The sequence below is a fragment of the Ranitomeya variabilis genome, chromosome 5 (assembly GCF_051348905.1).
Source record: "Ranitomeya variabilis isolate aRanVar5 chromosome 5, aRanVar5.hap1, whole genome shotgun sequence".
Lineage (NCBI taxonomy): Eukaryota > Metazoa > Chordata > Amphibia > Anura > Dendrobatidae > Ranitomeya > Ranitomeya variabilis.
This window is the reverse complement of record NC_135236.1, coordinates 516,401,708-516,473,796: the sequence shown is the minus strand read 5'-3', so window position 1 is coordinate 516,473,796 and position 72,089 is coordinate 516,401,708. Positions and strand designations below refer to the sequence as shown.

At 45.0% G+C, this 72,089-nt stretch overlaps 1 pseudogene; it reads left to right on the top strand.

The window, feature by feature from the left end:
• Positions 1 to 31,405: 31,405 nt before the first annotated feature.
• Positions 31,406 to 38,166, top strand: LOC143775076 (trans-acting T-cell-specific transcription factor GATA-3-like; annotated as a pseudogene).
• Positions 38,167 to 72,089: the final 33,923 nt, after the last annotated feature.

Genomic DNA, 72,089 nt, shown 5'->3' with positions numbered 1-72,089 from the left:
CATGGACGAACCATGTGTTATTGCCAACAATTGGAGTGCGGTATCGTGGGTGATAAGAGGTCCCAAAAAGACCTGTTTCAGAGCATCCAGGAAGAGAGGAGCACTCTGCACCACATGATCATTACGCTCCCATAGTGGCGTTGCCCACTCCAACGCCCTGCCCAACAAAAGGGATAAAATAAATCCCACTTTTGCCCATTCCGTAGGAAAACGTGCAGCCAGGAGCTCTAGATGTATGGAGCACTGACTCACGAATCCCTGACATAGCTTACTGTCACCAGCAAACTTGTCTGAAAGCGGGAGATGGGATAAAGTTGGAGCAGGGGTGGCCGAGGACAAACTGGCTGCAGCTACACTTGCAGCCTGAACAGCGACTGCGGTAACATCCACAGCTGAGGTTATGCGCTCAAGAGCTGCCAACCTACCCTCCGGCTGCTGGATGTACCGCTGTAAACACTGATCGTCCGCCATTTACTAGCCAGACCCTGGCGCTAGTATTCTGTTACGGCTAGCGGAACGCACCGAGTAAATATAGATGTTTATTATAAATGGTGCGTTCGCAGCCCGGGGTCCACTGTGCAGGAGAAACCTGCAGCTAGTGAATGGTGGCACTGTTTGGCGGTATAGACTAGCTCTGTTACATCACAGAGTAGCTGTGAGAGGTAAACACTGCGCCTTGTTAGCCTCACAGGAGAACAAGCTTGCTGCCAAACTGATAGCAGTCACTGGTTATGCACACACGCAATCTCCTCACCGGAGGTGCCGGTATTCTAGGGGCTTATTTCAACCGGGTCCCTGAATACATTCATACATAACCACACTGGCGCAAAGCACATATTTGGATTGATACTAGCGCATGGCCGTGCGGCCATGCGAGCTTCTTATAGCTGCAGCAAGTACAAGACCTTCCTAGAAGGACCAATGAGAGGCTGCCACAGAGCCTGAGCACCTTCAGGGCCTTCCTGGAGAACCATTGGGCTTTGCTGCAGTATCCAAGCATGTGACCCTCAATCTCCAATGAGAGATCTTACTCTGGGCATGCTCAGAAGGAGAAAAGCAGGACGTAGTCCCAAAAGCATCTGCTCGCCACTGCCCAGCACTGGCTTCAATGGCAGTAGCTGGAAAAGCAGCAGTAACTCTTTGCACAGAGTCAGGCTGGAGTCACACATGGCGTAAGACAATACGCCACGTATTATACGTCCGTACTACGGCCGTAATACGGAGAAATGTTCCCAAAATAGTGATCCGTAGTCAGGGTGTGTCAGCGTATTTTGCGCATGGCATCCTCCGTATGTAATCCGTATGGCATCCGTACTGCGAGATTTTCGCGCAGGCTTGCAAAACCGACATCTAATGGATTTATGTGCTCAAATGTTAGGGAAAACATATATACAGTATATATATATATATGTCATTGAGACACATATATATATGTTCTGTATTTAGATTTCATTCAGCGCGATATCTGTGAACAGCCGGTAATTCAATTGCCGGCTTTTCATTTCTCCTGCACAAACCCGACAGGATATGAGACATGATTACATACAGTAAACCATGTCATATCCCCCTTTTTTTTGCATATTCCACACTACTAATGTTAGTAGTGTGTATGTGCAAAATTTCAGCGCTGTAGCTGCTGAAATAAAGGGTTAAATGGCGGAAAAAATTGGCGTGGGCTCCCGCGCAATTTTCTCCGCCAGAATGGTAAAGCCAGTGACTGAGGGCAGATATCAATAGCCAGGAGAGGGTCCATGGTTATTGGCCCCCCCGTGGCTAAAAACATCTGCCCCCAGCCACCCCAGAAAAGGCACATCTGGAAGATGCTCCTATTCTGGCACTTGGCCACTCTCTTCCCACTCCCTGTAGCGGTGGGATATGGGGTAATGAAGGGTTAATGCCACCTTGCTATTGTAAGGTGACATTAAGCCAGATTAATAATGGAGAGGCGTCAATTATGACACCTATCCATTATTAATCCAATTGTAGGAAAGGGTTAAAAAACACACACACACATGATTTAAAAGTAGTTTAATGAAATAAACACAGCGGTTGTTGTAATAATTTATTGTTCTCTCAATCCATCAGGAACACCCTCGCTTGGAAAAATAATAAACGCACAAGATACATACCCTCTGGTGAACCATCTCGTCCCACGAAGTAATCCATCTGAAGGGGTTAACTAATATTACAGGCACGAGCTGCGATAAACCATTCGCTCGTGCCTGTAATCCCCGGGTGCTGAAAGGAAAGCTGGATCTGTACTTACATTGAGTCGCGGTGAGGCGCCCTCTGGTGGATGTTCTCATGAACTGCAGCCTGGGAACTTTTTCCCACGCTCCAGGTCATATGAGGACATCCACCAGGGGGCGCATCACCGCGACTGAAGGAAATGTAGGTCAATGACCTACATTTCATTCATTCGCCGGGGGATTACAGACACGAGCACACAGCTGCATTAGCAGGGCTCCTGCCTGTAATATTAGTTAACCCCTTCAGATGGATTACATCGTGGGACGTGATCTGACATCAGAAGGTATGTATCTTGTGCGTTTATTATTTTGCCAAGCGAGGGTTTGCAAATGGATTGCGAGAACAATTAATTATTACAACAACCGCTGTGTTTATTTCATTAAAATCCTTTTAAATCATGTGTGTGTGTGTTTTTTAACCCTTTCCTACAATTGGATTAATAATGGATAGGTGTCATAATTGATGCCTCTCCATTATTAATCTGGCTTAATGTCACCTTCCAATAGCAAGGTGGCATTAACCCTTCATTACCCCATATCCCACCGCTACAGGGAGTGGGAAGAGAGTGGCCAAGTGCCAGAATAGGCGCATCTTCCAGATGTGCCTTTTCTGGGGTGGCTGGGGGCAGATGTTTTTAGCCACGAGGGGGCCAATAACCATGGACCCTCTCCTGGCTATTAATATCTGCCCTCAGTCACTGGCTTTACCACTCTGGCGGAGAAAATTGCGCGGGAGCCCACGCCAATTTTTTCCGCCATTTAACCCTTTATTTTAGCAGCTACAGTGCACAAATTTTGCACATACACACTACTAACATTAGTAGTGTGGAATATGCAAAAAAAATGGGGATATGAGATGGTTTACTGTATGTAAACCATGTCTCATATCCTGTCGGGTTTGTGCAGGAGAAGGAAAAAGCCGGCAATTGAATTACCGACTTTTCACTAACACCGCTGCGTATGTCTCGCAAGTCACACTGCAGGTCCGTGTGGAATCCGTATTTTTCTTGCCCCCATAGACTTTCATTGGCGTATTATTTGCGCAATACGCTGACAAATGCAGCATGCTGCGATTTTGTACGGCCGTAGAAAGCCGTATAATACTGAACCGTAATATATGGCTAATAGGAGCAGCCCCATTGAGAAGCATTGTGCCGTATGTAATGCGAGTTTTACGTACGTAGTTTTTGCGCTCTTACGTATGTAAAACACGCATGTGTGACCCCGGCCTCAGACTGAGCGAGACGCTGGGACTGACATCTCCGCTGAGCAGACTCCACTGCGGCAGGAGAAGAATGGGAGACAGCAGCGGAGATGGCCCGAGATTCCCCCTGTGCAGAGGTGGGAACTCGACCCCTAACACACTATACTGCAGTTTTATGATGGGAAGAATAAAAAAATATGATTTCATAAGAAGACGCGGTGTGGAGATACTTTTTGTTTTTGATAGCACGACATCAGATACCTACACCAATTACAGATTAACTTATTTGTGTACTTTTAAAATTCATATTAAAGGGGTTGTCCAAGTTTGATAGCCTAGTCTGCAGTCACTCTATGTGATTGCACACTTCTGTATCCTGACAGTGTACAGTGTTAATGTATTTTGCATTCTTCTGGACACATTTTTCGATTAGATGTTCCAGGCTTCTCTCAATGAGAAAAGCCGAGCATGTCTACTCGGCATGTGACTGCATGTACTGTATGCCAAATGCATTCATGCAGTCATGTGACCGCCTGCTCTCACCAGTAATATTGCTAAATCCTGACAGCATGCACATTGCCTGTATAAAAGCAGAATATAGTGACTCTGGATAGTAGGACATCATAGCTCACTGTTTAACCTTAGTTTTAGTGAAAGAAAGCCAAAAACACTGAAAAAATGGTCATAGGGTGTGTATTGCGCATATTTCATTCCTGCTGCTCTCAACTGAGCCACACCTTATAACACAAAATAAACAGAACGATCTTGATAGAGATTTGTATCTGCCCAAGAGTAAAGGTACCTTCACACTAAACGATATCGCTAGCGATCCGTGACGTTGCAGCGTCCTGGATAGCGATATCGTTGAGTTTGACAGGCAGCAGCGATCAGGATCCTGCTGTGATATCGCTGGTCGTTGGTTAAAGTTCAGAACTTTATTTGGTCGTCAGATCGCCGTGTATCGTTGTGTTTAACAGCAAAAGCAACGATGCCAGCGATGTTTTACAATGGTAACCAGGGTAAATATCGGGTTACTAAGCGCAGGGCCACGCTTAGTAACCCGATGTTTACCCTGGTTACCATTGTAAAAGTAAAAAAAAAAAAAACAGTACATACTCACCTTCTGATGTCTGTCACACGTCCCTCGCCGTCCGCTTCCTGCACTGACTGAGTGCCGGCCGTAAAGTAAAAGTACAGCACAGCGGTGACGTCACCGCTCTGCTGTTAGGGCCGGCGCTCAGTCAGTGCAGGGAAGCGGACGCCGGGGGACGCGAAGGTGAGTATGTACTGTTTGTTTTTTTACATTTTACACTGGTAACCAGGGTAAACATTGGGTTACTAAGCGCGGCCCTGCGCTTAGCAACCCAATGTTTACCCTGGTTACCCGGGGATCTCGGCATCGTTGGTCGCTGGAGAGCGGTCTGTGTGACAGCTCTCCAGCGACCAAACAGCGACTCTGCAGCGATCGGCATCGTTGTCTGTATCGCTGCAGCGTCGCTTAGTGTGAAGCTACCTTAAGACTGATCTTTTAGGTTCCATGAAACAGCAGTGGAATCCCCTAGCAGACGATGTTCGGATTTCTTTGTTTCGCGACCGTGATAAAGATCTTGTCCAATACTTCTTCTTCGTGGAGGGCGATCTTGTGGCATGCAACAACAAGAATAGTTTAATGGAAGCTCTGAAGATAAGTCACAACCCAGAGGAATGCAGGCTTTTTATTGATTCACCATCTTGGTGCACCTACCTTGCGCTACCTGCAAGTTGGTTATGCAGTCCACATGAAAGAAACCTATGGCAAGAGCTGTTGAGGTGCCTGAGCTATGACCATCATTTGTGGCCCCTCTGTGGTGACTTATAGGTGGTTGCCCTCTTACTTGGTCTCCAGGGTAGATACACAAAGTACTGCTACTTTCTTTGTGAGTGAAATAGTCATGCAAGCAGGGCCGGATTTAAGAGGTGGGTGGCCCGGGCCCCATTTTGGAGGGAGGCCCATTTTTCAAGGTGTTGCAATATGTAATGCAAAAACACAAAATGAAACTAACACAAGTTTATTTACAGAAATCATTTACATAGAGTAATTCAGGTAAAATCATTCATTTTTTACAATCCAGGAACTTTCCTTAATTTTCGTGCTGCAAAATCACTAATGATGTCACTAAAGTCCAATTCAGGCAGTATATCTGACTCGATGCTCATCATAGCCAAATTTACAAGTCGTTCCTGCTTCATGGATGTCCTTTATCGGTTTTCAACTAATTTGAGTTTTGAGAAGGAATTCTCACCACTTCAGTTTGTTACCATCAAAATTAGATATATCCTTAGAGCTATCTCAATATTTGGGAAAGTGTCCTGCACACCCTTTTCCATGATAAGCTTGTACATGAAAAGTTCAGTGCTGATATGTTTTGGCTCCTTGTCTGTGAATAAATTGGCAAATGTTACAAACGGACACAGTTTTTCGATAAATGTAATGTTCAAGTCATCTGAATAAGACCTGATGAGTTGCTCTGCTGTGGCCTTAAGCTCATCTGAAGACAGTTCTTTCAGATGGCTAAAAAAGCTAAATTTGCTTGATATATCTTTATGTGCTTGAAGATGGTGGTCAAGAGAAGCAATAAACTGATCAATGATAGGCAGGAAAGTTTCTGTTCTGTATTTTTCAGACGGGCTGAGTTGTACTTCTTCCGCATGGCCATAATCCAATGGATTGAGACACGTTTCGGCGCCTGTGTCGAGTTATCGTCTGAACATACTCAGATGAACCAGACAGCTCTTCGCCTTGCTTCCCATAAATTTTGAAGGCGTCACACTTTGATGCAACTTAGTTTTTTAAGCTGGTCAGTGACGCCATAGCAGTGTTTAGATCAAGTTTTGTGTGTTGTAGATTTTTACTAGTAGCATCTGTTCTTTGCAGGATATCACTCCTGAAGGTGGTGTTAATACCAATTTCAAGCTGATTCATTTGTCTTAACAGTCCTTCTGCTTCACACCGTACCAGCTTTTTTCTTCAAATTCATCAACAATCTGTTTAAGTACATCTTTAATCTGCTGATAGTCATGCTTAAGGGCCTTAGTAGCGTCAGCTCTGCAGGACCAACGCATTGTTCTGACACGTTTGAGAGTCAATGCTGTTGCTGAGTGAATTGAATGAGGACCACATTTCGTAGTGCAATTTCTGTAATTGTTTAACATTCGCAAAAGTGTTTAGATATGTTTTAATTATTTGAATTGTTGGATTGTTACTAAGTTTCTTCTAAATAAATATCAGAAAATTGTCATCATAAAATATTCTGCATCTTTATATTTGCAAAAATAATAATCTTTATTATATGTCGCAGTAAAAGGAAAACTCTTTGATATCATAGAGACAAGATCCAAATAAAAAATTAATTGTCAGATTTGAATTCAGGAGGTAAAAGTCGTTAACAAACGGCTCACTTCATAACTGAACCTGAAAAATTTTGAAAATATGTAGAACAATTCGGATGAAGAGACCATATTGGTAATTGAGGGCTGCTGCTCTTTCAAAGTTGTTCCATGCTAGCCATGCTAACTGCCATTGATTTTGTTAGGAACTTCAGGGGTCTGACCTGGGTAATCATAATTGTATGGCATATTCTCAAACACTGTCTATATTTGAAAAATTTTGGCCAAGTCTGAAGTCAATAGTGGTATCAGGGACCCCGTGACCGACCTGTCCAGGTCCTGTACAGCAGAACAGGGACAGGTAGACAGCACCCGCAGACACAGAATGGCATGGTCGTGCAGGACCTGCGGCAAGTGATCGCAGGAGGAGGGGCTGGGGTGGGGCCAGCCGCCGGAGCTTCTGGAGCGATCAGCAGAGCTACAAGGGTACAATCGGGAGGTGACTGGCTGGGGAGCCGACAAGCGAATAGTGACCGGGTACAAACAGGTGTCAGGAAACTGAGTGGGTAATACAAGAGCCGAGGGATAACTGACAGGGAAGTCAGAAACCAAGCCGGGTCAGAGAACCAGATAATCCATAGACAGAACCTAATAGACAGGCAAGTGCAACGTGGGGGACAGGCCGGGACAAAACGGGAAGAAGAATCACAAGGCAGGCACTAGGCACAAACACACAAACCTACAGGGGTCACTTAACTCAGCAGAGGGAAGAAGTATCACTGTCAAGGAAGCAAGCCTTCCAAGGCTATAAAAAGCCCTCTCCAATCCAAAGGGAGGCCAGCAGCATTAACCCCCGAGGCACCTGCTCAAATCCTACCATAGGATCATGACAAGTGGCTTGCCATCATAATGTTGGCAAATCTCATTTCACAAATTTAAAAAACTGTCCAAGGTTATGCATCTTAAAATATTAAAGATGTGTTACTATTTGAGTCCATCAACATGTATAGGTTCTTTTTTCTTTAAGTGGTGAAAAAAATCTAAGGTTTGTAAGAAAAAAATATGGCGCCGTACTCCGAAACCTGTGGCATCTCCATTTTTCAGGATCTGAGGTTTGGGTGAGGGCAAATTTTTTGAGCGCTGAGCTGATGTTTTTATTGACACAATTTTGGGGTAGGTATGATGTTTTGATCGCCTGTAATTGCATTTTATTGCAATGTTGCAGTGACCCCCCCAAAAAATTCAGGCATTTCAATTTTTTCTTGTTACATCATTTACCTATCAGATTAATTTACCTTATATTTTTATAGATTCTGAATGCAGCGATACCAAATATGTGTATTTTTTATTGTTTTATTTTGAATGGTGCAAAAGGGGATGATTTGAACTTTTATATTTTTTTTAAGGGCTGGCTTTCATAGATCTGCAATGACAAGCACGGGAGTCTTCTGCAGGTCTGACAGGTATTTCCTCTGACCTAACTATACAGTCTAACTATACCAACTTAAAGGGAACCTATCACCAGGCTTGGCCGATACGAGAGTCAGCCACTGCCTTTCAGGGCTTATCTACAGCATTCTATAATGCTGTAGATAAGATCCCCGATTCAACCTGCAAGAGAAGAAAAATAACTTTTATTATACTCACCTGGGGGCGGTCCGGTCCAATGGGTGTTGCAGCATCCACACGGCTCCCCAACATCGCGCTCCTGAGCAGCAGTATTTATCTGCCCTGTTGAGGGCACAGCAAAAGTACTGCAGTGTGCAGGCCCCGGGAGAGGTCATAAAGGCCCAGCGCCTGTGCACTACAGAAATTTGCTCTTCCCTCAACAAGGCAGAGAAGTACGCCTGCACAGGAGCGCCAATGCCGGGGAGCCTGTGAAGTAAGCAGAAGGGCGGCATCGTAAGAATATGGAAGGTGCCAGACCAGGACCTGCAACACCCATTAAATCAGACCGCTGCAGGAGAGTATAATAAAAGTTATTTTTCTTCTCTTGCAGGTTGTAACGGGGGCTTATCTACAGCATTATAGAATGCTGTAAATAAGCCCTGAAAGGTGATGGCCGGAGCTTGTATCCGCCAAACCTGGTGACAGGTTCCCTTTAAACTGCCATTGAAGTATGTGTTTACTTCTAGATATGTAATGAAACTAATTTTTGGTGTGAGTAAATTCACCTTCTAATATATCATGTGGACTCAGAGTCAATCGCTTTGATAGCTTAGTCTCCATTTACCAAGCTATTTTCAATGATACTGTAAATGAAACATTCCTAGCACTGTGGCTTCACCTTCATACTTTACTCTCTGGTTTGGCTTACGCACTTATATCTCATATTGTAAATACAATTCATGTCCTCACAGACTAGTGACAATCAATCATACGTATGTACTACCAGCTTTTCCCTGAAAATTGGTGAAATGTTTTCATGTTCTGTAGTAATACCTCATTTAATTTACTAGGTGCAGTACATCTTACCTAAACAGGGAACATTTTTGTGATGTGAAGGATTTGATCTATCCTGTACTGAAGTATTGGGAAGGTTCCTCTAATCATTTCATGCTAATAGAAATGTTGAAGCTACTTTTACTTTAGGGCTGTAGGACGACATGCTGTGCGACACTGAAATCGCTGTTATCCATTGCAACATTGATGGCAATTATTTTCTAAGGTGCCGATGTTTCTAAATATCTTAGATTTCTTGTCACTGATCGCCAGTCACAATGCAAGTCGAAAGTGAACATTGATCTGTGTGCAACTCATCTGCTACTTGGCTTTTAATTACAGCAAAATCACAGCTCTAAAATAGTTGTGGAGCGGCCCCCAGACGCAGGACGGCGGGGTACTCGGTACCGGGTCTATCGGTTCTGAGGATGTCACGGTGGCCTGACCTGGTCCGTGGTCCTGCTAAGGGGCGCCCAATAAAAGGTGAAGGTGGTGGTGTAGGTCGCAGTAAATAACGAGGACACAGGGTTGCAGTCTCTTTACCTCTTTACTGAAGGCTTCAGCATCTGCAATCCGGAGCACTGTTAACTGGGCTGTCTGAGACTGGCCAGTCCGAAGGCACATCCAGAGTTCCCTTTGTAGGTGGAAATCAGTGCCTACCTACTAGCACCTGGGTGTTGTAGTACTTCCCTGCTGAGCACCACGGGATAGTCCTCACAACTGTCATGTATGTTTCTGTTCTTTCTGTCCGTCCCCCAGATGATATGGATAGGACGCACCCGTATGACGGGGTAGGCCTGGAGTTATTTTATAGGGACCCTAGAGACGCCCCTCTCCCACAATTGCCTTCGTTGTCTTCATTAGGTGATTTAGGTGAGCCAACCTATAATTAACTGCCCTGCCGTTGGTTTGAAGTAATGCGTGTAGCCCAATACTTCCTCGGCGTTCCGGCCACCGGCTACGCGCCTCAGTAGAATGTTGCCGATCTCGGGGCATGACTCCTACTGGTTCTATCGCCTTTGTGCTGTGATCTTGTTTCTCACTTCTCCACAATAAACCTCGCTTCTTATCCTTTCTTAAGATGCCGCCGCAATGAAGTGCAGGCGCGGCTCCATAACGATCTGTCCTTTTCGCTAGGCCTCTGTCAGGATCGCACCCCTGACAGGGACCCCCCTGAATCTTCCCAAGCAACCTCTTCTCTCACTAGGTGTTGCCTGGGCAAAACCCAGTCAGCTTCTCTCTAACTTCCTATCCAGCCCCCAGTTTTACCAGATTGTGAGGAGTGGCCTAACACATAGAACCCTTTGCTCCCCCTGGTGGCCAGAGTGTGAAGTGTAATGTGTGACTGTGATACCTGGTCAGGTGAACTCCTTAAGTGCCATCAGATGTACCATCACTCCCCTTAGTGGCGGAGCGTCAGTACTGCAACGACCAGGACTCTGGTGCGCTGCACTCCCCCCCCGGTTAAATCCAGTACTCCCGGACTGGGAAAGAAGAACAACAATACATGTTAGCAAAAGACATACAAAATTTTTGGAATGCTGTAAACAAGTAAATTTAACAGAGCTTCCCTTTATGGGAGGTGAGGACGCTTGAACGTTAGAAACAAAAACATATTTACATAGTGCTTAGGATTTTAAATAACACTTATTAAATTACTGACTATAAATAACTGTTATTACCCAGCCGGGCATTCTATCTACTAAGTGCAAATTCTGAACAATAATTTAACTTCTCCTTTAAGGGCGTAAGGCAGGAACCCACTAAAGGCATACTACAAAACTACAAGTGCAAATCAACATTTTCCTAAGCTCTCTTTCTCCTATGCAGGACTCTCTCATCTACCCCCACGGGTTTACTGCATCTTTTTTTTGGCTCTCTATCATTAGTAGTGTTGAGCATTCCGATACCGCAAGTATCGGGTATCGGCCGATATTTGCTGTATCGGAATTCCGATACCGAGATCCGATACTTTTGTGGTATCGGGTATCGGTATCGAAACAACATTAATGTGTAAAAGAAAGAATTAAAATAAAAAATATTGCTATACTCACCTCTCCGACGCAGCCTGGACCTCACCGAGGGAACCGGCAGCGTTCTTTGCTTAAAATGCGCGCGTTTCCTTCCTTCCGTGACGTCACGGCTTGTGATTGGTCGCGTGCCGCCCATGTGGCCGCAACGCGACCAATCACAGCAAGCCGTGACGTAATTTTCAGGTCCTTCTAGGCATTCAGTATTTTAAAATTACGTTCCGGCTTTGTGATTGGTCGCGTCGCGGTCACATGGGCGACGCGACCAATCACAAGCCGTGACGTCACAGGAGGCAGGAAATGCGCGCGTGTCCAGCCTCCCGTGACGTCACGGCTTGTGATTGGTCGCGTCGCCCATGTGACCGCGACGCGATCAATCACAAGCCAGAACGTAATTTTAAAATCCTGAAGGACCTGAAATTACGTCACGGCTTGCTGTGATTGGTTGCGTCGCGGCCACATGGGCGGCACGCGACCAATCACAAGCCGGGACTTCACGTAAGGAAGTAAACGCGCGAATTTTAAGCAAAGAACGCTGCCGGTTCCCTCGGTGAGGTGAGTATAGCAATATTTTTTATTTTAATTCTTTCTTTTACACATTAATATGGATCCCAGGGCCTGAAGGAGAGTTTCCTCTCCTTCAGACCCTGGGAACCATCAGGGATACCGTCCGATACTTGAGTCCCATTGACTTGTATTGGTATCGGGTATCGGTATCGGATTGGATCCGATACTTTGCCGGTATCGGCCGATACTTTCCGATACCGATACTTTCAAGTATCGGACGGTATCGCTCAACACTAATCATTAGTTACGATAATCACTTTAACTTCAATTTTTATTCACATGTCATTATCAACATTTCAATTCTTTATCACTATCTCTCTATCTACATACTACTTCTATGTAAAACATTATTACTGTTTAACCAACTACATATTATTCCTATGTAACGTTATATCTTGGCTAAGTGCAACAGTAAACATCCCCTTTAAGAGGGACATTTCAAGTCTCTTTGAGGTAGTGCAACTCTTAAGTTGCAAGTCTGCAATAAACACGAGCTTCTGCGCTGTATCCAGGAACAGTCTCTTCAAAAAGCTCTTTTCCTTTGTAAAACCAGTAGGGGGCACCTTTAAGAAGGTGCAACTATTTACAGCAACAGTTTCTGAATCATTCACCGTCCATGATTCGGCAGTCTTTTAAAACAGTGATGAACTCGGTGAAAAACATAAAGCAATAGGGATCCCGGGTAAACAAAGGGATCCCTTTAAGGACTAACCCTGGTCGGGTTTTAGCAGCAACAACAGCAGGAAACAAACGGTTAACTATTTACAGTGTCATGGCTCAGAGGTTTACCCTCACAGTAGGTTGCAAGACACCAGCCGGTAGCGAACACTTCCTGACCGGGGAAGCTCCGGTTCCCTGTTCTCGGCTGATGCAGTATCAGTATCAGTGGTTCGTCTCTCAGGTGCGGCCTGGTCACCCGTTGTCTGGATTAGAATGTCGGCTTTGGTTGCAAGCTCAGTAGCAGCAACAATGCACACCGTGGTGATGGTAGCAGAATTTGTCAGGTCCGAGTTAGTCGTAGTCAGGACAGCAGGTGGCGCCACTGCAGGCTCGCATCATTGGACATTCCGAGCGCACCATCCCTGCGCACTCCGATGGCGAGTGTAGGTCACCTGGTCCCCTTTACATAGTAGTGGATCGTCACATCTGTTGTGGAACGGGGTTTTCACATTGTAGCTGGTAAAGAAGATTTCAGTCGGCAGTCCCGGTTCTTGTATAGAGCCCCAACCCCTTTTCGGGTGAAAGGCTAGTACAGTCCCCCATTTTACCAAGTCCTTCTTACCGCGTACAGTCTTTGGGTTTTGTACTTTCGGTGGGTCACTTTGTTCTGTCGCTTTTCGGTTTTTCCAGTGTCATATTGTTCCCAGGTGAACACAGCAATGCTGAGGCCCTCCTGCCTGGCCCCGTCTGGCCCAATCCTCGGGGTATCCCATTGGAAGATCACCCCCTCTGAGCTCACATCTAGTGGTTCTCCCATAGTTGTTGGTAACGGAGGCACCAGCTTCTCCATAGTATCGGGTGTTACCACTACCAGCTCGGCGGAGAGGAATCGGTCACTGTCGGGACGGGGAGCGGTCACGGAAGCAGGATCGGTCGGGAGAGCAGGGGAGCTTTCCATACCTGCGTCTGATGGGGTTCCATCGATGCCGATCTGTCCCACTGATGAGGACACTGGAGTCGGCAGCGGCTCGGACCGTGGTTCCTCCAAGGCGTCTCTCCGGCACGGCTCCGACTTCAATTGCTTCACATCTACTGGCTCCGTGTTCGGGATAAGTTGACTCAGCTCCCCCGCCTGCGGCTCCAAGAGGTCCGGATCCTCCAGTTGCGGTGGGTTCGGATCCGCCTCTGGTCGGTGGGGATAGTCCGGGATCACTTTGTCGTCGTTCCGGTACTCGCTGGTCACCCTTGCTGTTTCGCAGTCGGCAGCTGCACGTGCATGAGGCTCCGCCATTTTCCCAGGGTGGTGCTCCTTCTTGTCTTGGTTCCCGCCGTTGCAAATCAGGGGGCGGTTCTCCTCTGCTTCGGGGCAGGTCATCATCTTGCAGCAATAATCGGAGGGGGAGGTCGCCACTTTTGGCGCCGCTTTGATAGTCTCCTCCCATGGCACGCCCTTCTTCTTCTTCTGCGCTCCTCGTGGCGCTGCAATGGTGGTGGTTTTGGCGGGAACTTTTGGCGGCAAATAGCAATACACGGTCTTTGCAATAAATCACGGTTCAAGCACAATTCAATCACAGTTCCAAGGCACACATGACCCGATTCTTCAGGCTTAAGTAGATCCTGTTCATGACGCCAAGTTGGAGCGGCCCCCAGACGCAGGACGGCGGGGTACTCGGTACCGGGTCTATCGGTTCTGAGGATGTCACGGTGGCCTGACCCGGTCCGTGGTCCTGCTAAGGGGCGCCCAATAAAAGGTGAAGGTGGTGGTGTAGGTCGCAGTAAATAACGAGGACACAGGGTTGCAGTCTCTTTACCTCTTTACTGAAGGCTTCAGCATCCGCAATCCGGAGCACTGTTAACTGGGCTGTCTGAGACCGGTCGGTCCGAAGGCACATCCAGAGTTCCCTTTGCAGGTGGAAATCAGTGCCTACCTACTAGCACCTGGGTGTTGTAGTACTTCCCTGCTGAGCACCACGGGATAGTCCTCACAACTATCGTGTATGTTTCTGTTCTTTCTCTCCGTCCCCCAGATGATATGGATAGGATGCACCCGTATGACGGGGTAGGCCTGGAGTTATTTTATAGGGACCCTAGAGACGCCCCTCTTCCACAATTGCCTCCGTTGTCTTCATTAGGTGATTTAGGTGAGGCAGCCAACCTATAATTAACTGCCCTGCCGTTGGTTTGAAGTAATGCGTGTAGCCCAATACTTCCTCGGCGTTCCGGCCACCGGCTACGCGCCTCAGTAGAATGTTGCCGATCTCGGGGGACGACTCCTACTGGTTCTATCGCTTTTGTGCTGTGATCTCGTTTCTCACTTATCCACAATAAACCTCGCTTCTTATCCTTTCTTAAGGTGCCGCCGCAATGAAGTGCAGGCGCGGCTCCATAATGATCTGTCCTTTTCGCTAGGCCTCTGTCAGGATCCCACCCCTGACAGGGACCCCCCTGAATCTTCCCAAGCAGCCTCTTCTCTCACTAGGTGTTGCCTGGGCAAAACCCAGTCAGCTTCTCTCTAACTTCCTATCCAGCCCCCAGTTTTACCAGATTGTGAGGAGTGGCCTAATACATAGAACCCTTTGCTCCCCCTGGTGGCCAGAGTGTGAAGTGTAATGTGTGACTGTGATACCTGGTCAGGTGAACTCCTTAAGTGCCATCAGACGTACCATCACTCCCCTTAGTGGCGGAGCGTGAGTACTGCAACGACCAGGACTCTGGGGCGCTGCAGTTGCGCAACAGCAGTAGCAAAGAAGTTGAACACATTTTTTTTTGTCGCTCCGCTCTACATTTTGGTGAATTAATGTGGCACAAAATATGTCACAATATAGCCACAGCAACAAAGACACAAATAAAAACACATCTAATAAAGCTCCTACAACTGTTCACTTGCATGTATTTAAAGCACTTGTGTTACTGTCGTGTATTACTATTACTATTTATTTCTGTGGAAACGATAGGAGATCAAAGATAGTTCTCAGCTGAATTTAACTGGCCTAACACTTTTAGCTGTTTTTCTGTTTTTGGTATTGTTAAAGAGGTTTACATGTTACTTTTTTTTATTCAATTGGCTTTTATAATACATTAAAATAACAAATATAGCTGTGTATACCCATTGCCGCTCAAGGCCTGGCTCGCCAATACTGCCTCCAGTCTTTGTTGGTATGGTACAGTGATAACATCACATTAATATCACATGACCACTGCAGCCAATCACTGGGCTCAGCAGTGATGCTGATGTAAATGTCAGTAGGATGTTGAGCCCAGTGATTGGCTGCAGCAGTCATGTAATATCGATGTGATGCAACCAGCAAAATATGCAAAGTGGACAACCCCTATACCCCTTAGTGATGAAGCCAAAATTTTAAAATCTAACTAGTGTCACTTTATGTGGCAATAACTCTAGAATGCTTCAACGTATCCCAGTTATATTGTGAATATTTTTTGTGACACATTATATTTTACAATAATGGTAAATTTAGGTTGATATGTTTTGCATGTATTTATAAAAATATCAGAAATTTAACAAAAATTTCAAAAAACAAGCAATTTTTGAATGATTATCCCTTCAATCCAGATAGTCATACCATAGAAAAACATTAATAAATATAATTTACCCTATGTGTACCTTACATCAGCACCATTTGGAAAGTGTTCTTTTATTTGGTAGAATTTTAGAAGGTTTTACAATGTAGCAGCAATTTTTCATTTTTTCAAGGTAATTTACAAAACTTTTTTTTTTTGGGACCTATTCAGATTTGAAGTGACTTTGGTGGTCATATATATTGGAAACCCCAAAACTGAAACCACTTGAAAAACAGCACCCCTCAACACTTATTAACCTTTCATGTGGTTTTCAGGAATTAATGCAAAGTAGCATGACAGGAATAAAAAAAATATTTTTACCATCTAAATGTTGCTAACTTCTGAGTATGCATCTATAGATGGCAGAGCCTAGGGCCATTACTTGGCCAAGAATTGCTATTGCAACCATCAAGACCACATGATCAAGATCTTAGGGTGCCAGTGGGGTTAAAGAGAGAGCCCCCTGCTCTGTTACCCTCTAGATGTTGTAGTCACTATTGACTGAATATCTGAAGGGTTAAACGGCCATGGTAGGTGCCAACAATGATCGTGGCTGATGAAGTATTATGTTGGCTATAGTGTACAGCTTTATGGCGTAATGTGTTACCAATGGTTTTCTTGGTGACTGTGGTCCCAGGTGCCTTGATATCATTAACAAGTTCCCCCCCATGTAGTTTTAGGCTGATCCCTCACCTTCCCCATGATGAAGGATACCCCACGAGGTGATATTTTGCATGGTGCTCCAGATCGATGTCGATTGGCAGTCATTTTGTTTTTCTTCCATTTTCTTACTATTGCACCAACAGTTGTCTCCTTCTCAGCCAGTGTCTTACTTATAGTTTTGTAGCCCATTTCAGCTTTGTGCAGATCTATGATCTTGTCCCTGACGTCCTTATAAAGCTCTTTGGTCTTGCCCATGTTGTAGAGGTTGGAGTCTTACTGATTAATTGAGTCTGTGGACAAGAGTCTTTTATAAAGGTGTCTATGTAAGACCGCTTTCTTTAATTGATTAGGAGCATTTAACTAGTCTGTCGGAGCCAGAACTCTTAATGGTTGATAGGTGATCAAATACTTATTTCTCACTGCAAAATGCAAATACATTTATATAATTTATACAATGTGATTTTCTGGATTTTATTTTTGATATTCAATCTCTTAATGTTAAAATTAACATACCCTTAAAATTATAGACTGTTCATGTATTTGTCAGTGGGCAAGCTTACAAAATCAACAAGGGACCAAATACTTATTTCCTCCACTGTATTGGGTTGTTTCACAGCCAAAGGCATTGGATACTTGACCAATATCAATGGTGGTCTCAATACTGAGCTATATGTGAGTATGCTACAAGACAAGTTACTTTGTACATCCGAGCAGTGGCGTATCTAGGGGGGGCAGCCGGGGCATGTGCCCCGGGCGCAGCTGGCAGGGGGGGCGCAGTCAGGCCACCTAATGTGGAGGTCCACAGTGTCTCCCCTGGCAGCTGTATTCTGCCGCCCCCCGGACTGGGAGTCAGCTGTTCTCTGTGCCGACTGTCAAGCTGACAGCCGGCGCAGAGAAGCTGCAGCGCACCGGCTCCCAGTATTCAATTGTACTCGTATCTTACAGACACGAGTACAATTGAAGATCTGACTGCAGTGACTAGAATGGAGGTGATTTCAGGAGGTAATGATGTCACTGGAAGGGGCGGGGCATCCTTCAGTCCACTGAAGACATGATAGCAGGAAGCTGCGAGAGGATGCTGAAGAAAATAAGAAAATACGTGGGAAATGAGGGGTTTCACCTGCACCATGGAGCCGTGTGAGGAGATTAACGAGGTGTGTGGGGAATGGGGGATGATGATGAGGGGCTGTGTAGTGGATGATGAGAGGCTGTGTGGGGAGTGGGGGGATGATGAGGGGCTGTGCAGTGGATGATATGAGGCTGTGTGGGGAATGGGGGGGGATGATGATGGGGGCTGTGTAGTGGATGATGAGAGGCTGTGTGGGGAATGGGGGGATGATGATGAGGGGCTGTGTAGTGGATGATGAGAGGCTGTGTGGGGAATGGAGGGATAATGATGAGGGGCTGTATAGTGGATGATAAGAGGCTGTGTGGGGAATGGGGGATGATGATGAGGGGCTGTGTAGTGGATGATGAGAGGCTGTGTGGGGAATGGAGGGATAATGAGGTGCTGTGTGGGGAATGGGGGGATGATGAGGGGCTGTGTGGGGAAAGGAGGGATAATGAGGTGCTGTGTGGGGAATGGAGGGATAATGAGGTGCTGTGTGAGGAATGAGGCGATGATGAAGGGCTGTGTGGGGAATGGGAGGGATGATGATGGGGCTGTGTAGTGGATGATAAGAGGCTGTTTGGAGAATGGAGGGATAATGATGAGGGGCTGGGTAGTGGATGATAAGAGGCTGTGTGGGGAGAAGGGGGGATGATGAGGGGCTGTGTGGGAGAAGGGGTGATGATGAGGGGCTTTGGGGGAGAAGGGGGGTGATGAGGAGCTGTATGGGGGTGATGGGGGGCTGTGTGGGGAAAGGGGGTATGAGAGGCTGTGTGGGTGATGATGAGGGTCTGTGTGGGGAATGGAGGGATGAGGAGGGGCTGTGTGGGGGTGATGATGGGCTGAGGGGGAGATGGGGTTGATGAGGGGCTGTGGGGGGATGAGGAGATGGGGGTGATGAGGGGCTGTGTGGGGAATGGGGGATTTATTGTGTGGGGAGAATTGGAGTGGAGATGGGGGATTTAATGTGTGTGGGGAGATTTGGAGTGGAGATGGAAGCAAGGAGGACAGCATCAAAAGAAGAATGGAGGCACCAGACCAAGACCAGTGACGCCCCTCAGATGAGACTGCCCTTCAGGTGAATGTAATAACAGGTGTTTTGGAGTGGAGATAGGGGGATTTAATGTGTGAGGGAGATTTGAGGACACAAAATGAAGAGCAAAGGGGGAGATGGGGGCATATATGAGGAAACAGTACAGGGGAATGGGTTGGCATGTATGAGGAAACAGTACGGGGGAGTGAGGGCATGTATGAGGAAACATGTATGAGGGTGATGGGATGTGTGCAGACACAGTATGGGGAGTCAGGTGAGCAGGCAGTATAGAAAGTGAGGGGGTAAATATATGAGGAGACGGTATGGTGAACAGGAAGGATGTGAGAGGAGACAGTATGAGGAGGGAGGGGAATAGTATGAGGAAACAGTATGGGGGGAGAAAAGTGAGTGGGAACAGAATAGAAACTGAGTAGTGGGTTCGTAGCATGGAGGGACAGTGTAAGGGCACAGCCAGGAGGGGACAGTATACCAGGAAGGGGGAGTGTGATGAGAGAGTATAGTATAAATACTGGGCCCTATAGGGAGGACACAGTATGAGAGGGCAATGTGAAGAGGGGGGCCGGTATGGAATGGAGAGGTCAGTGTGAAGAGCATGTACCATAAGAGGGACAATGTGGGGGTCATATTTTGTGCAGACAATAATAGTGAGGGGCAATTTTTTATTCAGGAGCATTATAATGACACTTGTATCTTTAAGGGCATCATGTGGAGATTTTCTGCAAAAGAGCGGAGAAGATGGAAGTCTGCAGAGACTGCTGTGGATGAGAAAACTCATCATGGGGTCTGGACAAGATGAAAAAAAGAAGGAGGACGATTCCAGAGACAACGTCACCTATATGGTACCTGGATGTAAATGTTATTTGTGATACTAACTAATTCTCATGTTTTTATTTATGTTAGGAGCATTAAAGGGGATGTCCAGGTTTGTAATGAGTCTGCAGCCATTCTTTGTGACTGCAGACTTCTGAATTCTCACAGTGCGCTCTGCATGCTGTCAGGATTCTCTTGTGCTGGCGATTTTACATACGTGCGGTCACGTGCTGACTAGACATGTGTGGCCTCACTCAATGAAAATGAACTGAGTGAGGCCAGGCACGTCTAGTCGGAATGTGGTCAGAAGTATACAAATCGCATGCTTGTGCTGACATGACTGTCCACCGGCAAGGGAGAATCATAAAAGTGTGCAGTGCATTAGTTGTGAGAATTCAGAAGCCTGCGATGCCAGGATTCAGCTCTGCAGGTTCCAGTAGTCGTCACATGGACAATTCACTCATATGCGATTTTCATACTTATGGTCCTGTCACAACGAGCTTCTCTTCCTGCTTCTCTGTTTTTCACTGAACCTTGAGAGCATTAGGGAGAGGAGCTCGTAGGTACATTACTAAGTGTGCAAATTGCATATGTCCTGGGGGGGCACCAAATTGAACTCTTGCCCCGGGAGTCAGAAACCGTAGATACACCTCTGCATGCGAGTACTATTGGTATGAAAAGGACGACATAGTTTTCCAGAAGGACAATGACCCAAATCATTTATTGAGATTGACAGAGAAATGGTTCAATGACAATGAAGTAGAGGTGCTGGATTTGCCCCCACAGTCTCCAGACCTCAACCCAATTGAAAACTTTTGGGTAAAGTTGAAGGAAAAACTGTATACATACCCAAGCGAGTCGATCAGTAGTCACCAACGTTGGGAAAGTGTAGAAGAGACTTGGTATCAGACTTCTTTTGAGACATAATTAACTCACAAGCTAAATATCCCACAAGGGAAAAGACTAGTTTACAAAAGAAAAAAAAACCCGTAAAAATTGTATACTTTATTAAATAACAAACAAAAAAAAATACCTAAAAAGGAATAGCCTAAATGGTAGATAAATCAAAAACTCATGGGAGATGTCCTCCCCAGATAAGACTAGACTGATAAAAATCCAGTCACAGACAACCTCAATTAACAAATAGAGAGGTATACCCTCCTACAAATAGTAGTACCAGTGATACAGCAGTGTTGCCATTAACTTAATAATATAGATGTGCAGAAATAGGTGAGATTTCCCTAGACACTACAAAAAAACCTGTAAATATATGCCTACCTAGATGCGGAGGTTGGCACCCTAAGAAATACGAGAATGGCGCCCCCGCTCGTACGATGGCTGTCCCTGAAATCCTACCTGCACCCTGTAAGGAAACAGTCAAAAACAGAAAGCCAGGTGGCTTGTCATATCATGTGATTGCATATCGTGTTATATAGCAAACATGGGGCCCCCTGTTATGGACCTGGTGGTTAGGTGCACCAGGAATGACCTGATAGTTAAACACGGAATCGGGACGAGCTCTGGGGAAATGGCAACTCTGCTGACCGCAAACCCTACTCCTATCAACACAACTCAACTAGAAATAGCCGTGGAGCGTGCCTGACTCTGCCTAGACGCCTCGTCACAGCCTAAGAGCTAACTACCCCTAAAGAAAGGAAACAAAGCCTCACTTGCCTCAGAGAAATTTCCCCAAAGGTAAAAGCAGCCCCCCACAAGTATTGACTGTGAGTTAAGAGGAAATCACAAACACAGGATGAAATAGGCTTTAGCAAAGAGAGGCCAGTCTAACTAAACAGATTGAGGATAGAAAAGGGATCTTTGCGGTCAACACAACAAACTACAAAAACCACGCAGAGTGTGCAAAAAATACCCCTGCACTGACTCACGGTGCGGTGGTGCCACTCTGCACCCCCAGAGCTTCCAGCTAGCCAGGCAGTTCCATGATAGCAAGCTGGACTAGAACTTAGCAAGAAAAACCATAAGTAACAAATGAACAAGCCGGAACTTAGCTTTTGCTGGAGTAGACAGGTCCTCAGAAAGATCCAGGAGAGATCTGAACCAGTACTAGAACATTGACAGCTGGCATGGAGTAACGATCTGAGTGAAGTTAAATAGAGAATCCTAGCCTATCCCTAAACGAGGGCAGCTGGGGAAGGAATCTCAGAACCAGCAGCTCCCCTCACAGCCACCAGAGGGAGTCCAAGGACAGAACTCACCGAAGTACCATTCATGACCACAGGAGGGAGTTCGAGAACGGAATTCACAACAGTACCCCCCCCTTGAGGAGGGGTCACCGAACCCTCACCAGAGCCCTCAGGCCGATCAGGACGAGCCAAATGAAAGGCATGAACTAAATCGGCAGCATGGACATCAGAGACAACAACCCAGGAATTATCCTCCTGACCATAGCCCTTCCATTTGACCAAGTACTGAAGTTTTCATCTCGAAATACGAGAATCCAAAATCTTCTCCACCACATACTCCAACTCCCCCTCGACCAACACCGGAGCAGGAGGATCAACGGAGGGAACCATAGGCGCCACATATCTCTGCAGCAACGACCTATGGAACACATTAAGGATGGCAAAAGAAGCAGGAAGGGCCAAATGAAATGATACAGGATTAAGAATTTCAGAAATCTTATAAGGACCAATGAAACGAGGCTTAAACTTAGGAGAAGAAACCTTCTTAGGAACATAACGAGATGATAACCAAACCAAATCCCCAACACGAAGTCGGGGACCAACACGGCGACGGCAGTTAGCGAAACGTTGAGCCTTCTCTTGGGACAAGGTCATATTGTCCATCACATGAGTCCAAATTTTTTGCAACCTGTCCACTACAGAATCCACACCAGGACAGTCCGAAGGCTCAACCTGCCCTGAAGAAAAACGAGGATGAAAACCAGAATAACAAAAAAAAGGCGAAACCAAAGTAGCCGAACTGGCCCGATTATTAAGGGCGAACTCAGCCAATGGCAAGAATGTCACCCAATCATCCTGATCCGCAGAAACAAAACATCTCAGATAAGTTTCCAAAGTCTGATTGGTTCGTTCGGTTTGGCCATTTGTCTGAGGATGGAAAGCCGAAGAAAAAGACAAATCAATGCCCATCTTAGCACAAAAGGACCGCCAAAACCTTGAAACAAACTGGGAACCTCTGTCAGACACGATGTTCTCCGGAATGCCATGCAAACTAACCACATGTTGGAAAAATAATGGAACCAAATCAGAGGAAGAAGGCAATTTAGGCAAGGGTACCAAATGGACCATTTTAGAGAAGCGATCACAAACCACCCAGATGACCGACATCCTTTGAGAAACAGGAAGATCTGAAATAAAATCCATGGAAACATGCGTCTAGGGCCTTTTCGGGACCGGCAAGGGCAAAAGTAACCCACTGGCACGAGAACAGCAGGGCTTAGCCCGAGCATAAGTCCCACAAGACTGCACAAAAGAACGCACATCCCGCGACAAGGAAGGCCACCAAAAGGACCTAGCCACCAAATCTCTGGTACCAAAAATCCCAGGATGACCAGCCAACACCGAACAATGAACCTCAGAGATAACTCTATTAGTCCATCTATCAAGGACAAACAGTTTCTCCGCTGGACAACGGTCAGGTCTATCAGCCTGGAACTCCTGCAGCACCCGCCGCAAATCAGGGGAGATGGCAGACAGAACTAACCCCTCTCTGAGAACACCAGCCAGCCCAGGAACCCCAGGAGAATCAGGCACAAAACTCCTTGAAAGGGCATCAGCCTTCACATTCTTAGAACCCGGAAGGTACGAAACCACAAAATTGAAACGGGAGAAAAACAGCGACCAACGAGCTTGTCTAGGATTCAACCGCTTGGCAGACTCGAGATAAGTCAGATTCTTGTGATCTGTCAAGACCACCACGCGATGCTTGGCTCCTTCAAGCCAATGTCACCACTCCTCGAATGCCCACTTCATAGCCAACAACTCCCGATTGCCAACATCATAATTATGCTCAGCAGGCGAAAACTTTCTCGAAAAGAAAGCACATGGCTTCATTACAGAGCAATCAGAACTTCTCTGAGACAAAACAGCCCCTGCTCCAATTTCAGAAGCATCAACCTCGACCTGAAAAGGGAGCGAAACATCTGGCTGACACAACACAGGAGCCGAAGAGAAACAACGTTTCAACTCCTGAAAAGCCTCAACGGCCGCAGAGGACCAATTCACCACATCAGCACCCTTCTTGGTCAAATCAGTCAACGGTTTAACAACACTAGAAAAAATTAGCGATGAAGCGATGGTAAAAATTGGCAAAGCCCAGAAATTTCTGAAGGCTCTTCACAGATGTAGGCCGAGTCCAATCATAAATAGCTTGGACTTTAACAGGATCCATCTCGATAGTAGAAGGGGAAAAAATGAAGCCCAAAAAGGAAACCTTCTGAACTCCAAAGAGACACTTAGATCCCTTCACAAACAAGGAATTAGCACGAAGGACCTGGAACACCATTCTGACCTGCTTCACATGGGACTCCCAATCATCCGAAAAGACCAAAATATCATCCAAATATACGATCATGAATCTATCCAGATCGGAAGATGTCATGCATAAAGGACTGAAACACAGAGGGAGCATTAGAAAGGCCGAATGGCATCACCAGGTACTCAAAATGGCCCTCGGGCGTATTAAATGCTGTTTTCCATTCATCGCCCTGTTTCATATGCACGAGATTATACGCCCCTCGAAGGTCTATCTTGGTGAACCAACTAGCCCCCTTAATCCGAGCAAATAAATCAGACAGTAGAGGCAAAGGGTACTGAAATTTGACCGTGATTTTATTAAGAAGGCGGTAATCTATACAAGGTCTCAGAGAACCATCCTTCTTGGCCACAAAAAAGAACCCTGCTCCCAATGGTGACGACGACGGGCGGATATGCCCTTTCTCCAAGGACTCCTTTATATAACTCCGAATAGCGGCGTGTTCTGGCACAGACAAATTGAAAAGTCATCCCTTAGGGAACTTGCTACCAGGAATCAAATTAATAGCACAATCACAATCCCTATGAGGAGGTAGGGTACTAGACTTGGGCTCATCAAATACATCCCGGTAATCCGACAAAAACTCAGGGACTTCAGAAGGAGTGGAGGAAGAAATTGACAACAATGAAACATCCCCATGTACCCCTTGACAGCCCCAACTGGACACCGACATTGATTTCCAATCCAATACTGGATTATGGACCTGCAGCCATGGCAAACCCAACACGACCACATCATGCCGATTATGCAAAACCAAAAAGCGAATATCCTCCTGATGTGCAGGAGCCATGCACATGGTCAACTGGGTCCAGTACTGAGGCTTATTCTTGGCCAAAGGCGTAGCATCAATTCCCCTCAAAGGAATGGGATGCTGCAAGGGCTCCAAGAAAAAACCACAGCGCCTGGCAAACTCTAAGTCCATCAAATTCAGGGCAGCGCCTGAATTCACAAATGCCATAACAGAAAAGGATGACAAAGAGCAAATCAGAGTAACGGACAAAAGAAATTTAGGCTGTACAGTACCAATGGTGACAGACCTAACAAACCGCTTAGTGCGCTTAGGACAATCAGAGATAGCATGAGTGGAGTCACCACAGTAAAAACACAGACCATTCTGACGTCTATGTTCTTGCCGTTCAGCTCTGGTCAAAGTCCTATCACATTGCATAGGCTCAGGCCTCTGCTCAGAGGATACCGCCAAATGGTGCACAGTTTTGCGCTCACGTAAACGCCGATCGATCTGTATGGCCAAGGACATTGATTCATTCAGACCAGCAGGCGTGGGGAACCCCACCATAACATCCTTAAGGGCTTCAGAAAGACCCTTTCTGAAAATTGCTGCCAGGGCACACTCATTCCACTGAGTAAGCACAGACCACTTTCTGAACTTCTGGCAATATACCTCTGCTTCATCCTGACCCTGACACAAAGCCAGCAAAATTTTCTCTGCCTGATCCACAGAATTCAGTTCATCATAAAGCAATCCCAGCGCCAGAAAAAACGCATCTACATTACGCAATGCAGGATCTCCTGGCGCCAGGGCGAATGCCCAGTCTTGAGGGTCGCCACGCAACAAAGAAATAATGATTCTCACTTGCTGAATAGGGTCACCAGAAGAGCGGGGTTTCAGAGCAAGAAACAGTTTACAATTGTTTTTGAAATTCAGAAATTTAGATCTATCCCCAGAAAACAAATCAGGAATTGGAATTCTAGGCTCCAACATAGGATTCTGAACTACATAATCTTGAATGTTTTGTACCCTTGCAGCGAGTTGATCTACACTAGAGGACAGACCTTGAATGTCCATATCCACACCTGAGTTCTGAACCACCCAGAGTTTAAGGGGAAAAGAAAGGCAAAACACACTGCAGAGAAAAAAAAAATGGTCTCAGAACTTCTCTTTTCCCTCTATTGAGATGCATTAACACTTTGTAGGCCAGCTGTACTGTTATGGACCTGGTGGTTAGGTGCAGCAGGAATGACCTGATAGTTAAACACAGAATCGGGACGAGCTCTGGGGAAATGGGAACTCTGCTGACCGCAAACCCTACTCCTATCAACACAACTAGAAATAGCCGTGGAGCGTGCCTGACTCTGCCTAGACGCCTCTTCACAGCCTAAGAGCTAACTACCCCTAAAGAAAGGAAACAAAGCCTCACTTGCCAAATTTCCCCAAAGGTAAAAGCAGCCCCCCACAAGTATTGACTGTGATTTAAGAGGAAATCACAAACACAGGATGAAATAGGCTTTAGCAAAGAGAGGCCAGTCTAACTAAGCAGATTGAGGATAGAAAAGGGATCTTTGCGGTCAACACAACAAACTACAAAAACCACGCAGAGTGTGCAAAAAATACCCCCGCACCGACTCACGGTGCGGTGGTGCCACTCTGCACCCCCAGAGCTTCCAGCTAGCCAGGCAGTTTCATGATAGCAAGCTGGACTAGAACTTAGCAAGAAAAACCATAAGTAACAAATGAACAAGCCGGAACTTAGCTTTTGCTGGAGTAGACAGGTCCTCAGAAAGATCCAGGAGAGATCTGAACCAGTACTAGACCATTGACAGCTGGCATGGAGTAACGATCTGAGTGGAGTTAAATAGAGAATCCTAGCCTAGCCCTAAATGAGGGCAGCTGGGGAAGGAATCTCAGAACCAGCAGCTCCCCTCACAGCCACCAGAGGGAGTCCAAGGACAGAACTCACCGAAGTACCATTCATGACCACAGGAGGGAGTTCGAGAACGGAATTCACAACAGCCCCCCAACAATGTGATATAAGTTTAGAGACAGATATTGTCAAACATAACCTATACATATAGATGTATACATACAGGAAAAAAGAAGGGTCTAGGTATTCTGCAACATCATCATGACCTCAATAAACATAACACCAAAGATAAAGTCATTATAAATTAGCTGGCACTACTACAATAAAACGTGTTTGTAAACACCATATATACAAATAAATACCACAATGCACATCATATTGCGTCACTATATCCACCAACTACAAGCGACATTTGCCCCTGTAGAAAAAATGCAGCAATCTTATACTCATCTGTTGTATTAATGATGTATAGGCAGTTGCGGGTCCTGATAGAGTGACTCCTCGCATGAATCAAAGCAAAACTCTCGACGCGTTTCCCCCAGACATGGGTTCATCAGGAGAGGCTAGATGATAACGTGGCAGTATAGAGTTGTCTAAAGAAAGGCTGCCTGCTTCTCTGTTTTTCACTGAACATTGAGAGCATTAGGGAGAGGAGCTCGTAGGTACATGACTTAGTGTGCAAATCACATATGTCCTGGGGGGGCACCAAACTGAACTCTTGCCCCGGGTGTCAGAAACCCTAGATGCACCTCTGCATCCGAGTACTATGGGTATGAAAAGGATGACATAGTTTTCCAGAAGGACAATGACCCAAATCATTTATCGAGATTGACAGAGAAATGGTTCAATGACAATGAAGTAGAGGTGCTGGATTTGCCCCCACAGTCTCCAGACCTCAACCCAATTGAAAACTTTTGGGTAAAGTTGAAGGAAAAACTGTATACATACCCAAGCGAGTCGATCAGTAGTCACCAACTTTGGGAAAGTGTAGAAGAGACTTGGTATCAGACTTCTTTTGAGACATGCTTGAATCTGATTGAGTGCATGCCCAGAAGGATTCAAGCTGTGTTTAAAGCCAATGATGGATTTACAAAATATTAACACAATAGCACGAGGCCAACATCCCGAAACACCGTGTCTGCGAATTGAGATACTGATTTGGCTTTTATCGTATGTCATATTGCACGACTCGTTAAAGGGTTGATTGTGACTTGTAGGATCGCTACTTCCAACAGGTGGCGCTATAGAGTTAAGTCCTCTTTTTCTCAGGAGAGGCAATTTGAATATTTAACACAATAACAAAAATTAAAATTTAGATTTTTATTAGCAATGCAGTAACAATTCAGTGAAGCGACAAGAATCTGCATAACTAATCATATGCTAAGTAGTTGCTAGTCAAATTTATGGATGAGATAGCTGATTGTCTATAAAATGATGGCAATCTCTCATTCAAAGCTCTAGTGGATGTTGAGATATGGAGCCTGAAAGTCATAAGTTCAAAACATTGTTACCTTATTCCTCATCAGTGTGTATGAAATATTAGTTAATATTTTGGCTAAGTCATGGGTCCTTATTTTCTTGCAAGTCTCGGGTTTGCATCTGTGCGAGCTCTATCTTTTATTTTGGGATTTTGCTGCATCATGCATCATATTGGTATTGTGACCAAGTATTGTTGAGTATGGCTTTTGTTTTTTACTGTAATAACTTCTTGTTTATGTTTTCTCTCTGCTCTTCTCCTTGAAAGAACTCAGCTAACATTTTCTTTTCTTTCTCCCATGTGGCACTGGATTCACTGGATTCTGCAAGATTATTTTTAACTATGTTCCTGGAAAACAAGAAAACACAGTTCTCTCTTGTTAACTTTAAACTATGTCTTCTCTGGAAGTGAACTATTTTTGAACCATCATTGCAAACTTCTTTGTTACTTTGCAGACAAAACGGGCCCTAGAGTGATTCAAAGCCCAACCACATTGACTTAGGATAACATGCTGTTGAAATCTTTGTTCTTGAGTAGGATAGTTAGGAATTCTCATCAGCCTATAGTTTAGCATCTATATATATAATCGCCAGTTGGGACTTCTGGCCACTGTCCTCGAATCCCTAAAGGCACCATGGCAGTGTCACTTGCGCAGGTGCAGTTTGTGGCCCAAGTGACATATACGTCTCCACTATCCCCCCGCATATGCAGTAACAGCCACAACTGCGCGCCCTACCTGCGCATGACGCGGCTGTTACTGCGCCTGCGTGGGGAATAGCGGTGACGTCTATGTTTTACTTGTGCAGTCACAGTAACAGCCTTAAGGCCACGAACTGCGCCTGCGCAAGTGACAGAAATACATCACCGCTATTCCCAGTAACAGCCATAACTGGTGTACGATGCTTACTTACGATTTTTGATTACCTCAGGCAGCACAAACTTCTCCACAGTCCCATACTGTGTATCAATTTTGTCTTCTATCTGAGAAGACACAAAAAAACTGTCTACCATATAGTTCATACCACTGAGGCACTGCTTCTGGATTTGCCATTTTAACTGAAACAGTGCACAAGGGGTGAAAGAGGTCAAATGATCCAACATGTACAATACAAAAATACAGAGGGATGATATAGAACAGATGTTGGAAAGCGCAAACGGTGTGAGACATGTCCTTGTCCGCTGCTCCTGTCAGCACCACTAAGCATACACAGATGTTAATATCACCACCCTCCCAATGCGATGGCATCGGGCCTATTTCTAGTATTATAGAAGTTCCAGTTGAATCCTCCAGAATAGAAACCTTGCTTTTCAGAGGATGCCCCCATCTCCACTGACTTTATCTGTGCACTCATTCTTATAAGCTGTTGTAATGTTTTAAATTGGATTCAGTTGATATCCTTTAGGACTTTTATGTTGTGCTTGGCTTTTTGTATTGAACTGTATTGCTGGTTGTTTTCTATAATTATTTTTTAAAGCTATGATTAAGTAGTAAAGTGGTTCCTTTGGTTCTTCTCAGAGACTCTCTACTCAGGTTAAGTGGTCTTATGTGGGGATCCTTCATCTATAATGGCAAATATCATACAGAAACTTTTATCATTTTCTTGGAAACAAGAAGGAGTACAGCCTCGAAAGAAGAAGGGAGGCGCCGGACCAAGACCAGTGACACCCCTCAGATGGGACTGCCCTGCAGGTGAGTGTAATAAAAGGTGTTTTTGTCTTGCAGGTCAGGTTGAAGGCATGTATTTAGCATTATAAAATGCTGTATATCAGACATGGAAGGTGGTGGTCTTATCTCATATCAGTCATACCTGGTGACAGGCTCCCTTTAAATTCTCCTTGTAATAATCCACCATGAGCTCCAGTGCTAATCATACTCTCTTATTACAATATACGAATATTACGTAGTTTATAATACAAACAGTGTAGACACAATCAAAATGAACACATCTGTCTAACCAGTATCTGTTCGGCCAATGGAACTCACTTCAAAAGATTAGTGAAAATTAGAGTTTTAAATTTAAAGAAACCATGCTTGCTATTTTAATTTCATCATCCTGTGAGATTGTCCAGTGTTTTAATTTATTCATAGCTAAATAAATTATATTCAAGATTAAATAAGCAATACATGTTTTAATAAAAATGCCAAGTATTAATGTTTCTCTTTGTGGAGAGTGACAAGTTAAGCATGCCGAGATGAGGAGACTTAAAGCCACAGTACTCCTCTGGGAAATATGCAAATAGTCTCTTCAGAGAGGAAAAGGACTAGAACGCTAGTGCCACCTAAAAGTCAATGTCGACCCTTTAACGAGCCTTTTCACATGACTTAGGATAAAAGCCAAACCAGAATCTCAATTTGCAGACGCTGTGTTTCGGGGTACTGCCCCTCGTCAGTGCAAAGTGTGAGATCTGGTTTGGTTGTGTGAGAGGCATCTCACCTCCTCTTCCTCTCTGAAGAGACTATTTGCATATTTCCCAGAGAAGCATTGGGGCTTTAAGTCTCCTCATCTCGGCATGCTTAACATGTCACTCTCCAAAAGGAGAAACGTTACTACTTGGATCACGGTCAGACGCCTCTCACACAGCCAAACCAGATCTCACACTTTGCACTGATGAGGGGCAGTACCCCAAAGCACAGTGTCTGCAAATTTAGATTCTGGTTTGGCTTTTATCCTAAGTCATGTAAAAAGGCTTGTTAAAGGGCTGACATTGACTTTTAGGATTGCTATTTCCAATAGATGGCAAAAGAGTTCTAGTTCTCTTCCTCTCTGAAGAGACTATTTGTATAAAAATGCCAAGAACTCCTGCTAAATGCTGTAGTTCTCACAAAAGTGGAGTTTAGGAGATGTATACGGTGCCTAGATTCAAGCTTAAATGGACAGTCGGAAGGAATATTGTGAACTATTGTCAACCAGCCTCTCTCAACCTATCAATATTGCAAAGAGCTTTCTGATCAATGCTTACTGGCAGGCGATATATAGGCATGAGGAGGAGGTGTGGACAGAGGTGGTTATCCTGGGCACAAAATTCCTATGGGCACAGTATAGTAAGAAAGTAGCAGAGGCAATGCTAGTGCTAATGATCTCGTCAGACCACTTTGGCGTTATCACCAACATGATGCTGATACAGTTGGATCTTTTGACAGAGCAGTGAGTCATATGTTTTTTGCCCCACTACTTTATCCTGTAGTGCACAGGCTTCTGTAGGCAAAGAGCCTACAAGCTGTCATCATCCGGGCATTCCAGCACATGTCAGTTTAAATGGACATTTGGAGGACAATTGTGAGCTGTTGCTAACCAGCCTCTCTCAGCCTATCAACATTATGAAGAATGTTCTCAATAATGCTCATTATCAAGTGTTATACAGGCATGAGGAGGAGGGGTAAACAGGGGCAGTTATCCTGGAGATAAAAGTCCTAAGGACGCAGTATAGTAAGAAAGTAGCAGATGCATTGCTAGCATTGATGCTCTCCTCAGACCATTTTGAGCTTTTATAGCTCTGGAATCCTTGTATGGTTCTTACTCCTACCTGTAGCCGGGAAGCTGACATGCTCACCACCATGTTGTTTTCCCTGTCCCAGCTCCCATATCAGATCCCATCTTCCAGAGCCAGCGTACACCACGCAGGTCCCTGGGCAATGTTCACCTGCCCCCCGTTTCTTAAAGGGGCAGCACGCACTCCAAAAGTGTCCTCAACCTATTGCTCCCCTGTAGGGAGCTGCCTGAGCAACTCTAGTGTTTAGTTAGTCTTACCCTTGCTACTTACCGTATTTTTCTGACCATAAGACGCACTTTTTTTCCTCCAAATTTGGGAGGAAAGTGTGGGTGCGTCTTATGGTAGGGATGCAATGTGGGGAGGGGCAGCAGCGAGTGGGATTGCACTGGGAGACAGGAGGCAGAAAAATGTCCCCACTGCCTGGCTTCAGGAATCAGAGCTGGGGAAACCACATGGTCCCGATCATTAAAGTGCAGTGAATATTCATTAGCTGCTTCCCCGCCCACCTGTCAGCTGAGTGGTAAGTCAGGAGCAGCAAATGAATACTCCTTCACAGGGACACACATGGTTTCCCCAGCGCTGGATTTCTGCAGCAGCTGGGGGAGATCTGTGTGTCTGGTGGAGGAGGCAGGAGCAGGGGCCAGAGTGGAGACACAAGATCGCTGCATACCTGCCTGGGCTGTGCTGGATGCTGAGTGCTCCAGCACAAGGACCTGTGTGATGTCATGAAGAGGGCGGGCTGGAGCATCACATGGCAGCAGAGCCCTCCCTCTTCTGATGTCATCACAGGTCCTGCAGACACCACACTACAATCTGCAAGCTTACTCCTGTGCTGTGGAGAAGCAACAAGAGGGAGGGCTCTGTGTGTGCAGTTATGGGATGCTCCAGAATTTTACCTCACCACAGTATGGCTGGCTGCCACGATTAAAAGGTTAGTCACTACAACACACAATAACTTGTGGAGAATGTAACGTTTGTCCCTTTATGGTGCCCATCCAAGATGTCTTTATTCATCCCACCAACTCCAATACACATACCCTTAAAGCATACATCAACTGTAAGACCAGGAACGTCATTTATGCTCTTGTATGTCCTTGCAATAGGATTTATGTGGGGCAAACGTCTCAAGAACTACGGAAAAGAGCACAGAAGCACATCTCCACCATACGTCTGGCAGCCACAGATCAAGCAAAAGGTAAAATACTTACCCCCGTGGCAACACATTTCTTATCGACTCACAGGGGCTCCCCCACTAATAGTAAGATTGTGGGGTTACAGAGAGTTTTTTGTGGTGAAAGGGGTGGCAATATACATAGCCATCTTTTGCGCATGGAATCCAGGTGGATTTTTGACCTTCAGGCGGTTACGCCACTGGGACTCAATGAAGAGCTTCTCTTCAAGGGATTCCTGGGATAGATTATCAGCATGAATCTGGACGTATGTGATCTTGTGGATATTTACCTTTCTCTCTCTTGATGATTGGCTCTTTATTCATCATCTCTGTTCCAGGGAAACTGAGGGCATATGGAATGTGACGACGTGTATGTATATTGGATACCATCATTTTGGGAACTATCGTGTAGCTCCGGAAGCCATTACTGACCCATAGTGCTTAAAGAAATGATGGATGTGGATGGTGACTCAGGAGAACGGAAGCACCTTGGACCCAGATGAAACAAGTCTCTACAACATGACACTCAGAGCTGGATTTATCCTTTATTTGGACAGCTCATGGACTAATTCATTTTGACCTATATCATGGGAGAGGTGCTTGGACTATTGGGTCCAATTATGCATATATATGTTCAGGTGCTCTCTTGAATAAATAAGCAATATATGCTTTCCACTCATGTATACGGTGGCTTCTTTTTCCCCCCTCCCCCTCCCCCTCTTTCTTTGGGACACACCATGGTGGGCTGTTTATCATCTTATTGGGGACTTCAATACACCGTGGTGTGTTAATCATTAATGACCAATCATTGTCTCACTATGGACTTTGATGGGCACAATATCCTGCACGGTATGCATTATATATTGATGCATGCTTACGAAGTACTGTTGTATATATTGTCTGCCTATTAACAGGTTTTTCTCCTTAGGTGATAGGGCCTCATGGGGGCTCTACTTTTTGTGGCCACAATGCATACCAACACATTTTGTCCTGTTCCCCTCCACATTTTCTATTAGTGTTCCTCTCTTCTTTGTCCCTGATCAGCACATTCCCGTATAGTTAAGCTGCGATATCTATCTTTTTAGCTCTATTCCCTCATTACTGATTATACCGTATGCTCTCTGTATGTGCTGCTCGGTCCGGCCGGCTTGGGACAGCGCATGCGCAACGCGATCCTATCAGGAATCGCGGTGTGCGCACGCGCATTGTACCCTATGGAGGCTGCACTATTCCCAGCACTATGCTTGTGTATTCGATATGGCGCGTATGGTGCTCCCTCTCCCCGTGCCTCCTGGTGCCGTTTTTTGCTCCACAGCGGTATGTAATTATTATGATTTCATGTTCTATTTAAAGCAGCTTAATACACCTCTGGTCACTTCCCCTGACGAAGCTGCTGCGGCAGCGATACGTGTGGGGCCCGCTCTCACCATACCCCTGGTATAGCCTCAGGCTATTCTTCTGCCTCCTCTATTCGCCACATGGAGACCTAATTCTGGCTTACCACCCTGCACCATCCATGTTGCTCTCTCTCACCAGCCTGATGTATGTGTTCATTTGACCATCGACAGGTTGTATACACTTGGATGAGTTTGGATATTATTACTACGTTATATACATATATGGGCAGCAAGGGCACTCGCCCTGCACGGACGGCTTGCTTAGACACACCTGATTTGGTGTGTGATAGATATGCCATCAGGGTTTGCCTCTAGGGTCTTTCCATGTGGTTTCCCTCATATAGAATATATGCCTTGGGGTATGGTGTATGTATAGATGTGTATATCTTATTTTAAATGTTTTTATGTCTTTTTGAGGTGTAATAAAGGCTTGGTGATATTTATATATACATGATTTCTGCATCTGATTTTGTGTGGTTGTGCATACCATATGAGTCTGCCTTTCTCTTGGCTCCTTGTTAGTTGTGATGTACAGACTCGGTATTGCACCCCCTTGTGCTCATGAGTTCATATAGGACATTGGTGCGCCCCCATTTTGGCTTAATTCGTACAACACACAATAAAGCACTCTGCCACTCCTGTGGTGAACTATAACTCCCAGCATGCCATAGGATCTGCAGGACATGCTGGGAGTTATAGTTCTCCAAATGGGATCTCAAAGCAGCATGTTATTTTTCAGCACTGGAGTGGTGCTTTAAATATAAGCCCTGTGCCTCCATTCTTATACTCACCCTCCAGCGTCTTCACATAGTACTTCACAGCCACCACACTGGTCCCGCAGCTTCCAACATAACATACTATTATATATAGTAACAACACATATAATAGTATGTTTATGTTAGTAAATATTTTACCACCTTTTTTGCTTCAAATATTTTTTTCCCTATTTTCCACCTCTAAAACCTGGGTGCGTCTTATAGTCCGGTGCGTCTTATAGGTCCGAAAAATACAGTAGTTATTAGATCCCTGTTCCTGAATCCATCCTGTCTGTGCTGTTCCAGAATCCGTCCTGTCTGTGCCTGAACCTGAATCCACTTGAACCTTAATCAATCCTGTCAGAACCAGTGCCTGTGATACTAATCCCGTCTTGTCTGAACCAGTACCTGTGATTATGAACCCATCCTGTCTAAGCTAGCCGTCCTGTCAGAACAGTACCTGTGATCCTGAGTATGTTCTATCTAAATCATACATCGATTCTGAACCTGCACCAGTATCCTTTCTTCCAGTGTTCCTGTTCCTGTCCCCCCAGACACATCAACTCCTTATCTGCATTCCTGACTCTCAGAATAGGTGAGTATAAAATATATACAGGAGACTAAAATCCAAACAGGAGGTGAAGGAGATGGTAGAAAATAGTGAAAGAATAAGGTACTGAGAAGAAAAAATAATGTGGGGGTGAAGGGGGCATTATTAGCACTGTATACTGTAATGTCTAGATGAAACCAAAGGTCTAAGTAGGTGGGTTCTCAGGAGGTCAAAGAATATTTTGTAGCATCAATTCATCCTACCTCCTGATGAGCCATGTGTGTTGAAACATGTAGCGGTTACAAGCTACTGATATGATAAGTACCTCTGCTGCCTGCCTTGTTCCTAGACCATTAAGTCCAGTTTGTGAATGTTCTATTCCCCATCTTGGAACCAAAGCTGCCTGCCTGCATTCTTCCTTGAATGCCACATCATCTATTATAGGAACTCCCATGGTCAGCCATAGTGCTATATCCGCTGTCAAGTAGGGTAGCCAACCTCCACTGTTAGGCAGGCCAATTCAGACAGGAGACAGCATAGGGAGGGAAACTATTTATACACATCATTAATGTCAGATATCAATAATATACCTAATTAATATCTGAATGATGCTTAATGGTTTACTCACTCATTATTTGACACAAGCCACATTCTGAGCTTTAGCAGTCCGCTGGCGTTGCTAATTTTTCCCTTCATCCCCATTAGTGCATGAGTGGGTGATGTCACTTATCTAGAGGGTGAAGCAGGGCAGTAAGGGTCAGCTGCCGAGGAGCAGAGGCACCATTTTCGTATTGATATAACTAGGGTGCCAACCTCCGCTGATGGGTAGTGGTCAAGTTGAGGGTTCTTAACATAGAGTGAACCTAGTGTGCACTATTTATGTATGGTGCTTGTGTTGGTTTTATATATTCATATTAAAAGTTATATTTTATATCTCTTTTGGGGGGGCTATTTTAGTTTAATATTTTGTAGCATACTCAATTACTAGGTGCTAGAAAATCCATATCTATATGTGTTCATATTTTTTTAAGAACTTGAAGTAAAACTAGAGGATAATAAAGTCAAAAGAAGAATAGAAGAAGGTCTTTTGCCAGGGGATTCAGCTACTGACAGGCGGTGCAATCTGACCTGAAACTAAGTGGGGAAGGTCCCCTCTCCCCAGCCAGCACACGGCGTACCATTGAATGATATCAAAGAATCATCACTGACTGCACTGGATTTATTACTCTAACTTCTTTATTCATTTACTACTTCATCTAATTGGACTCACTATTTTGCTGTGGAACTACTGCAGCAGGTATCAAGATGTGGTGGCCATAGAGGTCTCTGCTACAGACCAGCCTTGCTGGGTCAGTCACCACCACCACCCGGCTGTACTAAATGGACACCCTGAGTCCCATCACCCTGGGATCAGTCACTCATACATCGATCACTCGCAGTATCCTCTTACAGAAGATATGGATGTACTTTTTAATATCGAGAGCCAAGGAACCCATGTACCTTCCTACTACAGCAAGTCCGTGCGAGCAGTACTGATGTACCCAGCTCCACATCATGGCCAGGTATGTAGCCCTCCTCTTCTACATCCTTGGTTGGATCACAGCAGCAAGGCTATAGGAGGACCTCATGCTGCATCACCATGGAACCTTCCTCCCTTCTCCAAGACCTACAGCCCACCCGGACCCCTTACTGTCTACCCTCCAGTTTCATCATCATTATCTTCCCTGGTTACAGGACATTCAAGCCCCACCTCTTCCCTTTCCCCCAGCACTACCAAAAGATGTCTCCCCAGACCCTTCCATATCTAACACTGGATCCACAGTTAATCGTTAAGAGGACAAGGATTACATCAAATATCATGTGTCCACCGAGTCCATGAAGCTGGAGTAATCTCACTCAAGAACCTCATGGGGAGCGTCGTCTTCTGCCCACTACTCCATCTCCAGCTACCAGTCCCATGTCCAAGACTACAGTCCAGAACTCTTTTCACCAAACTTCATTGGGGGATCTCCAACATGCTTCCTATGTAAATCTAGACCAAAGACACTCTCAGGTACAGGTATTGAATCCATCATCCATTTGTGTGCTGACTGACAAGTGTGAACAGAATCATATCTAGCAAGATTTTTTCATGGTATTTAATCCATCATCCGTTTGAGTGCTGACTGACTAGTGTGAACAGAATCATATCTAGCAAGATTTTTTCATGGTATTTAATCCATCATCCGTTTGTGTGCTGACTGACAAGTGTGAACGGAATCATATCTAGCAAAAATTTTTCATGGTATTTAATCCATCCATCACTCCTGTGGTGTTTTTTTTTTCTTTTTGGTTTCTGCTTTAAAGGGTTCAAAGGTATTTTTTTCCTTTTTCAGTTTTATGGCCTTGTTCAGCATTGGTTGTTTACCTTGCATAGTAATGCCTGTTCTGGCCTTGTTCTAATTAGTTAATTACCTATTGTGGCCATTTGGTGCCTGATGCTAGCAGACATTTCATTTCATATATATTCAGCTCTAGCTTGGGATAGCACGAGTGCAGGGTCACACGTGCAACAGGTATTAAGTGCAGCAGGATAAAGTGCTCGGTAGTTATACAATGGCAGTCGGACAGGGCAGGAGACAGGTAAGGTGAATAAGTTTTTCATACAAACATGCTTCTTGGTCAGTCATACTACATTATGCATTGATCATATCAATCTGCTTCTTATTTGTTTTTACTTCTGCTTTCTCACAACTCGCCCGCCCTTTAACACATTCTGTGCACTCTCTCCATATCCACCCCTCCCTTCTCCTCTCTCCCATATATAACTCTGAGGCTCTACTGACATTTCTTACCCACTCCAATCCATCCAATACCTCCTCGCAGCACTCAAGACGTTCATACAAATCATTCCACCACCTGCTCTTTCTGTTTTTTCTCCTTTTGCTAGTTGCAGGTGACATCTCCCCCAACCCTGGGCCTCCCTCCACCAGCATACATTACTCTCCACCAGCTGCATATAGAAACCCTGCTAATCTTATTAACATTTACTGCATGCTTTCTCCTATCGCTTTCCAATGTGCTCTCTGGAATGCACGGTCTGTGTGTAACAAACTAAATTACATTCACGATTTTTTCCTCTCTAATTCCCTTAACCTTCTGGCTATTACAGAAACCTAGATCCAGCATTCAGACACCACCGCCGCTGCTGCTCTCTCATTTGGTGGGCTGAAATTTTTACATACTTCAGACCTGAGAACAGACAGGGTGGAGGTGTTGGTTTGCTCCTTTCATCACAATGTGTGTGAGAATCAAACTGCACTCAGATGTCATCCGAGTGCAGTCCTATTGGAATACCTGGGGTGGACCCGCAGATCCATGACAACAAACCTCCCAAGGATGAGCTGACCAGGTAGACCACTCCCTATACAGGGAGCATTAGGGGCAGACCCAAGGGAGACTATTGCCGCAGAAGCTGGAACCCGGAGACAGGTAGTAGGAAGTACAAGATAAAGAAGCTAAGTGCAGGACGGACAGAGTGAGGCAAGATGAAGTACAGTTAGGTAAGAGCTGGGAACCAGCGAGACCAAAGGAGAACCGCGAAGGGGAAGACACAAAGGAAGCAGGACAGAGACACAAGACCACAGAGTACGGAGAGGACACCGGGAGGACTGGACTGGACGAGGAGACAAGGAAGCCTGGGAAAGGCAGAGAAGCCGAACTGGCTGGACAGAGCGGAGACTCAGAACAGGCAGTGCAAAGACAATGGTGGACCTTAGTCACAGAAGCACAAATGACAGACAGGCAAGCAGCAGAGGAAGGAATCACCTTATATACATGGAGTGCTGGAGGACTTCCGGGTCACGGTCCTCCAGGATCATAGAGAGGAGATACAGAGCGCCTGCAAATCAGAAAGAGGAAGTGCTGGAGTGGGCGGTGCGCACGCGCACCCGATGAGTACCAGAGAGCAGAGAAAGAAGGAGAGGACGAGCGCCTGCAGGAGGAGCGCGCCGCAGCGGGTAAGAATGAGCGGAAGGAGTGGCCGTGACAATGTGGTTTCCAGGTCATCCCCCGGTTCCCTCACTTACATTTCCTTCCTTTGAAGTCCATGCCGTCAGACTCTTTAAGCCCTTCTCCTTGCAAGTGGCGGTTGTTTATCGCCCTCCTGGCTCCTGCCGCCAGTTTCTAGACCACTTTGTCACCTGGCTTACTCACTTTCTATCCTGTGACATCCCCACCCTCATCATGGGAGACTTTAATATCCCAATCAATGATCCCCTCTCCCAATCTGCCTCTCATGTTCTTTCTCTAACTTCTTCATTCGGCCTCTCACAGTTTACTAATTCTCCTACGTATGAGGACGGGAATACTGTGGACCTGGTTTTCTACCATCCCGGCTCACTGCACGACTTCACTAACTCCCCTCTCCCACTCTCGGACCACAACCTTCTTTCCTTCTCTGTCAAGAATTGTCTCCTCACCCTGTACACCCCCACTTACCACACTTATCGGAATACACATACCATTAATATCCAGCAGCTTATGGGCAATCTCCACACATCTTTAGCCCCATCTCCTTCCTCTCTTGTCCAGACTTAGCATTGTCACACTTTAATAATACACTGAAGAATGCCCTAGATGAAGCAGCACCTTCTACATGCAGAAAGACCCAAAACAGACAATGGCAGCCCTGGCACACAATGCAAACACGCTTTCTTCAGCACTGCTCAAGGTGTGCAGAGCGGCAGTGGAGAAAATCTCTCTTAGCAGAAGACTTCATCCACTATAAGTTCATGCTCAAAACCTATAACTCTGCCCTTCATCTCGCCAAACAATCGTACTTTACCACCCTCATCACCTCACTATCCAACAATCCAAAACGACTTTTTGAAACCTTAAACTCCCTCCTGAAGCCTAAAGTACAGGCCCCCATCACCAACCTTAGCGGTGAGGATCCGGCCACTTATTTCCTAGAAAAAATCAACCACATCCATCAGGATATCTCAGCCCAATCTCCTCAGGGCCTGGATCCCCTTCCATGCCGCACCTCAAGCTCACTAGACATCTTTGATCCTGTTTCAGAAGAAGAAGTTTCCAAGCTCCTCGCTTCTGCTCAGCCTACAACCTGCAACAGTGACCCCATTCCTTCACATCTCCTGCAGTCTCTCTCACCAGTGGTCACCTCTCACCTGAATAAAATATTTAACCTCTCTCTTTCTTCAGGTATCTTTCCCTCCTCATTTAAACATGCCATCATAACCCCTTTACTTAAAAAGCCATCCCTAGACCAGAACTGCACTGCTAACTACAGACCTTTATCTAACCTTTCCTTCATCTGTAAACTCCTGGAACACTTGGTCCACTCCCGTCTAATCCGCTTTCTCTCGGATAACTCTCTTCTTGACCCCTTATAATCTGGTTTCTGCTTTTTACACTCCACTGAAACTGCCCTCAGTAAAGTCTCTAATGATCTAATAACAGCTAAATCCAAAGGTCATTGCTCCTTGCTGATTCTCCTGGATCTCTCTGCCGCATTTGACACTGTGGATGACCAGCTCCTCCTCACTATGCTCCGCTCTATGGGCCTCAAGGACACAGCCCTCTCCTGGTTCTCCTCCTACCTCTCTGACCGCTCCTTCACTGTATCTTTTGCTGGCTCCCCTTCCTCTCCTCGTCCCCTTACTATCTTGATTCCGTAGGGCTCAGTCCTAGGCCCCCTCCTCTTCTCTCTATACACTGCCCCTATTGGACAAACAATCAGCAGATTTGGGTTCCAGTATCATCTCTATGCTGACGACACCCAATTATACAAATCTTCCCCTGTCATCACCCCTACCCTAATTAAAAATACCAAGGATTGTCTGACTGCTGTCTCTAACATCATGTCCTCCCTCTATCTGATACTAAATCTCTCCAAAACTGAACTTCTTGTGTTTCTCCCCTCTACTAACCTCACTCTACCTAACATTGAAACTACCCTGGAGAGTACAACCATAACTCCCAAGCAGCATGCCCGCTGTCTTGGGGTCATATTCGACACCGAGCTTTCCTTTACTCCCTATATCTGATCACTCACTCGCTCTTGTCACCTGCAACTTAAAAACATCTCCAGAATCCAACCTTTTCTCACCTTTGAAACTGCTAAGACTCTTAGGCCATGTGCACACGTTCAGGATTGTTAGCGTTTTTTTCGCGTTTTTTCGCTATAAAAACGTGATAAAAACGCGAAAAAAAACGCTTACATAAGCCTCCTATTATTTACAGGGTATTCCGCATTTTTTGTGCAAATGTTGCGATTTTTTCCGCGAAAAAATCGCATAGCGGAAAAAAAAGCAACATGTTCATTAAAAATGCGGAATTGCAGGGATTCCGCACACCTAGGGGTCCATTGATCTGCTTACTTCCCGCACGGGGCTGTGCACACCATGCGGGAAGTAAGCAGATTATATGCGGTTGGTACCCAGGGTGGAGGAGAGGAGACTCTCCTCCACGCACTGGGCACCATATAAGTGGTCAAAAAATAAGAAATAAAATAATAAACAGTCCTATACTCACCCTCGATGTATTCCCGCCTCCTCGCACGCTGCCGTTCGGTTCCTGTAGCTGGTGTGCGCTGAAGGACCTCGCCGAATGACGTCACTGTCCTGTGATTGGTCGTGAGCGGTCATGTGACCGCTCACGTGACCGTGACGTCACGGGAGGTCCTGTGCGCACAGACCAGCTAGAAGAGGAGCCGGACGGCCGCTGAGGAGATGTCTGGGTGAGTATAAGCATTTTTTTATTTTTTTTATTATTTTTAAACATTCTATCTTTTACTATAGATGCTGCATAAGCTGCATCTATAGTAAAAAGTTGGTCACACTTGTCAAACGCTATGTTTGACAAGTGTGACCAACCTGTCAGTCAGTTTTCCAAGCGATGCTACAGATCGCTTGGAAAACTTTAGCATTCTGCAAGCTAATTACGCTTGCAGAATGCTAAAAAAACGCGAAAAAAACGGAAAAAAAACGCAAAAAAAAAATGCGGATTTCTTGCAGAAAATTTCCGGTTTTCTTCAGGAATTTTTCTGCAAGAAATCCGCAACGTGTGCACATACCCTTACTGTCCATCTTATTCATTCACGTCTGGACTACTGCAATTCTCTTCTGATCAGTCTCCCTCTTACCAAACTTTCTCCTCTCCAATCCATCTTGAATGCGGCAGCCAGGGTCATATTTCTGTCCAGCCGTTTCTCCGATGCCTCCATCTTGTGCCAGTCATTACACTGGCTACCCATTCGCTACAGGGTCCAGTATAAACTCATCTCTCTCACCCACAAAGCTCTCCACAGTTCTGCACTGCCTTATATCTCCTCTCTCATCTCTGTCTATCGGCCTACATGTGTCCTCCATTCTACAAATGACTTAAAACTAACATCCCCCGTAATCCGAACCTTGCACCTCCATCTCCAAGACTTCTCTCGTGCTGCGTCAGCTCTCTGGAATGCACTTCCCCAGGCGATCAGACTGATACCTAGCCCCGACCTATTGAAGCACGCTTTGAAAACCCATCTTTTCAAACAAGCCTACCACATCAACTACTCAGTAAACTAACTTTGCTCTGTTCCCTCCTTCCAAATATTATTCTGAATCTGCTTTTAGGGCTGGCGGAACGCACCAAGTATAAGGTGAAATAATATTAGTTGCGTTCGCAGACCGGGGTCCACCGTGTAGGGGAAACCTGCTGCTAGTAAATGGCTGCGCTATATGGCAGTGGAAGCGAACCCTGTTACTTCACAGGGCCGCAATACCGCACAAAAGAGCGCAAGCAAGGAGTCGCCGAACTCAGTCCATAGACTCGGGATTGAAGTCCATACAGACTACTTGCGCACAATACCGCAACTGGGTGTAATAGGTAACTAACAGAAATAGTATAAGGCACAAGGGTGCGAGCTGTGCCGTGCAGGCTGACACCACTAATCACCCAGACGTGGGTTAGGAAGCGCTCTCCTGGCGCATGGCGCCACACTGGCGGTCACAGCAATGGACGCTGTATCGTGTGTAACACGTTGTGAGTTTAGTCGAGCGCTAGATAGCAGCCATACACCATACACGAGCAGTCATACTTTAGGGATGGGCTTATTTAAGGAACGACTTGCACTCATCAACAAACACACATATACAATTGTACACTAGCGCATGGCCGTGCGGTCATGCGAAGCATATATAGCTGCAGCATGAACAGGACCTTCCAAAAAAGGACCAATGGGAAGCTGCTACAGAAGTTCAGCACCTTCAGGACCTTCCTGGAGGACCAATGGGATCCGCTGCAGTATCTGAGCATGTGACCCTCGATCTCCAACGGGAGATCTCACCCTGGGCATGCTCAGAAAGGAAAAAGCAGGACTTAGTCCCAAAAGCGTCTGCTCGCCGCTGCCCAGCACTGGTAGAAGCTAGAAAAGCACTAGCAACCCTAAGCACAGAGTGAGACTGAGCCAGGCGCTGGGACTGACGTCTCTGCTGAGCAGGCTCCAATGCGGCAGAAGAAGAATGGGAGACCGCAGCAGAAACGGCCCGAGATTCCCCCTGTGCAGAAGCGGGAACTAACATCTGCACCCTGCCATTCATCTGTCTTCACACCCTCTATGCACACGATAACTGCGCTTGATACTTGACTATTGCACTTAAACACATGGGCTGATGTCTGGATCATGCAGCTTGATATGAAAATCCCTATTTATTAGAAATGCCAGACCTGAAATAACAAGCACTTTTCACCTATTGTGTCCTCCCCATTTCCTTGTAGATTGTAAGCTTGCGAGCAGGGACTTCACTCCTAATGTCACTGTTTAAATTGTCTTAACTTGTATTGAATTTATTGTCTGTACATGTCCCCAATTAATTGTAAAGTGCTGCAGAATATGTTGGCGCTATATAAATAAAATAAAAATTATTATTAAGGTAAGAAACAGAGAAATAATCAGGTAGTGAGAAGAAAAAAAAGGGAAGCAAAGGGGAAATCATTAGTACTGTATCATATACAGGTCCTTCTCAAAAAATTAGCATATAGTGTTAAATTTCATTATTTACCATAATGTAATGATTACAATTAAACTTTCATATATTATAGATTCATTATCCACCAACTGAAATTTGTCAGGTCTTTTATTGTTTTAATACTGATGATTTTGGCATACAACTCCTGATAACCCAAAAAACCTGTCTCAATAAATTAGCATATTTCACCCGTCCAATCAAATAAAAGTGTTTTTTAATAACAAACAAAAAAACCATCAAATAATAATGTTCAGTTATGCACTCAATACTTGGTCGGGAATCCTTTGGCAGAAATGACTGCTTCAATGCGGCGTGGCATGGAGGCAATCAGCCTGTGACACTGCTGAGATGTTATGGAGGCCCAGGATGCTTCAATAGCGGCCTTAAGCTCATCCAGAGTGTTGGGTCTTGCGTCTCTCAACTTTCTCTTCACAATATCCCACAGATTCTCTATGGGGTTCAGGTCAGGAGAGTTGGCAGGCCAATTGAGCACAGTAATACCATGGTCAGTAAACCATTTACCAGTGGTTTTGGCACTGTGAGCAGGTGCCAGGAAGCATGAAGTGCTCCAAAATCTCCTGATAGCTAGCTGCATTGACCCTGCCCTTGATGAAACACAGTGGACCAACACCAGCAGCTGACATGGCACCCCACACCATCACTGACTGTGGGTACTTGACACTGGACTTCAGGCATTTTGGCATTTCCTTCTCCCCAGTCTCCCTCCAGGCACCTTGATTTCCGAATGACATGCAAAATTTGCTTTCATCAGAAAAAAGTACTTGGGACCACTTAGCAACAGTCCAGTGCTGCTTCTCTGTAGCCCAGGTCAGGCGCTTCTGCCGCTGTTTATGGTTCAAAAGTGGCTTTACCTGGGGAATGCGGCACCTGTAGCCCATTTCCTGCACACGCCTGTGCACGGTGGCTCTGGATGTTTCCACACCAGACTCAGTCCACTGCTTCCTCAGGTTCCCCAAGGTCTGGAATCGGTCCTTCTCCACAATCTTCCTCAGGGTCCGGTCACCTCTTCTCATTGTACAGCGTTTTCTGCCACATTGTTTCCTTCCAACAGACTTACCATTGAGGTGCCTTGATACAGCACTCTGGGAACAGCCTATTTGTTGAGAAATTTCTTTCTGGGTCTTACCCTCTTGCTTGAGGGTGTCAATGATGGCCTTCTTGACATCTGTCAGGTCGCTAGTCTTACCCATGATGGGGGTTTTGAGTAATGAACCAGGCAGGGAGTTTTTAAAAGCCTCAGGTATCTTTTGCATGTGTTTAGAGTTAATTAGTTGATTCAGAAGATTAGGGTAATAGGTCGTTTAGAGAACCTTTTCTTGATATGCTAATTTATTGAGACAGGTTTTTTGGGTTATCAGGAGTTGTAGGCCAAAATCATCAGTATTAAAACAATAAAAGACCTGACAAATTTCAGTTGGTGGATAATGAATCTATAATATATGAAAGTTTAATTGTAATCATTACATTATGGTAAATAATGAAATTTAACACTATATGCTAATTTTTTGAGAAGGACCTGTAGATGAAGCCAGCGACCTAAGTTGGCTGATCCCTATAAAGCAACTCACAAAGTATTTTGTAGCATATCCAAGTACTATGTAGTTTCAATAGAGGAAGTAAGGCCTTCCATAAGCAAAATCTCATAATCTCTTATCTTTGCTTGCCTCAATGAGAAGGGGAAGCAGTTATTTTTTTTCCAAAGTAATGGGATGCATTCACTGACAGCCATTACTAAAAGTTGTAGTAGAGAGTGCCTGTATGAGGTTGTATAAGATGATAGGAGTCTCGCAGTGGTGCAGCAGGCCAAATATTTTTTAAGCCAATCAAGTTTGACTATTTTAGTTTTAAAAACAGGTGTTGTCGGATGAAAACTCACTGATCGGTGAGGTCTTAAAGGGCCACTGTCACCCCCCTCCAGCCGTTATAAACTAAAAGAGCCACCTTGTGCAGCAGTAATGCTGCATTCTAACAAGGTGGCTCTTTTAGTTTTAGGTTCAAGCATACCCCAAATAAAACGTTTTTATACTTAGCCACAATTCCTGACTCTAGCCACGTAGGCGGGTCCTCACTCCCCAGCTTGGCCAGCTCCTCTGCCGTCACTCACATCTTCCTGCGCTTTCGGCGCCGCCCTAATCACATGGCAGTGACATCATCGCAGGTCCTACAGCTATTTGCTGTGCAGCAGATCCATCCTGGTGTTCTGTGGATGTCTTTTGTTCTCTGGTATCAGCCATTACATCAGACGGCCAGAGCTTACTGCGTCTGCGCAGGACACCAGTACACAGAGCAGGCGCCGGATTTGAAACGATAACAGCGCTGAGGGGGCGGCGCCGAAAGCGCAGGAAGATGTGAGTGACGGCAGAGGAGCTGGCCAAGCTGGGGAGTGAGGACCCGCCTACGTGGCTAGAGACAGGAATTGTGGCTAAGTATAAAAACGTTTTATTTGGGGTATACTTGAACCTAAAACTAAAAGAGCCACCTTGTTAGAATGCAGCATTACTGCTGCACAAGGTGGCTCTTTTAGTTTATAACGGCTGGAGGGGGGTGACAGTGGCCCTTTAACTGCTGGAACCTGCACAGACTTGCAGAACAAGGATTTTATTTCCTGACGGGACACTTATCTCTGTTACAATGTACAGTGGCAGGTCAAATGCCTGACCGCAGATCCATTCATTTTCTATGGAGCTGTCAGAAAACGCTGAGTGCAACGCTCAGCAGCCTAATAGGGAATACATTAAGCATGTGCACTCCTATTCCATTCTAATAAGGATAAAATGTCCCCATTTTGCATATCAAGGCTCCCACCGATCAATAAGTGATAGGTGATCATTTCTTTTCATTGGGCAGCCCTTTTAAGTTGGGTTAAATGACTGTTATCCACAAGTCACTTAGTGAAGCATTAAATAAACTTGCAGCGTTATAAATGTTTTATGTAACCCCTGAGTGTGATGAATTTTATCTGATCTGACATTAATCCTGTTATGTTGAACAAAAGCAGAAAATTCATGCTGTTTTTTTTAAACCGAACATTTGGTCACGTGCTGAATGATTAACAGATAGGCATAAGAAATGCAGACTTTAGAAAATCTGTTTCCCCAAAAATAGTTTTATTAAGTTGCATGCAATAATAAGTAGTTGCTGACAATTGTTTAATGTTAGTTATTTCATGGAGCTTTTTTGTATCACTGCAAAAGCCAATATTAATGCAGTATCTAAACTACAGTCAGGACAGGGACATAGAATGCAACCTGCAAAGTACTTTGTTTTTTTTCAAACAATGTTGGTACTTCTAAGGGCAGGTGCAGACAAGAGTATTTTTGGACTGAGTGTGATCCGACAAAACATCGGACCGCACTCAATCCAATGATATTCTCTGGGGCTGTACACATGTCCAATATTTTCCTAGGGCAAAGCCTGTTAGAGGAAAAAAATTGCTGCCTGCCTGAGTTTAATCTGATATTGAAATAGCACTCAGCCTTGCAAGTCCATGAGTCTGTGGAAAACATTGGATATTTCTGCGCACTGACAGAATGGAGAACACTGATAATTGTTTTTCTTCATCTTCTCCTCATCTGAGAGAATTGGAGCACACAATGACCACACTCTGAGGTTTTTCAGAGTTTGATTAGAATGTCATTTGCATAAACGACCTTATTCTCTCAGGTGAGAAAAACTACGGTCATCTACCCCTACCCTAAAGGCCCCGTCACACATAGCGACGCTGCAGCGATACAGACAACGATGCCGATCGCTGCAGCGTCGCTGTTTTGTCGTTGTGTGGTCGCTGGAGAGCTGTCACACAGACCGCTCTCCAGCAACCAACGATGCCGAGGTCCCCGGGTAACCAGGGTAAACATCGGGTTGCTAAGTGCAGGGCCGCGCTTAGTAACTCGATGTTTACCCTGGTTACCAGTGTAAAATGTAAAATAACAAACAGTACATTCTCACCTTCGCGTCCCCCGGCGTCCGCTTCCTGCACTGACTGAGCGCCGGCCCTAACAGCAGAGCGGTGATGTCACCGCTGTGCTGTACTTTCACTTTCCGGCCGGCAGTCAGTCAGTGCAGGAAGCGGACGGCAAGGGACCTGACGGACACCGGAATGTGAGTATGTACTGTTTGTTTTTTTTCACATTTACGATGGTAACCAGGGTAAACATCGGGTTACTAAGCGCGGCCCTGCGCTTAGTAACCCGATGTTTACCCTGGTTACCAGTGAAGACATCGCTGAATCCTTGTCACACACACCGATTCAGCGATGTCAGTGGGACCTCAACGACAAAAAAAAGTCCAGGCCATTCCGACACGACCAGCGATCTCACAGCAGGGGCCTGGTCGCTGGTACGTGTCAAACATAGCGAGATCGCTACTGAGGTCGTTGTTGCGTCACAAAACTTGTGACTCAGCAGCGATCTCGCTAGCGATCTCGCTATGTGAGACGGGGCCTTAACAGTGGCTTGGAACAAATCTGGCCCATACTAGGTTCCTATGGATATTTTAATTACTTTTGTGAAAAATGTGGGGCTGTAATGGCAGCTTACTATCCCCTTGAATTGTGTGTAACAGGACACCAAGCTCAGCAGGGGAGTCCAGCCTTCTCAAGCTTCAGAGAAGAAGTTCACACCTCTGTCAGCTAGCTAGTCTCCATGATCCTACAGCAAGATCCCCTGCTGGATACCATGTGGTTACTGCTTTGTTGAGTCAGCTATGGTTTCATAAGGAGAATATGTACTTGTCGTACATCCTGTCCACATACGGTTACATTTTTGAGATCTCTGGAATAGACCAAACACCTTCCAGGGTCTTGATCCATTTTAGCACCACAAGGTGGGGAGATATGCAGAATGGCTAACAGGAGCCAGGTAGCAAATCTGTGGTCTTAACACGTAACAGAGGCCCAGCCGCATCAATGGTGCCAAAACCGCCACCCTAGGACTGTTCATTAAGAAATGATGACCCATCTTATGTTCTGCAGATGTTATTATTATTATTATTATTATTTATTGTTATAGCGCCATTTATTCCATGGCGCTTTACATGTGAGGAGGGGTGTACATAAGGCTAGGTTCCCATTGCGTTAATGGGATAGCGCTAACGGACAGCGTTGCACGGCGAAATTAACGCCATGCACCGCGTCCGTTAGCGCTCCCATTGCCGGCAATGTTAGAGCGCATTGCTAGCGCGTGTCATTTTCGGCACGCGCTAGCGATGTGCCGGTCTTTTGTAGCGCGCCTCGGACGCTGCTTGCAGCGTCCGCGGCGCGCCAGAGGTCCGTTCCCCGCTCTTGCAGATCGGGGATCTGCGAGAGCGGGGACGTTAACGCGACCCCTGAACGCGGCCCCGAAAAAGACATTGCGTTAGCGCAATCCGCTAGCGCTCGCGCTAAACGGATTGCACTAACGCAATCTGAACCTAGCCTAATAAAAACAAGTACAATAATCTTAAACATTACAAGTCATAACTGGTACAGGAGGAGAGAGGACCCTGCCCACGAAGGCTCACAATCTACAAGGGATGGGTGAGAATACAGTAGGTGAGGATAGAGCTGGTCATGCAGCGGTTTGGTTGATTGGTGGTTACTGTGTTAGATGCTAAAGGCAAGGGGAGGGGATTTAGGTTCAGCCTAGAGGGCAGGAGGAGAGTAACCCAAAGGGGATAAAGGCTGGTATAAGTCCATGTGGTCTATCTCTCTCTGTTATGCATGCCGTTCATTTAGAAAGTGTTGGCCCCATTGAGTAACATGCTATGAAGGACCTAGGAACTAGCTGGCAGCCCATGCCCCCTGTGGCCCAGCACACACATGGTCAAGCAGCAACCCAATAATTGACATGTTCTGTCTACTTATACCTGTAAACTTCACCAATATTTGCATATCTGACCATTGTATATGTATAACCCTTGTGCATATAGTGTATTGTCTAGTGAGCCCTTAAAGCAATTAAATTTATAATTTAACCTTGGGCTGCTCTTTTATCTCGATCCACGAATCCACACATCTGTTTCTCGGTTTAACTTGCCATGCTACCAGGCTGGTTAGTGGCCCATTATAATCCTGTTAACGAACTGGGCATATATCTAACGAGGAACTGGTGGAAGTCCTAGCCGGCTGATATCACTCTGTTTCACAGGTGCTAGTAAAAGGGGCCTCTCAGCCTGTCAGGGTTATCAGCTGCTGCATGGGTCACATTCTCTCACTCCCAGTGCCTCCCTGTGCCCCTGTATACAGGGGGCATTTGTGTAAAACCGTGCCAAGCTGACCTTACATGTCTGCAGAGGGTGCGAAATGTCACATTGGTGAAAGTGGGGAGACCGCACATCGTGATACTTCTGACATTATAGTGACATGAGGCGGGCTGGTGAGGTGCGGGTGCATCACAACTCTTATTCAATACATTCAGTCATTCAAGACCACTATATCACTATAAAGCACAAAAAAGTCCATCACTGGTTATGATACAATTAGTCCCCCACAAAACAATTTGTTCTAATTATATATTGAATTCCCTTTATTTAATTTATAGTATGCCAAAAAAACATCTAATAGCAACTTACTATGAATTTAGGTAACCGCACACACAGATTGACAGCAGCTGTAGGAAACACACAAGATAGACATCTGGAAATTGGAGCAAAATTTGTATTTTCCTTATTTAAAACCATAGGTATAGATTTTAAATAATGGAAAACTGTTATAAACACTTGTTATTCTGCTAATGATTTTTTCACTAAGTTATAGCAAACTAGACAGGTCTAAGAACATTATAAGGTATTGAAGATACATCTTTTCATATAGACGTTTTACAAAATGTATAAATTACACTCAGTTACTAAATTAATCCGCTTTAGGTACCACTGCAGAGAGTTGGTATTTATTTATGTAGATCTATACATACCTATATGTAAGGTCAATTTTTTGCCATTTTCAATTAGATTAATTAAGGATTGAATAACCACATAAAAATGTCAAATCTCCTTGTAGTATATGAAATGCCTACTTCTATACCTTATATCATATTCCTCTTTTACGTTATTTTTAAGCCTCTTCTCTTTTTATGTCTTGTGGTGTCCATAGATTTTTTTGCACCAAATTCTTCAAAATTACTCACGTGGTTCATTTGGCTCAAAATAAAAAATGTTCTTTATTTTTGTCCTTAACCTTTTTTTGCTAAATTTTAGCCCAAAAAGTTGCTCATTACATGATTTTCTCAAATTTGAGTAAAAATTGCAGACATAGAATCACTCTAGCTGAAAACATCTGGAGAACCTTGCCCAGAATGACTTTGGGCCCATAGTATACAGTATATTTGGCTTTAGGTTCTGCAGTGAATACATTATAGGGTTTGTCCTCTAATTGGACAACCCTTACTCAATCTCCATGTTGATTGAAAGCCAAAAAAAACCTGCTGCTTTCTCACTCTGGATGTCAGAGTGAAGAAGCCCATTAGTGGCTGCTGATTGAAGGGCTCTCGCAACATAATGTCATGCAAGCCTGCTGCTGATGTCACTGGAATGGCGCAAGCGAAAGAGGTGAGTATAGACTGTTAGTGATTGAGAAGTGGTTGTCCGAGTAGTGGACAACCCCTTCCCAACATATATGTCGACATTCCCATAGACTTCTAAAGTCAACTGTATGTAAAAGAGTGCCCTTTTGGCAAACATTTAGTTGGTATACATTGGCATGTGTTTTTTATTATAACTGTAATGAAAAGCAGCCACATGCTACTGCATAAGCAAACAGGCATATGTCGAGTGCATGCCCCTACAGTGAAGTGAACATACCCTTACTATTGGCTTTCCGCTTGCAATTTCATGACTTTTTTTTAAACTATATGAAGACAAAATGTATTTCAGAGCTTGAAGATTACAGAATATTTGTATAGAAATATTTTTCTGATTCATTCAGATTTTTTTTGGCTGATGCAATAAACTAAAATTATCAAATAGATGTGACAATGCTGAAATAATTATTGGAAAATGTTAACTATATTTTCGGTTGCTAATTTGATTCATATGTGAATCTGCTGATGAGGCGCAGGAGCCGCCGGATGATATAATGAAGGATTTTGTGGGAAATATAAGATTAAGAATTATAATTAGGAATGACATTCTCAAGGTTTTCCCCTAAGAAATAAATAAATTGATCTTGGAATGGTTTACAATGTAATGTGAATGTGCCAGATGTTAAACAGCACAAGATGTACCAGAATTTCTACTGAGTTCAATATGTATCCTTAGCTTAGAGTTAATCTGACTAACAGAGTACTTGATATCTGAGCTAACATAATGGATGAACTATAAGCCTGTTGGGTCAGAGATTGTTGTTGCTTCTCTATTGTTTGTGTTGACTGGCAAATACTTGTTTGTGTCTGTCATTCTTCTATATTATGTCCCTCCATCTAAACAGCGCAACGTTAAATATTTTGTAGTAATCGTTCCAAAAGTATCAAGTAAATTCCTGTGGTAAACTGAGTTTAACCACATTTCTCCATATTTCACATCCTTCTGCACCCTCATCCTACTTGGCTATATCTAGATATTCTTGAGTTTTGTCTCTTCTCCTAAAAAGGATTTTGTTAGCGTGAGCCTAAAGTTTAAAGGAATCCTGTGAGGTCCGATAACATTATTAATCTGTAGATATATTGTTAATCTGCAGATTAATGGTACTATGGAGGTGAATGGCCACGGTACTGAACGTTCTCCCTGGAGAAACTTTATTTCTCCCAAGAGCCAACGGCTTTCAGTCATATTGGTATTCCTGGAGCAATTACTGTCACCACTCACAGCACTGAGTGCTGCAGTGTATTGGTAAATTTCTGGCTGTCAGTCAGTGTTCTCAGTACTGGGAGTGGTGACTGTAATGCTGTGGGAACGCCTCCATGACTGAAAGCTGGCGGCTCCCTGGAGAAATAAAGTTAATTTTTCCCTGGGTGCCACACTTTCAGTATGGCAACTGGGCCTTTCCTTCCTTCCATTCCTAACGCTATTAACCTACAGGTAAACCCTATATGCATGACATATTCCCTTTAATAACTGTGTATGATTAACCCCTGAAGAACTTGTCCTCTTTTATTTTTTCCTCCTCTTGTTCAAATAGCCGTAACTTTTTTATTTTTCCGTCAACATGTGAGATCTTGCTTTTTAGTGGGACACATTGTAGTTTTAAATGATACCATTCATTTAGCTATAGAATATACTGAATAACAGGGACAAATTGGGGTGAAATGGTGAGAAATATGCAGCTCTGCCATTGTTTTAGGGGTTTTATTTTTTATACAATTTACTGTGCTCTTAAAATTACTTAGTGGTATAATATATCAGATCATTACAATTATGCCGATATCATAAGGTTTTTTGATACTTTAGTGGTTAAAAAATTTCAGGCCATTATAACAAAAAAAAAATGGATTTAGATAGGGATTTTTTATTTTTCTTTCTATAGACCTGGGTGAGAGCTTTCTTCTTTGCATGCTGAGTTGACACATTTATTGACATCCTTTTTGGGTTCATATGACATTTTGATTGCTTTCTATTGTATTTTTTTTACGGAAGTGATCCGACTGAAAAAAAAGCAATTCTGGCTTTTCATTTACTTATGTTTTGCGTTCATTTTGATAGCTTGAGGTTTTTCTGACACAACAATACCAAATATGTTTATTTTTTAATTCTTTTATTTTGGAATGGGAAAAATTAGGTGATTTAAACTGTTCAAGGAAAATAGAAAAAATTGGAGTCCAGCTCAACAGGACTAGATTTTCCTCCAATTTTTTCTATTTTCCTTGATGTGAGTCCAGGGCGAGGCCGGTGTCTGAGCCCCATGTGGATGAGCATATAGCAACTGGGTGAGCTGGAATCAAGGTTCTATAATTGATTTAAACTGTTCTAAATTTTTATTTTTGTTAATATATATATATATACACTCACCGGCCACTTTATTAGGTACACCTGTCCAACTTCTTGTTAACACTTAATTTCTAATCAGCCAATCACATGGCGGCAACTCAGTGCATTTAGGCATGTAGACATAGTCAAGACAATCTCCTGCAGTTCAAACCGAGCATCAGTATGGGGAAGAAAGGTGATTTGAGTGCCTTTGAACGTGGCATGGTTGTTGGTGCCAGAAGGGCTGGTCTGAGTATTTCAGAAACTGCTGATCTACTGGGATTTTCACGCACAACCATCTCTAGGGTTTACAGAGAATGGTCCGAAAAAGAAAAAAAATCCAGTGAGCGGCAGTTCTGTGGGCGGAAATGCCTTGTTGATGCCAGAGGTCAGAGGAGAATGGGCAGACTGGTTCGAGCTGATAGAAAGGCAACAGTGACTCAAATCGCCACCCGTTACAACCAAGGTAGGCCTAAGAGCATCTCTGAACGCACAGTGCGTCGAACTTTGAGGCAGATGGGCTACAGCAGCAGAAGACCACACCGGGTACCACTCCTTTCAGCTAAGAACAGGAAACTGAGGCTACAATTTGTACAAGCTCATCGAAATTGGACAGTAGAAGATTGGAAAAACGTTGCTTGGTCTGATGAGTCTCGATTTCTGCTGCGACATTCGGATGGTAGGGTCAGAATTTGGCGTAAACAACATGAAAGCATGGATCCATCCTGCCTTGTATGGAGCATCTTTGGGATGTGCAGCCGACAAATCTGCGGCAACTGTGTGATGCCATCATGTCAATATGGACCAAAATCTCTGAGGAATGCTTCCAGCACCTTGTTGAATCTATGCCACGAAGAATTGAGGCAGTTCTGAAGGCAAAAGGGGGTCCAACCCGTTACTAGCATGGTGTACCTAATAAAGTGGCCGGTGAGTGTATATCTACTATATAATTGTCTAAGGGTCACTTCCGTCTTTCTCTCTGTCCTTCTGTCTGTCCTTCTGTCTGTCTGTCCGTCTGTCACGGATATTCATTGGTCACGGCCTCTGTCTGTCATGGAAATCCAAGTCGCTGATTGGTCGCGGCAAAACAGCCATGACCAATCAGCGATGCGCACAGTCAGGAAGAAAATGGCCGCTCCTTCCTCCCCGCAGTCAGTGCCCGGCGCCCGCATACTCCCCTCCGGTCACCGCTCACACAGGGTTAATGTCGGCGGTAACGGACCACGTTATGCCGCGGGTAACGCACTCCGTTACCGCTGCTATTAACCCTGTGTGTCCCCAACTTTTTATTATTGACGCTGCCTATGCGGCATCAATAGTAAAAAACGTAATGTTAAAAATAATAAAAAAAAAAAACCTGCTATACTCACACTCCGTATTACGCCTGCGCGAGAAGGACCTGCCATGACGTCACGGTCATGTGACCACGACGTCATCACAGGCCCTGCGCGCCTGCGCGATAAGGACATGCCATGATGTCACTGTCATGTGACCGTGACGTCATGGCAGGTCCTTCTCGCGCAGGCGCGAAGAAGCTGCAGTACCATGGGACATGCAGGGACAGCGTCAGGAGCGCCAGGAGCAGGTGAGTATTTCATATTCACCTGTCTGCGTTCCATCCGCCGGGCGCCGCTCTGTCTTCCCGTTCTCTTTCAGTGACTGTGCAGGTCAGAGGGCGCGATGATGTATTAGTGTGCGCGCCGCCCTCTGCCTGAACAGTCAGTGCGGAGAGACAGGACGCTGAGGAGCAGCGACAAGAGGTGAGTATGTGATTTTTTTTTTATTGCAGCAGCAGCATTACATGTGGCACAATGCTGTATGGAGCATCTATGGGACCATAAAGAACTGCATGGAGCATTATATGGGGCATCTATGGGGCCATAACTGCATGGAGCATTATATGGGGCATCTATGGGGCCATAACTGCATGGAGCATTATATGGGGCATCTATGGGGCCATAACTGCATGGAGCATTATATGGGCCATCTATGGGGCCATAACTGCATGGAGCATTATATGAGACATCTATGGGGCCATAACTGCATGGAGCATTATATGGGGCATCTATGGGGCCATAACTGCATGGAGCAATATATGGGGCATTATACGGGGCATCAATGGGGCCATAAAGAACTGCATGGAGCATTAGATGGAGCATCTATGGGGCCATAACTGCATGGAGCATTATACTACATAACTGGGCAAAATACTACGTGACTAGGCAATAAACTACGTGGACATGCATATTCTAGAATACCCAATGCGTTAGAATCGGGCCACCATCTAGTATGTGTGTATATATATATATATATATATATATATATATATATATATATATATATACACTCACCGGCCACTTTATTAGGTACACCATGCTAGTAACGGGTTGGACCCCCTTTTGCCTTCAGAACTGCCTCAATTCTTCGTGGCATAGATTCAACAAGGTGCTGGAAGCATTCCTCAGAGATTTTGGTCCATATTGACATGATGGCATCACACAGTTGCCGCAGATTTGTCGGCTGCACATCCCAAAGATGCTCCATACAAGGCAGGATGGATCCATGCTTTCATGTTGTTTACGCCAAATTCTGACCCTACCATCCGAATGTCGCAGCAGAAATCGAGACTCATCAGACCAAGCAACGTTTTTCCAATCTTCTACTGTCCAATTTCGATGAGCTTGTACAAATTGTAGCCTCAGTTTCCTGTTCTTAGCTGAAAGGAGTGGTACCCGGTGTGGTCTTCTGCTGCTGTAGCCCATCTGCCTCAAAGTTCGACGCACTGTGTGTTCAGAGATGCTCTTAGGCCTACCTTGGTTGTAACGGGTGGCGATTTGAGTCACTGTTGCCTTTCTATCAGCTCGAACCAGTCTGCCCATTCTCCTCTGACCTCTGGCATCAACAAGGCATTTCCGCCCACAGAACTGCCGCTCACTGGATTTTTTTTCTTTTTCGGACCATTCTCTGTAAACCCTAGAGATGGTTGTGCGTGAAAATCCCAGTAGATCAGCAGTTTCTGAAATACTCAGACCAGCCCTTCTGGCACCAACAACCATGCCACGTTCAAAGGCACTCAAATCACCTTTCTTCCCCATACTGATGCTCGGTTTGAACTGCAGGAGATTGTCTTGACCATGTCTACATGCCTAAATGCACTGAGTTGCCGCCATGTGATTGGCTGATTAGAAATTAAGTGTTAACAAGAAGTTGGACAGGTGTACCTAATAAAGTGGCCGGTGAGTTTATATATATATATATATATATATATATATATATATATATATATATATATATATATATATATATATATATATATATATATACACAGCTGAGTTCTGGCAAAAATTAAGAGACCACCACGTCAAATCCCTGTCATGGGCAGCCCAATCTCCAGACCTGAACCCCACTGAAAACCTCTGGAATGTAATCAAGAGGATGATGGATAGTCACAACCCACCAAACAAAGAGGAACTGCTTTAATTTTTGCGCCAAAAGCAGTGTGAAAGACTAGTGGAAAGCATGCCAAGACACATGAAAGCTGTGATTAAAAAATCCACAAAATATTGATTTCTGAACTCTTCCTGAGTTAAAACATTAGTATTATAATTAGTATTATCTGATGGTCCGTGCTCTTTTGGCTGCATATCTAATATCTGTTTTTTGCAGGATTTTGGTTAGTTTTTCATCTTGTTTAGAATAGGTAAATATTTTTTGAGAATTTAGAACACCGACCCTCAGATCTTTATTATCCCCTAGTTTGTTTAAACAAAAAAGTCAAACCTCTAATAATACCTGACTTTCCTTAACCCCTTCATGACCCAGCCTATTTTGGCCTTAATGACCTGGCCGTTTTTTGCAATTCTGACCAGTGTCCCTTTATGAGGTAATAACTCAGGAACGCTTCAACGGATCCTAGCGATTCTGAGATTGTTTTTTCGTGACATATTTGGATTCATGTTAGTGGTAAATTTAGGTCGATAATTTCTGAGTTTATTTGTGAAAAAAATGGAAATTTGGCGAAAATTTTGAAAATTTCGCAATTTTCACATTTTGAATTTTTATTCTGTTAAACCAGAGAGTTATGTGACACAAAATAGTTAATAAATAACATTTCCCACATGTCTACTTTACATTAGCACAATTTTGGAAACAAATTTTTTTTTTGCTAGGAAGTTATAAGGGTTAAAATTTGACCAGTGATTTCTCATTTTTACAACAAAATTTAGAAAACCATTTTTTTTAGGGACCACCTCACATTTGAAGTCAGTTTGAGGGTTCTATATGGCTGAAAATACCCAAAAGTGACACCATTCTAAAAACTGCACCCCTCAAGGTGCTCAAAACCACATTTAAGAAGTTTATTAACCCTTCAGGTGTTTCAAAGCAGCAGAAGCAACATGGAAGTAAAAAATTAACATTTAACTATTTAGTCACAAAAATGATTTTTAGCAACAATTTTTTTTATTTTCCCAAGGGTAAAAGGAGAAACTGGACCACGAACGTTGTTGTCCAATTTGTCCTGAGTACGCTGATACCTCATATGTGGGGGTAAACCACTGTTTGGGCGCACGGCAGGGCTCGGAAGGGAAGGAGCGCCATTTGACTTTTTGAATGAAAAATTGGCTCCAATCTTTAGCGGACCCCATGTCGCGTTTGGAGAGCCCCTGTGTGCCTAAACATTGGAGCTCCCCCACAAGTGACCCCATTTTGGAAACTAGACCCCCCAAGGAACTTATCTAGAAGCATAGTGAGCACTTTAAACCCCCAGGTGCTTCACAAATTGATCCGTAAAAATTAAAAAGTACTTTTTTTCACCAAAAAATTATTTTAGCCTCAATTTTTTCATTTTCACATGGGCAACAGGATAAAATGGATCCTAAAATTTGTTGGACAATTTCTCCTGAGTACACCAATACCTCACATGTGGGGGTAAACCACTGTTTGGGCACATGATAAGGCTCGGAAGGGAAGGAGCACCATTTGACTTTTTGAATGAAAAATTATCTCCATCGCTAGCGGACACCATGTCACGTTTGGAGAGCCCCTGTGTGCCTAAACATTGGAGCTCCCCCACAAATGACCCCATTTTGGAAACTAGACCTCCCAACGAACTTATCTAGAATCATAGTGAGCACTTTAAACCCTCAGGTGCTTCACAAATTGATCCGTAAATATGAAAAAGTACTTTTTTTTTCACACAAAATTTCTTTTAGCCTCAATTTTTTCATTTTCACATGGGCAACAGGATAAAATGGATCCTAAAATTTTTGGGCAATTTCTCCTGAGTACGCCCATACCTCATATGTGGGGGTAAACCACTGTTTGGGTGCACGGCAAGGCTCGGAAGGGAAGGCGCGCCATTTGACTTTTTGAATGGAAAATTAGCTCCAATCGTTAGCGGACACCATGTCGCATTTGGAGAGCCCCCGTGTGCCTAAACATTGGAGCTCCCCTACAAGTGACCCCATTTTGGAAACTAGACCCCACAAGGAACTTATCTAGATGCATAGTGAGCACTTAAAACCCCCAGGTGCTTCACAGAAGTTAATAACGCAGAGCCGTGAAAATAAAAAATAATTTTTCTTTCCTCAAAAATGATTTTTAGCCTGGAATTTTTTATTTTCCCAAGGGTAATAGGAGAAATTGGACCCAAATGTTGTTGTCCAGTTTGTCCTGAGTACGATGATACCCCATATGTGGGGGTAAACCACTGTTTGGGCGCACGGCAGGGCTCAGAAGAGAAGGCACGCCATTTGGCTTTTTGAATGGAAAATTAGCTCCAATTAGGGTTGAGCGACTTTTGCTTTTTTAGGATCGACTCGGGTCTCGTGAAACCCGACTGTCTCGAAAGTTGTATCGTGTGAAATCGGCCGATTATTGTGAAAAGTCGGGGGCCAACCGAAACACGAAACCCAATGCAGGTCAATGGGGAGATTTTTATTTTCTCTCTCTCTCTCTCTCCTCCATCCCTGCAAAATTTGTATTTCACTGTGCAAATCGCTATATCCCAAATGTTAAGATGGCGGTTTTACCCCCTGTGACACCGCACAAAGCAAGCTGGAACCTATGTCATCACGCTGCCCACACTCCTTCACTGGCTGAAAAAATGGCGGGGAAAGCATCATATGAAACGCGACTTTGGCACGAAGATCGCCGACCACATGGCTGATCCCACAGTGGGATCGGTTCGGGTTTCATGAAACCCGACTTTGCTGAAAGTCGGCGACTTTTGAAAATGTCCGATCCGTTTCGCTCAACCCTAGCTCCAATCATTAGCCGACACCATGTCGCGTTTGGAGAGCCTCTGTGTGCCTAAACATTGGAGCTCCCCCAAAAGTGACCCCATTTTGGAAACTAGACCTCCCAAGGAACTAATCTAGATGTGTGGTGAGCACTTTGAACCCCCAAGTGCTTCACAGAAGTTTATAACGCAGAGCCATGAAAATAAAAGTTTTTCTTTTCTCAAAAATGATTTTTTAGCCCACAATTTTTTATTTTCCCAAGGATAACAGGAGAAATTGGACCCCAAAAGTTGTTGTCCAGTTTCTCCTGAGTACGCTGATACCCCATATGTGGGGGTAAACCACTGTTTTGGCACACGTCGGGGTTCAGAAGGGAAGTAGTGACGTTTTGAAATGCAGACTTTGATGGAATGCTCTGCGGGCGTCACATTGCGTTTGCAGAGCCCCTGATGTGCCTAAACAGTAGGAACTCCCCACAAGTGACCCCATTTTGGAAACTAGACCCCCAAGGGAACTTATCTAGATGTGTGGTGAGCACATTCAACCCCCAAGTGCTTCACAGAAGTTTACAACGCAGAGCCGTGAAAATAAAAAATCATTTTTCTTTCCTCAAAAAAGATGTTTTAGCAAGCAATTTTTTATTTTCACAAGGGTAACAGGATAAATTGGACCCCAATATTTGTTGCCCAGTTTGTTGTGAGTACGTTGATACCCCATACGTGGGGGTAAACCACTGTTTGGGCGCACGTCAGGGCTCGGAAGGGAAGTAGTGACATTTGAAATGCAGACTTTGATGGAATGGTCTGCAGGCGTCACGTTGCATTTGCAGAGCCCCTGATGTGCCTAATCAGTAGAAACACCCCACAAGTGACCCCATTTTGGAAACTAGACCCCCAAGGAACTTATCTAGATGTGTGGTGAGCACTTTCAACCCCCAAGTGTTTCACAGAAGTTTATAACGCAGAGCCGTGAAAATAAAAAAAAATTGTTCTTTCCTCAAAAATTATGTTTTAGCAAGTAATTTTTTATTTTTGCAAGGGTAACAGGAGAAATTGGACACCAATAGTTGTTGCCCAGTTTGTTCTGAGTATGCTGGTACCCCATATGTGGGGGTAAACCACTGTTTGTGCGCATGTCGGGGCTTGGAAGGGAGGGAGCACCATTTGACTTTTTGAACGCAAGATTGGCTGGAATCAATGGTGGCGCCATGTTGCGTTTGGAGACCCCTGATGTGCCTAAACAGTGGAAACCCCTCAATTCTAACTTCAACACTAACCCCAACACACCCCTAACCCTAATCCAAACTGTAGCCATAACCCTAATCACAACCCTAACCCAACACACCCCTAACCACAACCCTAACCCCAACACACCCGTAACCCTAGTCCCAACCCTAACCCTAATCCCAACCCTAACCCTAATCCCAACCCTAACCCTAATCCCAACCCCTAACCACAACTGTAACCCCAACACACCCCTAACCCTATCCGTAACCCTAACCACAAGCCTAATCTTAACCCTATTTCCAACCCTAGCCCTTATTCCAACCCTAACTCTAATTCCAACCCTAACCCTAAGGCTATGTGCCCACGTTGCGGATTCGTGTGAGATTTTTCCGCACAATTTTTGAAAAATCCGCAGGTAAAAGGCACTGCGTTTTACCTGCGGATTTACAGCGGATTTCCAGTGTTTTTTTGTGTGGATTTCACCTGCGGATTCCTATTGAGGAACAGGTGTAAAACGCTGCGGAATCCGCACAAAATTGACATGCTTCGGAAAATACAACGCAGCGTTTCCACACGGTATTTTCCGCACCATGGGCACAGCGGATTTGGTTTTCCATTGGTGTACATGGTACTGTAAACCTGATGGAAAACTGCTACGAATTCGCAGCGGCCAATCCGCTGCGGATCTGCGGCCAATCCGCTGCGGATCCGCGGCCAATCCGCTGCGGATCCGTGGCCAATCCGCACTGTGTGCACATGCCCTAACCCTAACCCTACCCCTAACCCTAACCCTAACCCTACCCCTACCCCTAACCCTAGTTCTAACCCTAACCCTAGTGGAAAAAGAAAAAAAAATATTTTCTTTTTTTTATTATTGTCCCTACCTATGGGGGTGATAAAGGGGGGGTCATTTACTATTTTTTTTATTTTGATCACTGTGATAGGTTATATCTCAGTGATCAAAATATACCTGGAACGAATCTGCCGGCCGGCAGATTCGGCGGGCGCACTGCGCATGCGCCCGCCATTTTGGAAGATGGCGGCGCCCATGGAGAAGACGGACGGACACCGGGAGGCCCGGTAAGTATGAGGGGGGGGGATCTGAGCATGGGGGGTGGATCGGAGGACGGGGGGGTGGCATCAGAGCACGGGGGGAGCGGGCAGGAGGACGGGGGAGCGGACAGGACGACGGAGGGGAGCGGAGCACCGGACGGAGGACTGGGGAGGAGATCGGTGGTGGTGGTGGGGGGTACATAAGTGTTTCCAGCCATGACCGATGATATTGCAGTATCGGCCATGGCTGGATTGTAATATTTCACCAGTTTTTTAGGTGAAATATTACAAATCGCTCTGATTGGCAGTTTCACTTTCAACAGCCAATCAGAGCAATCGTAGCCATGGGGGGGTGAAGCCACCCCCCCCTGGGCTGAAGTACCACTCCCCCTGTCCCTGCAGATCGGGTGAAATTGGAGTTAACCCTTTCACCCAATCTGCAGGGACGCGATCATTCCATGACGCCACATAGGCATCATGGGTCGGATTGGCACAGGTTTTCATGACGCCTACGTGGCGTCATGGGTCGGGAAGGGGTTAAAAGGTTTATTTAAATGCAGCAGCACTAAATGAATCTCATGTACACATGTGCATAAATCTAACACTTTTCCTTCTTTTTCCACTGGACAATCTTTTCCCATTAGACACTTCATGAACTGTAGCACTACAGGTGTCATATATCTTATAGATGGTACACAATGCTGCATCCAGTATGTGGGATTCACTATAGGGCCTTTGAAAAAACACATTAGAGAGCATATGTCTGAGGCAGTAAACACATCAGCTATAAATATAGGTGCTTCTCACAAAATGAGAATATCATCAAAAAGTTAATTTATTTCAGTTCTTCAATACAAAAAGTGAAACTCATATATTACAGAGTCATTACAAACAAAGTGATTTATTTCAAGGGTTTATTTCTGTTAATGTTAATGATTATGGCTTACAGCCAATGAAAACCCAAAACTTATTGTCTCAGTAAATTAGAATACTTTATAACACCAGCTTGAAAAAATTATTTTAAAATCTGAAATGTTGGCTTACTGAAATGTATGTTCACAGTAAATGCACTCAATAGTTGGTCGGGGCTCCTTTTGTATTAATTACTGCATTAATACGGTGTGGCATGGAGGCGATCAGCCTGTTAGGTCAACGCTTCATTTCTTGGGCATTTCAGTGTTCTGTTTTCAGGAACAGTGGGGATCACAGAGGATGGACCCCACTGATCGGATCCTGTGAATAGGTGATACATTTCAATGTTGGGAATAACCCATATCAACATCTAATATAAGTAGAAATATGGTCTTGTCTTCACAAGTCTGTTATGTACAAAACTTTGTGGAACTATGTCATTTTATACATTAAAGGGAGTCTGTCACCCACGAAATTAGGTTTTAAATAATTAAATAATCAAATGATCATACAGAAAATTCTTGGTGTAGCTAAATCTCTGGAAGCACCCCTAACCATTTGATGATTGACAACCTTATCTAAACTGAAAACAGCTCTCCACCCAATCACTGACCCTGCAGGACCCTTCAGGACCCTGCAGGAGTGGAGTGTACACAGTGTCAGGGCAGGAGCCGAGGAGTTGCTCATGCATCCTTCTCTCCTGTCTGCGAGGTGTGGATGCAGCAGATAAGATAGATGTGTGCACATCTGATCAGTTCCTGCATTGCTAATATGTGTGCCATGCTAATGTAGGGTCTGTGTGTGTGGACATTGGTGAATTTTCAGACAACCAGTCAATCAGCAAAGGGGGAGAGGCAGATTGGTGCTTTGAGAGTTTAGGAGACGCCAAAGGTGCAACGATTAAAGAACATTTTCTGGATAGTCAAAGCTGAGAGAACTAAACAATAGGCATGATTTTTAAAGAGGTCCTCCATATTAGTGTTAACTAAGCTTTGTTGGTGACAGACACCCTTTAATATATATATATTGATTGTTATAATTTGTGTTGTGTGTTATAGAATTCCTATTGTTTCTTAAAATAGTGCTTTTTATGTTTTTTAAAAGTTACATTTTTAAGATGTACCCAAACATTTCTTTGCATGGGGAGTTAGTTATGGAGACAGGATACTAATGCTACAAGTCCCTCCGTGTTTAGTTAGCAACATTTCAAAAACAAATGCTTCAGTCTGATTAAACCCATAGATGAAGCTGCCAAAATTTATACTCTTGGGACTTGTCAGCGAGGCTGTGATTTAAAACAGAACATATTTCATGCACATAGGACAAAATTAACTGTACCCTTTTTGTGCCCAAGGAAAACCACATTAATGTTTCAGAGGTGGCAGTAGAAGTTTTATTCTACATTTGCTAGATTTACATGATTAAAATATGCATTTACTTATTTAGTTTTTGAACGTTTTCCAAAATGTTCTTGATTTTCTCATATGAAGACATCATTGCTACAAATTGCAGATATTTACATTGCTAATTAATTCCATTTATAAATATGGAAACATACTGTAAGACCAAATCGGCTGAGGGCATTTGTGCATACAATTCCTACTGCCCAAAACACTATTGGATCCTTAAAAAGTTTGTCTCTCCTAATGCATATAAATAAAATATCCTTTCTTCTGTTTATTTAAAAACTAATTCAAAGCAACTCACCCTCTTTCCACCCTGCTCCATACATGAACATTCATACACAGTGTGCACAATTATTAGGCAATTTGTATTTTTAAGGTTTCATTTCATTACTGAACAAATATATATTTTTTAACATCTCAATTGTTTTCATCTGAGTAATAAACAAAAACAACTCCAAATGTCCAAAATACATTTGAAAAAAAATGTCACTCAACAATATTGCCACCGCTTTCTTCAATGAGAGTCATAAGCCTTCCATGTGTAGGGAGGTGGTATGGTACCTCTTCTTCTCTTGCTACTCATCCCTACATGTGTGTTCTAATATACTGCACATGTGTTGTGTATGTGAGTGAATGTTGTTACAAGACGGCTACTAGGTGGCAGCAGCAGAAGGCACTAGAAGGGAAGCAGAGGTAGACTACAAGCAGGCAGCAGGTATGGGTTAACTTGGAGGGATGAGCAAGTAGATAAGGGTACAGCAGCAGGAAGTCAGAGAGCAGAGCCTGTGCAACCATGCCCTGGGCAAGAAGTGAATAGAGTGCAGTGCCTGGGTGGCCATGCCCAGGGCACTGAGTAAATAGAAGTTGTGTTGCAGAGATGGGGCAAGAGTAGGAAGATTCCAGACATCTGGGACCAGTGTCAGTGGCTGGGAGTATCATTCTGAGGGCATCCAGTAGAGGCAAAGCCGCAATACAGAAACAGTGTGGACCAGTAATGGTGTAAGCGCGCTCAGACAAGAGGCCAGTACACGTTGAGTCAAGGGTCCACGTGAGTACAAGAGTCTGGCACCCTGAGACCAAGCCAAGGTGAAGACAGTGCATGGGCTAGGGTACTAGAAGAGAGTCCAGCAGCCTGAGACCAAGAGAGGGTCAAGATGGAGCGCGGACTGGTGCACGAGAAGAGAGTCAGCAGCTGAGGCTGAGGACTGAATAGAGGCTGTGGAGAAGGGATAGAATTCATATCCGAGTAGCAGAGCTTCACAAAACAAGAATAGAGGTTCAGCAACTAGGACAGAGTGCGTGCTGATTGGGAAGGACTGCCTGCTGCTTATAACCTGTGCCTGAAGATATTGATACTGCTAAACATCTTGTAATCTGTGCCTGCAGACATCTATTCTGCAAGTAAAAGTTTCCATTATAAAAAGCATTGGATGTGTCATTGTCTATCTCATCTTCGCCCTGGGAAGGAGAAGTGAACGTGGAACGGAGGTAACCAACTGTACAGCAGTACCAGTACATTATTTATTTTTTCATGTACAAGGTGCCAGGGTGCTCACTGATTGTTGCTTAGTGAACTCGCCCACGACTACCACCCTGTGACACCTTGTTACACTTGGCGTAGTTGGCAGGTTCGAATCCAGAAGCCCTGCAGCTACAAGGCAAGTGGGGAAGACCCCCTGAGACTTGTGGACTGGTGATTGAGTTGCCGTCCAAGATGGCACTCAACGCTGACATGATCATGGCGGTCAGTGGTGCAAAATCCTGGGGAGGCAAAGATAGGGTGCGAAGAATTGTCTAGCCCTCGGAATGCAAGGCTATGCCGAGAGGATGGTTCAAGCGAAAGAGGCGGTCTCCAGGATGTGTCTGCAGCCTGGCAAGTTGCGAAAGAGAAGGAAGCAGAGCAGGAACACCTGAAGATCTCCACCCAGAAGAAGGCCGGTCCATCACGTAGGACGCCAAGGGGTGAGGAGATTGATGCAAGTCGGCAGTGAAAGGAGCCGAACCTGGAGAGAAGGTACATGGCACCAACGGACTCAGAAGAAACCTCGCCTGGGGAGAGTAGGATGGTCAATGCAGGAGTCACCGCCTAGACTGATTGGTGATGCGGAGCGTGTGCCAGGAGAATAGCCCTGGAAGAGGAGGGGTCGGGCACGCAGGAAGTGCACGGTGATGAGACTCTCAACGCCATTTTATGACCTTTGTGGAGAGAGAATGGTTGAGATGGAGAGTGCGGTTGAGCAGGAAGCCACCACAGTGGCTGAAAGCTCGGATCTGATCAGCGAGCTGCAAGCAGAGGCTGGAGATGCCGAACTGGACAGTGCAGAAGTGCCTGGTATGTCGGAGATGGAGGAAGCTTGCATCCTTGGGCTGAAGACTCGGGCCCAAGTGAGTCAGCTGTTAATGCTGTGGAAGAAGATCCCTGTACCCATTGCTCCTGGAGACCGGAGTTAGCCAGAGGAGTGAGTAGTTGGGAAGTCTCCTTATTGTTTGCAGCCCGCTATGTTTCTGTTGGCCGTATGGCCATGTAACAGTGGGGAAGGAGGCAGTTAGTTCTGGGATCGCCCTCCATGAGAGCAAAGGCTGGAAGGCCAGTCGGGCCTGTTCGTGATGAAGGCATTGGAAGCCTTGTTGCCAGGCAGCTGTATGCCACCTGTTGGCCGAAAGAGGCCTCTATGTTTTAAAGAACTGTGAGGGGAGGAAAAGAATATCCCCTCAGGGCTGACAAAAGGCCTGAAGCAACCAAGCGGTTGATTTTTTGCATTTATTTTTGTTTTGTTGCCTCTGTTTTCATCTGCAGAAGTTTCATGGACTTTGCCCCAGAACCATCGAGTGACTAAGGACTGGGCCTGTCCAATGGCCAGCTCATCCCTTAAAGGGGAAGGACTGTTTATGTGTTTTTCTTTTCAAAAGTTCTGGCACGTGAGGCTGAAGGTGGATAGTTACACTGGACTTAAACTTTGGTGACCTCAGCAATTGCCGCTGAGGACCGGACCAGAGCTGTCTTGCTGGAGCAGGCATGCGTACGTTGCCCCTTTAACTAATTTTTGTACATGTGGGGATATCAGACCATTCACGTGTTCATGGATGGCCGAGGATGGCCTTGTTTTGAAGATGGGGGAGTGTAGGTGCAGCACCCCAGATTCCTGGTCGTTGCAGTAATGTTGCTCTTCCACCAGGGGGAGTGATGTTACGTCTGACGGTAATAAAGGAGTTCACCTGACTAGGTATCACAGTCACACACTACACTTCACACTCCAGTCCACCAGGGGGAGCAAAGGTTCTATCTAGGGTTGAGCGACTTTCATTTTTTTAAGATCGAGTCGGGTTTTGTGAAACCCGACTTTGTCCAGAGTCGAGTCGAGTGCAGTCGGCCGATTATCGCTAAAAGTCGGGGATCGACCGAAACACGAAACCCAATGCAAGTCAATGGTGAAGAATAGTCGGCAGTGAGTGGAGGCCAGGAAAACACCTACAGTGCCCATTTTAATGCCAAAAACATCCATTCTTGTTTCTGAAGCTTGTCAATCTTAATTAACTTTATAATAATAGTTGTTCAATGGAACTTGGGGGTCATTTGGCAAATTTGTGGGGGGTAGGGCTGGTTCAAGGTTTTAGTGGGCCCAGGAATCGTGGACTACGTCACAGCGGTGGAGCAGGGAGAGGAAAGTATTTCAACGTTGCAAGTGCTGTGATCCTGAGCAAGCAGGGGGGCACACTTGTTCGCATTGGCACTGGCACAGGGCCCCTCAAAGTACAGCGGTGTGTTTGCACGGCGGGGGCGCCTCCCACCAGCAGCGACACTTTTGCATACTCTGAGGGGCCCTGTGCCAGTGACGTCGCCAACGAGTATGCCCCCCCACCTGATGAAGGAACCTGCACTTTCATCTGCACCTTCCTCTTTGTCCCTGTGTAATGTGGTATAACATGCGGGAAGGGGATTCTTACTTTCAGCAGGGTCAGATTCTGGCTGTGTAGAGGGCAAGGGGAATGTAGTGGTCTAGGTCAATGTACCAGCAGACTCATCTAGCAGTGGCTGGGCAATGGGCAGGATGAGGAGGAAACAGATATAGGGCCAAAGAATAAAGTAGGCTAAATGCAGTTCAAAACTGGTAACAGGACTAAACAGGCGGCATTGCTTTGTTCAGTGGAGTAGCAAACCCAGGAGCAGCAGACACTGTTTTAAGGGCCCAACCACACTAGTAGGCCAAATGCAGTATAATATCTGCTAAAGTAGGCCAAAAGCCAGAAGGTTGAAGCTCAGCTTTATTCAGTTGAGGAAGAACACCAGGGAGGGGCAGACACCGTTAGTAGGCCGTAACCAAAGTTGAAGGCCAAATGCAGTTTAATATCTGATACTATAGGCCCAAAGCCAGAAGGTTGAAGCTCAGCTTTATTCAGTTGAGGGCAAACACCAGGGAGGGGCAGACACTGTTAGTAGGCCCTAACCACCAATTTTTAAAATAACAGCACTTAATGAGAGCCAGAAGGTTGAAGCTCAGCTTTATTCAGTTGAGGAAAAACACCAGGCAGGGGCAGACACCGTTAGTAGGCCCTAACCACCAATTTTTAAAAACACAGCACTTAATGAGAGCCAGAAGGATGAAGCTCAGCTTTATTCAGTTGAGGACAAACACCAGGGAGGGGCAGACACCGTTAGTAGGCCCTAACCACCAATTTTTAAAAACACAGCACTTAATGAGAGCCAGAAGGTTGAAGCTCAGCTTTATTCAGTTGAGGAAAAACACCAGGGAGGGGCAGACACCGTTAGTAGGCCGTAACCAAAGTTGAAGGCCAAATGCAGTTTAATATCTGATACTATAGGCCGAAAGCCAGAAGGTTGAAGCTCAGCTTTATTCAGTTGAGGAAAAACAAACACCAGGGAGGGGAAGACACCGTTAGTAGGCCCTAACCACCAATTTTTAAAATAACAGCACTTAATGAGAGCCAGAAGGTAGAAGCTCAGCTTTACTCAGTTGAGGAAAAACACCAGGCAGGGGCAGACACCGTTAGTAGGCCCTAACCACCAATTTTTAAAAACACAGCACTTAATGAGAGCCAGAAGGTTGAAGCTCAGCTTTATTCAGTTGAGGAAAAACACCAGGGAGGGGCAGACACCGTTAGTAGGCCCTAACCACCAATTTTTAAAAACACAGCACTTAATGAGAGCCAGAAGGATGAAGCTCAGCTTTATTCAGTTGAGGACAAACACCAGGCAGGGGCAGGCACCGTTAGTAGGCCCTAACCACCAATTTTTAAAATAACAGCACTTAATGAGAGCCAGAAGGTTGAAGCTCAGCTTTATTCAGTTGAGGAAAAACAAACACCAGGGAGGGGCTGACACCGTTAGTAGGTCGTAGCCAAAGTTGAAGGCCAAATGCAGTTTAATATCTGATACTATAGGCCCAAAGCCAGACGGTTGAAGCTCAGCTTTATTCAGTTGAGGGCAAACACCAGGGAGGGGCAGACACCGTTAGTAGGCCCTAACCACCAATTTTTAAAATAACAGCACTTAATGAGAGCCAGACGGTTGAAGCTCAGCTTTATTCAGTTGAGGGCAAACACCAGGGAGGGGCAGACACCGTTAGTAGGCCCTAACCACCAATTTTTAAAAACACAGCACTTAATGAGAGCCAGAAGGATGAAGCTCAGCTTTATTCAGTTGAGGACAAACACCAGGCAGGGGCAGACACCGTTAGTAGGCCGTAACCACCAATTTTTAAAATAACAGCACTTAATGAGAGCCAGAAGGTTGAAGCTCAGCTTTATTCAGTTGAGGACAAACACCAGGCAGGGGCAGACACCGTTAGTAGGCCCTAACCACCAATTTTTAAAATAACAGCACTTAATGAGAGCCAGAAGGTTGAAGCTCAGCTTTATTCAGTTGAGGAAAAACACCAGGGAGGGGCAGACACCGTTAGTAGGCCATAACCAAAGTTGAAGGCCAAATGCAGTTTAATATCTGATACTATAGGCCCAAAGCCAGAAGGTTGAAGCTCAGCTTTATTCAGTTGAGGACAAACACCAGGGAGGGGCAGACACCATTAGTAGGCCCTAACCACCAATTTTTAAAATAACAGCACTTAATGAGAGCCAGAAGGTTGAAGCTCAACTTTATTCAGTTGAGGACAAACACCAGGGAGGGGCAGACACCGTTAGTAGGCCCTAACCACCAATTTTTAAAAACACAGCACTTAATGAGAGCCAGAAGGTTGAAGCTCAGCTTTATTCAGTTGAGGACAAACACCAGGCAGGGGCAGACACCGTTAGTAGGCCCTAACCACCAATTTTTAAAATAACAGCACTTAATGAGAGCCAGAAGGTTGAAGCTCAGCTTTATTCAGTTGAGGAAAAACACCAGGGAGGGGCAGACACCGTTAGTAGGCCATAACCAAAGTTGAAGGCCAAATGCAGTTTAATATCTGATACTATAGGCCCAAAGCCAGAAGGTTGAAGCTCAGCTTTATTCAGTTGAGGACAAACACCAGGGAGGGGCAGACACCATTAGTAGGCCCTAACCACCAATTTTTAAAATAACAGCACTTAATGAGAGCCAGAAGGTTGAAGCTCAACTTTATTCAGTTGAGGACAAACACCAGGGAGGGGCAGACACCGTTAGTAGGCCCTAACCACCAATTTTTAAAAAC